This window comes from Octodon degus, unplaced genomic scaffold (assembly GCF_000260255.1).
Source record: "Octodon degus isolate 3935 unplaced genomic scaffold, OctDeg1.0 scaffold00046, whole genome shotgun sequence".
Classification (NCBI taxonomy): domain Eukaryota; kingdom Metazoa; phylum Chordata; class Mammalia; order Rodentia; family Octodontidae; genus Octodon; species Octodon degus.
Genome location: NW_004524622.1, coordinates 1621431 through 1692483, shown reverse-complemented (window position 1 = coordinate 1692483; position 71053 = coordinate 1621431). Strand labels below are relative to the sequence as shown.

General features: G+C 45.3%; 2 protein-coding genes and 1 long non-coding RNA gene across 4 annotated transcripts; 2 read left to right on the top strand and 1 right to left on the bottom strand.

The window, feature by feature from the left end:
• Positions 1-23565: 23565 nt before the first annotated feature.
• Egr2 (early growth response 2) lies at positions 23566-30035 on the top strand. Of its 2 annotated transcripts, none has more exons than XM_004632024.2 (3): positions 23566-23750; positions 26223-26331; positions 27594-30035. In XM_004632024.2, the coding sequence occupies exons 1-3, from the start codon at positions 23652-23654 to the stop codon at positions 28841-28843; spliced, it is 1458 nt and encodes a 485-aa protein (XP_004632081.2). In that variant the 5' UTR covers positions 23566-23651; the 3' UTR covers positions 28844-30035. The 2 variants fall into 2 exon arrangements, with proteins under 2 accessions (XP_004632081.2, XP_023571984.1); XM_023716216.1 differs by lacking the exon at positions 23566-23750 and adding an exon at positions 25601-26122.
• A 3073-nt stretch (positions 30036-33108) lies between these two features.
• Positions 33109-36766, bottom strand: Ado (2-aminoethanethiol dioxygenase). The gene has a single exon (XM_023716207.1). It carries the CDS (start codon positions 36432-36434, stop codon positions 35622-35624), a length of 813 nt encoding a protein of 270 aa, XP_023571975.1. The 5' UTR covers positions 36435-36766; the 3' UTR covers positions 33109-35621.
• Positions 36767-37059: 293 nt separating this feature from the next.
• On the top strand, positions 37060-55185 carry LOC111817013. The gene is made up of 4 exons (XR_002821305.1): positions 37060-37235; positions 43020-43121; positions 46153-46201; positions 55123-55185. It is a non-coding gene; the product is annotated as an uncharacterized LOC111817013 (long non-coding RNA).
• The last annotated feature ends 15868 nt before the right edge of the window (positions 55186-71053 follow it).

The window sequence follows — 71053 nt, the reverse complement described above, 5'->3', positions numbered from 1 at the left end:
TTGTCTTGTACCAGATCTGAGAGTAAAAGATTTGTTTTTCCCCATTTAGAATTATGTTAACCATTGAATTCATGCACCTACAATATTTAAATGACAATGGAATACCCTTCTCTTACAAAACTAAACATGAAAGGGGATACAAGTGAATGACCATTTTGTATCTGTATGTTCAAAATAGGATAGATATACAGCTACATTCTCTTAATTCAATGAATAAGATTTGTTCTAATAGTGTTTGTGGACGGGATGTCATGTCTGCATCTTGTACAATGAGTAACTACTGAGACAACAATATGCAATGTATTTATTATTAAAACTGTCCTACTGATCAGTTTTGAAACTGTCTCATTGCTATTTGTTTCTCAATAAGATTATTTTTAAAAATGAACTAAAATGGAGCTCTGACATTGCTAGGCAGCCTGATGTTTGCCTGCAATAGAGTTCAGTGTGTCCCCTCGTTTCAGAATGAATGGATGAACTTTCAATCATGATTTTTGTGATGTGCTGGATTCTTGGCACATCATCCTCCAAGAGGAATGTGTGGCCACAGAAAATAGCGGAACAGAAAACTTAGCTCATTTTCTCTAAACCCAAAGAATAAAGTCAAATCAGAGGGTTCTATTTAGTGGTGAACACATTCAAAAAACGTAACCAGGGACTTAGAGAGCTAAGAATTTATGTGAGAATAGGGTATTTCATTTTTATGTTATTGTTGTCTTTTTTTAGATAGGATTTTTCCATGTAGTTTAGGCTGGCCTTGAACTCACAGCCATTCTCCTGCCTCAGCCTCCTGAGTGATGGGATTATAGGTGTGTACCACCACACCTGGCTTTGGTATAACCCCTCCTAACAAGAAAGAGAAACAAACAATCTATATGTTTACTAGCATTAGCATAACAGAATGCCACAGGCTATATGGTTTAAATAATAGAAATTTATCTTCTCATACTTCTGGAGGCTGGTAGGCCAAAATCGAGATGTTGGCAGGTTTCTCCTTGGCCTCTCTCCTTGGCTTACAGATGGTCATCTTTTTGTTGCGTCCTCACATGGTCTGTCTCTGTACGCAGCATCCCTGGAATCTGTCAGAATTTTCTCTTCTTATAAGAACACCAATGTACTGGATGAAGACCACCCATAAGGGAAAGAACAGCTTTGTGTGTCTTCCTAGCGAAGCCCTTTAGGAACAAACTGGCCATGCACCTCATTTCCATGGGAGATTGAGCCAACCTTGGCCTTAGTGGGATGCTCTTCTTGACTTGGCCCACAAAGGGAGTGGGAAAGCGGTGACTGAAAGCAAATGGCTACTTGCTTTGGTGTGCTTTTCTATTTATAAGATCATCACAGAAACAAGGCAGGAAAGGAAGACATCCCACAGGTAGACACCCTTATGGTTACCGGTGGAGAATCTGGATTTGGAGTTTGATTATGGTCTGACAGACACGGACTGCAAGGGGAGAGCATTTGCAGATGTCACCACGCTCATTATTCACATATCAAGATGAAAATATTCTCATGATTACTAGGTACACTGTTTTTCTCAGGCTTTAAATTACTGTGCAAATATCTCTCCGGTCATAGACTGCCTTTTGAGAAGCTCTTGAGGACTCACCACTAAATCACTCATATTGAAATTCAAGAGTAATAAAGATGCATGTTATCATGCCGCATGGAGATGATAAGCTTCCTGAGGCTGACAAGTGGTCCAAGGAGCTCTCCTTTCAGGAGCATCACCTGGTTGGGTCTGCCAGAGCCCATGGTTTGGCCTTCAGAATTTTAGTTATAAAAACATCTAATTTACCATATCAAAACAAAAGGATTTGCAATCACTGAATTCACAAGACCAATGTATACTGAAAACCGGTCGCCCAGAGGACCTGATACTTGTGCCTTCTAAAAATCCATTTGGTTTCTGTAACATCCATGGGAAGCTATGTTATAATCAAAGGTTGCTTTATGAGTCAGAGATCCAAACAAAAGGAGTTGCTTATATGATTCAAATATTTAAATGAAGGGATGAAAGATAGGCTTCATTTCATGAGGTCCTTATTGATTGTTATGGGTTGTCTGGAGTATTGAGATGTATGAGGCTGCATTTAGGGTTGGTGGGAAAGCAACGGTTGGTTAGTAATGTCTGCAAAGGACACAGATCAGGCAGAAGGGACATGTATGTTATATTTGAGCCATTCCTAAATAAAAAACAATTAGGCCAAGACAGCATTGTGAATTCACATACATATATGCAATGCATGCATGCATGCACATGCGTGCACACACACACACACACACACACACACACACACACTAGGAATGTGTGCTCAGACACTCTGGGCAGTGCATGGATGCAAGCACCAGTACCCTGTCTTAGTGCTCTGTATGAGATGGATCTTTCATATGAGCAGTCCATCTCTTTTGTGCCTGTGTTCAGTGAGGTCAAAATCAGTGCTGTAGGACCGAGATGACTGCACAACCATTTTAGGGCCATATTCTGAATCCCAGAGAACCATCTTACAAGAATTGGGGCAGAACCGTCTACTCTAATGGTTTTCATTCTCAAGCCATTAGTGTGCATGCGAACTACCTGCAGCTTCAATATATGGGGTAACTGAAAGCAGCAGGCAAGTTTCTCGGAAGTTTCAGGCTTCAGTGTTCCACAGACGTCATTTTTCAGTATGACAACATCCTGAACATTTTAGTGAGCTCCCAGGAACTCATGGGATATTATTTGAAAACCACTCATCAAAGTCAATCCCTTCATTGTAGACGTGAGAAAATGTGGGTGTTGTGGAGTCGATGGTGTACTCTGGGTCACCCAGAATATATGATACTGTGACAGTGTCGGGAGGAGGAACCCAAATATCTCCATTTCTCATGTGGCATCTCCCCAGGAGGCCAGTACTGATGGGCTTGGTAGGGCAACACACGGACACCGCAATAACCCATCCCAGTCTAAATTGATCCACTGGAGGTGACATGCTGAGGACCCTGGAGAGAAACACATCTTTCTTCTCACTCCCATTTCATAAGTGAAACCTGACAGCATAGATTAGAAAAATAATAAAAGGCCATCTCATCTGTGTTCCTTATTTATTACACATTATACAGGTATCTGGTTGCAAAACCTGCCCTCCTACTCCTCTCTCATTGTGAACCGCATTTGAAGCAGAACACACTGACCTGCTTCATCAGATAACATCGGCATTTTGGCGAGTGCTCCCTTTCCAGGTGGCTTCCTCTCTCCTCTCCCTTCTCCTTCTCCGCACTCCCCACAAAAGTGCAATGGGGGGGTACTTTCTTTAGCAGCAAGGCACCCCACCTTTACATAGCACCACATCTTTGAATGGTGGGGCAGATATTGTAGAATTTGGAAGAAGGTGATCAAGTTTAATTAACACGGAAGTGCTCACAGTACTCTTCCTGCTCTGGTCCTTCTTGAAGCGTCTCTCTACAGCCCATAGAGGACATTGAGTTGGGTGTAAGAAAGAGGATAAATGATGGATAGATGATAGATAGATAGATAGATAGATAGATAGATAGATAGATAGATAGACAGATAGATAAACAACAAGGAGAGGAAGAGGAAGAAAGATAAAGATGGAGAAGATCCAAACAAAGGACAAGAAGAGAAGGAGGAAAAGGAGTGGAAGGAGAGGAGAGGAGGCTTATTTTTAAAGGCCTTAAAGTAATAAATGAAGTGGTTCCTGGCTGTGCAGCCACACAGAGGCCCACAAGCTGGGGAGACTGGATACTGTGGGGGATCCTGGGTTCCAGCCTCAACTCCACTGTGGACTCCATGTTTCCCTGAATGAGTATTTTCTTTTCTGGGCCTCAGTTTCCTCATGTGCAGTGAAAAGAATATGAGAGAGGCCGTGAGCACCTCAACACCGCCCCACACCAGCCCCAACCCCTGCCCTGGGGCGGCCTGCAGTCTATGCTGAGAAGACACCAAAAGGAGAACAGAGCTCTTTGTCGCTGTCTGGGGACAGACAACTTGAAAGCACCGGGGGCAGAAGAATTGAAGCATTTTTGTTGTGGAGGAAAGCGTGGGCTGCAGGCTGGAGCCAGAAGCCGCTGACATCACCGCAGAACTTGGACCAAGCCTCTGGGAGGTGGGTGGGAGCCCCAGGGAGCAAGCAGAGCTAAGCTACCTGGGGAAGGGACAGAGGGGCTGAATCCTGCCCAGGAGTGACAGGGACCCTTGACAGAGGCTGCGGGACTCTCAGAGGCTCAGGACAGGCAGTCACGAGTGCAAAGACCGGAGGAATATGTGCCAAGTTCGGAAGGTCATATCTCAGCTCAATTCCTTGGTTGTGGTTTTATCATCGGACCTTAAATCAGAAACACTCAGTGCAGCAGGTGTTGACACCATCTCTCTTCCATGCCCAAAGCCTGCTTGACAGTGGAGCGGAAAAGATGCCACCTCTGGAGGCTGACAGGGATGGACTTCTTGGCCCTAGATGCAGCCTTTGCTACAGTGCCACAGTGCTTTACATCTCCAGCATTCTCAAACTTCCTTTATTGGGTTAATCATTGCCCACTTCTCATAGATCATTTTAAAAAGCTAATTTTTCATTTCTCTGTAGAGATTTGCAAATAGTGACATCTTATCAACTGCATGGCACCAGCTCCACCACTCCCTACCACAGGAGCTCAGGGCAGACAGTGCTAGTCAATCGCCGTGCTTCCCTGGTAAACACTGATGTATCAGCGGAGCTCTCTCAATTTAAAGCTCTCCACAGGACTGTCAATGGGTTTGGATTAACTCTATCTGCCACCCCCATTTTAGGGGGAGTTACCACACACTTTTCTTCTGGAAACATTTGGGTTTGTATGGAGAAACATCCTGGGAAGGGGCAGGAGGGAAAGGTGTGGACAGCCATGAGGGCTGTGAAAAAGCAGAGAGAAGAGGGATGACACACGCAACCAGGCAGAGACAATGCCTGGCTTTGGTATTGTTTAATTTTCTTACTTGTAACTTTTTCTTCAGTTCCTAAGAGTCTCCTTTTTCTTTGAATTCTTCAATCCTGACTTTCTTTTCCCACCAGCAGCCAGGATGCTAGGAGGAAAAAATTGTTCATGGGGTGACATGCCGAAGGAATGACACACAGGTGCAGGTGCTCCTCTGCCCCAGGACGTAGGTTTCTGCCCATACTCAGGGTCACTGGACAAGCCTCACTCTCCTGATACCCTTTGTAAGAGCCTAAAAAATCCACACCTCGCTTCTGCCACCTCTTCAGGAATGGAAGCCTCATTACCTCACGGACAGCTCATTTCATTGCTGGATGACCTCAGTGGTTAGAGAGGGGCCAGCGGCTGGGCTGGCGGCGCTGTCCTGGACAAGGGCACCTGCGAGTGCTGCTCCCGGGGCGCGTCGACTTCTTCCCAGCGGCTGCCTTTCGGGTTGCTATCATGAGCTCCCTGAGTTTTTCCTTCTCTACGTAAAATACTGTATCCCATTTTCTTCTACTCTGCCTCGTGTGACAAGGTGCTAGGATGTTTGTCATCCTGAGTAATCTTCCTGTTGACAGTGACCACCTTAAGACAAGCATCCGGAGTTGGAAGAGGTGTAGTGCGACTGGTACGAATGCGAGGTGCATGCTGGGTGGACTGAGCTGACCATTGGATCTTAGGCTCTGGAAATTATTCTTCTGTTTAGGCAAAGACAAAGTTGTGTTTGCTTTTAAGATGCTGCTTTGTCTTGCTTTGTGATAAGCTGAGACCCCTAGGTTGTATCCACAGAAGCTACTGTCCATCTTATATTCAACTGATAGGAATTTGTAAAACTGCTGACTGGTGTTGCTAAGCAGGAACATGTATTGACCATTTATGTGAGGTCCTGTGCTGAGCAATGGACCAAACAGATAAGCCTTTTAGAGAACTATAATTTGAAATTTATTCACTCAGCACCTACTTATTGTTAGTACTATTTTTTTTTCAGAACCAGGAATTGAACTCAGGTGCCTGTGCTTGCCAGCATTTATTCCACTGAGCCAACTCCCTGGCCCCCTAGTATTGGTTTTTTAATGGGAGATTTGTTAGCATGAAGATGTTTTAACAGGGCCGGGGAGATGGCTCAGTAGAATAAGCAATTGCCTGGCAAGCCCAAGGCCCTGAGTTCAATCCCTATGTCCCTAACATTTGTCTAGCATTTTACCTTTACTTCACAGGTCACATAATGCATACATAGATTATGTACAGAATCATTATTTCTGTATTAATTTGAATTGTGAAAATAAAAAGCAAGCTAAATTTTTAAGGAGAATGGTAAAGTACAATACAGTATGTGAAAGATCATGAACCATTAAAACTAACTAGCTAAATCTATTTGTAATGACACAGAATGATCTTCAAGGTCTATTATAAGGGGAAAAACAACAACAACTTAGGTGTTTATGTTCTAATGAAAGAAATTAAACTAAAGTATGTTTTCCTCTATCTATCTATCTATCTATCTATCTATCTATCTATCTATCTATCTCAATAACAGTTTAAAAGACAGGCATCCAGCTATTAAAGAACATTTCATGGAAGAGAGTAAGAATGGGGAATTGATTTTTCCCTCTGTGTATTTTGGCATTGCTTGGAATTTTATAAGCATGCATTCAGTTATTACTTGTATGACTTTAAAATGTTTTATAGAAGACAGAAGAAATAAACCCCAAGAAAATATTAAGAAAGATAAAGATAGAGAAGAAATACTGTTTTTTTTTTCAGAAAGAAGAAACCAATGTATGAGTCATTTTTTCATCACTATGTCTAAATACCTGAGAGCAACCATTTGGAAGTGGAAAGGCTTATTTGGGCCTGTGGTTGCCAAGTTTTCAGCCCATGTTCATCCAGTTCCATTGATTTTTAGGCCTGGGATGAGGCAGAGGCATTGTGGTAAAGGGTGGGGCATCAGGAAGCTGTGGCAGAAGTTTGGAAGCTAGGACACAAAGGTGGTAAGAGAGGCCTGGGGCCAAAGCTGGGGACAAAGTGCTTTAAAGCCATGCTCCCTGTGACTTCTCTCATCTGATTAGGTCTCTCTTCCTAATAAGTCTGTGCAAATAATGAACCCATCAGTGGCTCAGTTCACTTACAGTCAGAGCACCCACAGTCCATCAGTGCCCAAGACCTCACCATCTGGCAACACATCTTCAATGCAGTGAGGCTGTGGGGGGATATTTAGGTCTCAACTATAATACCCAATACAAGAGGTAATGCAGCTCACGGATGATGCAGGTACAATGCCATGAAGCTACTGGGGCATACAGGGAGGGAGAGATTGCCTCTGCCTGCAGAAAGGAGAAGCCAGCATGCGGATCCAACAGCAGGGCTTCCATAAGAGATAGCATAAGGGGTTTGTTTGCTTGTGAAGGTGGGAAATCCTGTACCTTCTCTGGGTGGAACAGTCTAGATTAATGATGGAAACCTTTTAGTCTCCAGTGATACAAACATTCCACTATAGCACGTGTGCCCTACGTTTGCCACCACTGGTCTAGATTGTTGGAAGGGTAGGGTGTGTATGGAGAAATAGCAAAAAATCTGGAAGGGTAAGCTGGGCCCAGAGCTCACATGCCCTTCTGTGTGCTTCTGTTGGTAGCTTGTGGGCGGTACAGTAGAAGGTGGCCTGTGGGGCAGGGAGGCAGTGTGAGAAGGTACCTGCTGAATCTTGGTGTTCTAGGAGATTCAAAGTGCTTCCCCGACCAATCTCCCTAAATGTGCTCAGAAAATGTACTTACGGCCACTGGACTGCATCCTCAAAGTGCTTAAGGTGCTTAGCTAGTTTTTTAAATTAAGGATTATTTAATTTTTTCTACCTTTTATGGTCATCAAATAAGTTGTCTGGGGTTTTGAAAAACATACGTACAAGACATTATTTTCTGTAGGAAATGTGGTGCATATGAAAATCTACCACCCAACTCCTTGTATCCTGAAGATAAACCACCTCCACCCAGGAGATCACACCCCACCCCTATCTGGAGATAACCAGTCCCGATAGCTGGAAGTGGCAAGGTGGTGAATTGTGTTGACCTTTCTTTCTCCTGGAGCTTCCATCCCTACTTAAGTCAGAACCAGAGACATAACCACTATTGTATAAGATAGACACATTTTGTCCTGCTCTGGTTTCATGCATGGCATAGGTAGCAAGTTATGACAATTACTGGATCAAAAGCAACCAGAGATTTCTTCTCACAAGAGTAAATGTGTTGCATGCTCCTGAACTGTGTCTTGTTCAGTGTAATATATATATAGTCTAATATATATGTAAAAGTTACACACACACACACACACACACACACACACACATTAGGATTTAAAATAGATTTGTCATCCTAGGAATGCATTGGACTACTGGTTCCCAAAGTACTCTCTTTGTCTTAGTACGCATTAAACTTTATTATAACATTGTAACAAGTGGTTTGATACTTTCATGGCCACTAGAATATAATGTGGGGATTTTATCTGCCTGTTCACAATTATACCCTCATTATCATAGTATGCCTGGATCATATTAAATGCTCAATAAATATTTTTACTATAGGAAGTGATGAATTTTATAGGCCAATAAAGGGGACATTGTGTACAGTATTATTTAAGAACACTGTTTCTGGCCTCAGACTGCTTGAGTTTAAAATGAAGGCTCTGGAGTGTTGAGCAAATCACTTCCAGAAGTTTCTTCTCATCTATAAAATGGGAATGAAAATAGTAGTCGTCTCAAAGTTACTGTGACAGTTAAGTGAGACAACCCACTATAAGTTATATAGGAGATTCAAAGTGCCAAATGTGGAGCATAATAATCACTCAATAACTGTCAGTATTATATATATTATATATATTATATATATTTAATATTTTCATATACATTTCCATATCATTTTTTTCTGAAAAACATGTTCTTAGTGAATATGTAATATTTCATAGTGGAAATTTAGCATAGACTCTGGACCTTTGTTAGAATTCCTATCCAACAACTCAAAGTTTGGTACCACCCTACCTGTGTTTGTGTAATGAATACCCTTTTGCAAGCTGCGTGACCTGAGACATTTACCGCTTCTCCGCATGGGATTTCTATTAGTAAGATGGGGCAAAAATAGTAATTCCTTTTGCTGTTGGTAGGTGAGTTCCTGCAGGCTGCTTGTAGTGATGCCGGGCACAACGTAAGTGTTGAGTAAACGTCTTCTTGTGTTATTATTGCCAATCTTTTACTCTGTCAGTACATTAGTCAAATGAAGACTTATTAAATTTATGGTGCAAAACAGATGTCTTTAGGATGAATATCTACTATACTTTTGATAGGAACCCTTAAGCCATATAGATGTTTCGGTGTTTGAAAAACCTGGGCATCCACATTAATTATTAGAACTGGTACTAACTGTGATCACTTACTAGCTAAATGCGTTCAAATCAATTCAACATTTAAAAAAAAAAAAAACTCGTGTATCCTTGGTTGTTTATAATTTGAAAGGAGACGCTATATCTTAATTTCCAAATATAATTCCCCATTATTGTTTATAATCTTACATCTTATATAACAATTATCTTGCGTTCCCTTACGAAGATGGAGCCGTCGGGATTCCATTAACAAGAATGTCACCCTAAATCGATTTTATGCCTTGGATGTCTTTATAAACAAATAACGTGTTTACTTTGGTGACATGCACTTGCATATATTTAAGTGGCAGAGTATTGATCTGTAGGTTAACGTTCAGATCATTTAAGATGGGACGAAAGGCTCTGCGGGCGGGCGTTTCCTCGGCTTGCCTTGCACTTGGGGCTCCGAGCTCTGTGGCCCCACTCGCCGTGGGCAGACGCAGCACACCGAACTCCGGCACAGCTTGCAGTTTCTCGGTCGCGCTGGCGCATCCCCCGCCATCAGTTCAGTGCTCGGGACGGCGCTTCCATATCTTCTTATGGCCTTTGAGCTCCAGCGTAGCGGCAGCGAGGATGCTCAGGTCCTCCTAAGGGAGGTGCTTGAGAGCTGAGCGCAGAGAAAAGGGTGACAGGTGGGGATGCAACAGGTGTTAGAAATTTTCTTTCCCTTAGGGATAAGCATAACAGCAGCAGCAGCAGCAGCAGCAATAATAACAAGCCACCTACTCTATCCCACGGTCCGGGCACCATCCCCTCACTTTATAATCTTGAGTTATCCCATTTACTTGTTACCACAGGTAACCTAAAGAGTAGGCCCCATCTTGGGCTGTATTTTCCAAGTTAAGAAACGGAGGCACAGAGAGCAGCTTCCTAAGTGCTGGAGTTGGGATTCGCCCGGATGAGGTTAGGCTGCTTCTAAAATTTATGTGAATGAAGTCCCAGCACGCATGTCTGCATTCTTTCATTGCTCCTATCTGTGAGATTTATCTGGATTGCTCCAGGTGCTCCTCAGGGCTGTGGCCATTGTTTGCACAGACTATAATTTATTTATTCTTCTTTTGATCAGATGTGGATTATTTCATTTTGCTCTTATGAAAATGCTAGTTCATTCATTGTACTATCCACTACATATATACCAAAGACCTAAGAGCTTAAGTGGCTGTCCTAAAGTAGGTGAATTGTCAGTTCTACAAGATATTACCAAATAGTTTTTCCAAAGTGGTCGTACCAACTTAATGTCAAACCTGGAGTATTTGTTATCATCAGTTTTAAAGATGGAGTTATTCTGGTAGATAAGTATTGGTATCTTTATGAATAACTACTACGAAGACAATAGGCAATGTATTAATTATTGCAAGTGTCCTACTAACCTGTTTTGAAACTGTCTCATTGCTATTTGTTTCTCAATAAAATTAATTTTAAAAAGTAATGGTATTTTATATAACCATTGTTAATTTTCTATTTTTTAATCATTTATTTATTTGGTATGGTCTTGCTATGCAGCTAAGACTCATAGTGATGCTCCTGTGTCAGCCTCCCCAGTGCTGGGATTACAGGCATGCACCACTGCGCCCACTTTCAGTGGCTGGCACGGCCGGCGTGGCATGTGGTCCTGGGGACATGGTACGCAGGATCAAACCTGGGTCCCTGTGCTTGCCAGGCAGGCTTTTAGGCCAAACTATCTCCCTGGCCCATGTGTATTGTTTTATGTTGCTTTGTTTCAGTCTTTGTTCTTGTTATATGTTTTTGTTTCTGTGTTTTCCTCTTATAAAAAAAGTATTGGTATCTTATTGTGGCTTGAATGAGAATTTCTCAACTTCTAACTATTGTTATTGAAATGTTTTAATTTTTTTGGCCTTAACACAAGTAGTCTTCTAAGTATCTACTGAAGTATTTGCCCATTTTATTTTTTTTTTTGGGGGGGATACCAGGAATTGAACTCAGGACCTTGTGCTTGTCAGGCAACTGCTGTGCCACTGAGCTATATTCCCAGCCCTATTTGCTCATTTTAAAATCAGATTACTTGCCTTTTAAACATTGATTTGCAGGAATTTTTAAAACATGTATTTCAGCTGCAAGTCTTTATTGGATGATAAGTATTTTCTTGCACTCAGGGGCCTAACTTTTCATTCTCTTCTTGTATCTTTTAATATACACCAGCTTTATATTGCAGGGAAGTTTGAGTACTTAGTACTCGCTTCTGTGTTCAGTGCTTGAATTCTACGCCCAACTTAGAATTAAAAAAAAAAAATACTTGCTTGTCCTCATTGTTTTGCCTTTCCCTGTAGTTCTATGATCCATTTTGAATTAATTTTTGTATATGGTACAAGGTAAGATTGAGATTCCTTTTTGACTGACATATGACTAGCCAAGTGATCTAGCACAACTGACTAAAAACTGTCACTTCCCTTTAATATTTTAGGGGCACTTCTGTCATAATTCAGGTAAGCACATACATCTTGTCTGAGATTTTTATTTCTTCCATTAGTCTATATGTCTATTCTCACACAGGAAGTATGAACAAAATTCAGATTTACAGTAAATTCAGCTTTGGTATTTAAAAATATCATTAAACTAATTTATATTTTATAATTATCTTTCTTGAAATGTATCTTTTAGCTGTTCTTTTCATTAAGACATGGATATAGTAAATAGTATGTGGAAATGACTTAATTTGTCCTATACCTTCAATAATAGTTTATCTATGTGGAAAATTCTAAGTTGATAGTTATTTAATTTTCCATCCACACTTTTAAAAGTCTTTTGACCAGCACTTGCTTAATTTCTACTACTGGTGACTGAAGTAAATTTGAGTGTAACTCAGTGCTGCAGGTAATCCGAGCAGTTTATGCTGGCTTCATTATCTCTGATCCTACTTGATCATTTGTTATGCACTGGTTTTCCATTTTTTGAGACAAGGCATTTTATGTAGTCAATACTGGCCTTAAACTCATGATACTCCTGCCTCATCCTCTCCAAAATTGGGATTAGAAGTGTGTGATTTTTTTTTTCCTCAGGACTAGAAGAAGGCAATGTGTTTTTCTGGGGGAGGATCACACAGTTAGATGCCATCTTATCTTGTCATCTCTAAGATGCACCCTGCTGATGTGATACCTCTGTTGATCTTATCCATGATCGCCTCACTTGAGGGGATCTTTTTCAGGCTTCCCTACTCTAACATGACTCTTATTTTTTTCTCCCCTTCATAAGACTCTCTCTGCAAGAAATTCCCTGCATGCAACCCACACTTACGCAGAGGGCTTAGGCTCCACCACTCCAAGGGTACCATAGGTACATAAATTATTTGGAATTCTGTAGGAGACAGATATCTGTTCTCCTCTGTTTATTTTGTCAATCATTTATTAATATCAATATAAGCTCATCGACTTTTTAATACTTTAGCTCATAGTCCAGTACGATTTTCTTTTCTTATTCAAATGTTTTGGTTTTGGCCCTTGAGCCTACTCTTGGTTGGCGTCTGTGTCCTCTTGATATATCATCATCATATTTTTATACATTTTTTCCGGCACCATAAGATTTTTCTGTACTGTCTGACCTCTGTAGTATTAGCCATTTCTAAAGAAGACCTGGTTCCTTTTGTTAAGAAATCATATTAGAAACTGAATTTGGGATCCACTGGTGTTCTGCAATGCACTTTTTTTTTTGGCGGAACTGGGGATTGAACTCAGACCCTTGCACTTGCCAGGGAAGTGCTTATTCCACTGAGCCATCTCCCCGGCCCCTTGCAATGCGCTTTTTGTATCAGGTTGCCAAGCTACAATTTGCAAAAACTATCTCTTTCGGTAATACTTCTCCATCATGTTCTCCTCTGGAACTCACTAAAAGCTGGAGGTCACCTCTTACACATCTTCTCTCCTCAGTGAGCTTGCTTTGCGCTTTCCCTCCCCCTCTACTCATCGGCATCGTTTTCGTCTTTGCTGCGCTCTGGCCAATCCTTCAGCACTATGCTCTCGTTCTCACTAGCGTATAGCTCGGTTTAAGGTCCATAATCTGCTATTCTGTCCCTACTCTGCTCTCGTTATCTTACTCACAGTCAGATCAGCTAGTCGGTTGGGAGCTTTGTCGAGGTCCCAGTCCTGAGGCTGGGTGTCTCACATTTCCTCAGCTCTGACCTCAGTCTGTGAGTTAGCAATGTGGGTAGTGAGCCACCTGCCTCAGCCTGTGGTCTTGGGCAGTGAGCTGGTTTCCTCTTCTCATCTTTACTCCTTCTTCCCTCCAGGAGCTGAACCTCCACAGGCTCTTCACCATGCTGACTGAAAACCCCAATGTATCATCTGTTCTCAGGGTTTCTTTCTAGTTACGCAAAATGACACGAGCTTTCATTTTGTAGTAGTAACAACATTTCCTTTTAAAATGTTGTTACTTATCAAAATAAAAAAATTAAGTGCAAAGCAAAAGAGTATTGCAGGAGAAGACGAAGTGGAGAGCCCCGGCACTGGGCGGGCAGGCTGGGTGTAGCAAAGCATCAGGAGGACGGGAAGGTTGTGCGCCTCTCCGCACATCTTCGCAATGGGCTCTTGCTGTGAAGTGACCTCTGCAGGTGGTCCTGTCGCTGTTGCCCCCTGGGACATAGGTTTGGGATGTCATGTGTCCCAGGATTCTGAGGCAGGGTGAAGTCACTGGTTTGAGGGGCATAAAAATTGGAGACCTTCTGCGGAACCACAGTAGCTGATGCCCACTGGCTGGGAACAGCCTTCCACGAGGCAAAGGGGTGGCGACACTGGTATCTGGTGCCACGGGTGGGGAATCCTAGACCCCTTCCTGGCACAACTATGTGCAGATAAATGACTGCTTCACGGATGACTCACGGCAGTTTGGAAATTCTCAGCTGCAACCTGCACTTCAAGAAAAAATTATTATTATCATCTCTGACTAATAACTAGCTAACCCAAAGTGAAAAATAACTCTGTGGGAGATGAAAAGAAAGTTCTTTTTAAAAAAGAAAGGTTCATATTGAGCTGCAAAGTACAATAAGGAAAAACCAGAGAAATGCAGACAACAAATCTTAAAATATGAACTGGGTAATTATACCAATTAACACCTAATTGTATCTCTGCTCATCATGATTTTATCTATAATAGCATCACAGGTAAGTTATTGCTGCAGATTTCTGAAAGTTAATTAAAATCACTGAGACAGAACCAACAGAAGTCCATTCCAGTTTTGCCATTTGTTGAAGTTTAAATAATCAATTTTCCATTCTGAAAATTTACTCGAAGCAGAGACTCTGAGGGCCAGGGGCAAAGAGAGGTTTTCCTCCTCCTCTAATGGTGCAGCGCCGTTACACCTTGGTTACGCCTTCCCTAGCCTTTACTGAGTTAATGTCTGCATAGAAGGCTTCGTTGGATAGGACGCTATGTTCCGTGTCTCCCAATGTCCTGGTTTCCCTGGACCCTCAGTCTAAAGAGCTGTCTCTGGCCCATGAGATGTGCTTCCTCAGGCTCCTAAACTTGACAGCTGCAGCTCAAGGGCAGTCTCAGGTTACTCCACCCAGGAGCTTCATGGTTGGGTAAGCTGAGGTACAGCTAAAGTGGGTGGGTTGATTGCTTCTGGGGGCTCATTCCTAGCAGATGTCAGAGATCTGGCAGGGGGCGGGGCAGCATGTGCGACCAAAGCTGGCTATTTGATGGCAGCAAGTACAGGGGACAGCTATTCAGGGACCACTGACCAGGACTCCAGGTAGCAAAGAAACCGTGTCTGTGGGGGCCTGCTGATCAGGGAGGACTGCTCCTTTGGCCCCATGAACTTTTCACTTATCTGTTTATTAGGTGACACAAGCCAGCACAATTCAGGGTCTACTCCATTCCCTCTGAGAGCCCTATTCCCACTTTTGGATGAGATATCTTGGGGAGTGATTCACATAGCATTCTGCTGGGGAAGAGAAAGATTCGCAGCTGTTAATCACAGTCTCCTTGATTTTTGAGTAGTCTGTACAAATGTATGCTTTCTCCTCCCTCAACTGGGTTCAACAATCTCCTCAAAAAGTAAAACTAACAAATACATACAAAACTTACGTTTGTGGATCTGCAAATACAGTCACCACTTTGTCAATCTTCACGTCCTGAGAACCCATTAATATTCTACCAAGTGGTTTCTATAGCATTTATTTAAAATGAGTTTCTTTTGCCTTTCATCATCAATCAATCAGTTGAGGGCTAGATTGACCCTTATTGATCAGGTCATAATCTTCCCATTGTACTAGGTACAGCATGGAAAGGTGTGTTGAGCTGTGCCGGGCACGAAGAACACGGACCTTCACTTGTGGGCTTTGCCTCACGGTCTCCCCACGACTTCCACGATTCCATGCTCTGCTCAGGGCAGGAGCAGCTGCATGAACGTCTGGCCAGAGCTCTCATTCCTTTCATACGCTGTAGTTACTTGTGCATTCGCCTCAGCTCTTTCCTAGAATACAGATTCCAGGAGACAAGCACTCTGATTTATCTCTCATTCCCTATAAACGCTGGTGTCAGGCCTGGTACCATACAAGTTTCAAAAATACTTACAGGATTATTTTTGCCAACACTGGCTCACCAATTTTACCTGATGAGATTTGCATGACTGTCAGTGGCAATTTACACCAGACATTTCACATACGTTTGGACTGTGACAATAACACTGGATTTCTTTATCTGCAAGTCTATTTTCTCTTTACATCACTGATTGATTTATATGTATGTGTGTTTTAAATAACTAGGCCCTAATGAAGCCAAACTGTTCTTGATCAACTTATTCTTGATTTTCTAAAAATTAAATACATTGTAGATTTTTTCTACAGCCTAAATAAAAACACATCATTGAATTTAAAATAAGCCTATAGGAGTTCCATTAGCATATTCAAAGCCAAATGTTGATAATAATGGGATTTACTTACTGGAATTTAGCAGTATGCATTCAAAGACAACATGCTGCCCTAACTGCCTTAGATTAAATAATACAAGTTACTTTAAGTTTCTGTACTCTAATTAGGTAGAAAAAAAAAATTTAGTTGCCTCTAATTAACTACCTCCCTTTCCATTGTTTTCTATGTTGCCTTAAGCAAGAATATGTGTTTGAAAGAATTAACAGAGTCCTAAAGACTTACCTGAAGATTGAAAAAGGATAAATCACCTCTATTTATAAAAGTAAAGAGAGGTCCTGGTGGGTGCAGTTAAGTCTAAGGATAGCTCTTGCACACATCTGAGGACCAATTTGCCCCATCCGTTGGGAAACGCCTGGACATTAGCAAAACAATGAACTGGATTCAACTGGGAAGATTTCTTGGAAAATAATTCTGATCAGGATGATCCAAACTTCTTCCCAGGAGACACGGAGCTTGGCTCCTGTGCTGGAGGGAGGCCTTTTCTGTGGGTCTGATGTGTTTGACAGTATTGGGGACTTGTGATTAGTCTACTGTAGTCCAATTTAGGGTGATGACTGAGGCTGCATGCCTCATACATCCTCAGGGCTAGATAGTACCAGACTATCAAATGTGTTTGGAGCTGTTGAGGCCACCTATGCAAATGCTCCTATTCTATAGATGAGGCCAGTGAGCCTCAAGAAGCCAGAGAGACCGTGATAAAGTTGGGGGTATGGACTCCCAAGTCGGCTGATCACTGCTCATTCATTATGCTCAGTCAGCAAATCCTGGCTGCCTGGTCCCTCGGGGCCAGCACTGCTCCTGTGGTAGGGATGGTTGAGACAGGTCAGGTTTTCCCATTCCTGGAGCTGATGCTCACCAAGCATATGCCTTACGGATGAAAATAAAGCACAGTGGGAAGGTGTTGGGGAACCGAGATGGCAAGCCTTGTGCCCACAGCTGAGTCAGAACTGGCCAGAGCATGGGGACAAGGCCCGCTCTAGGTGAACAGACCAGGCAGCATGGAGTTGCTGAGGAAGGAAGGGGCTTGGGGTGTTTGAGGAAAGCACAGCAAACTGAGCAACTGAAAGAGAAAAGAGAAATGCAATGGAAGGTTCAGGAGGAGACCAGAACATGAAAGACTTGTAGGGCACGGTAAGGGCTTGGGTTTTTATTGCTATAATGAGCAGCCAGTTTGTCATCAGAATCAGCTTCTTCACAAGGCATTAGATCATCGGCACCAAGGTCCTGGTGGAGTCAGGTCAGAAGCTGGCCCAGGCCCTCTATGAACAAATTCATAGGTCTGCAAAGCTGACCCCCTTCAGCTGAGTGTGGTCTCCGTCAGCCTCTACGCAAGAATGAGAGGAGTGGAGGCCACTCCTCCGACAGGCAGGTTACAAGAAGGTCGTATTTGAGGCACAAGCATAGTTTCACCTGCAAATGTTATTCTGCCCGTCTACGAACACACTGTAGCATAGGTTAACTAAGTACGGACAAAATAAAACCATTAAGCCCTTCTGCTGAGAGAGCTGACGAGTCTGTCTCCTCATCCTGGTCAGGCTGGTCACCCCAGCTAAGCTCCAACCACTCTTAAGCCACCCCACACAGATGAGAAGCTCTTCTGATTGCACCACAGACTGATAACACGGAGGTGCCAATCAGTGAGTCAGTGCCAACCTCCCAGAAATGGGACAAATAAGGACTACAGGGGATGCACTTGGGACGAGTGTGACCCCAAACTGCCTTTCAATGTCTAACAGAACAGGATCCATTTGACCGATGGATTTTGCTTTACTTGATGCTACCTGTTCCTGTCATTGAGGGAAAGAGGACACAGGTACGAAACAGGGTCAGTAACACCTGGAGAAGAAAGCACATGACCTAAATGATAACTGGCCACCAGCCATCCAAGTGTCACAGGTGTTGCACAAACACTCACATGCCTGGGCCTTCCCCACCAGTAGCTGAGGCTCCCATCAGACAGAGTATCCAAGTTCATCACCTGCAGACCTGAGAGAATGCTGTCGGCCTCTTTTCTACCTGGGTGGCCTCAGGTAAGTCACTTGGCTTCTCTGGGCTCACTTGGTGTTGGGGGGCAATGGAAAAGATGAACATGACCCTGCCAAAAACATGAGGTTATATTGTGAAGCTCAATGAAAATAAGGTGAACAAAAAGGACTTGGAAAGGTAGAGTAGCATCTAAAAGGTCTTGCTGAACTTTTATAGCCACTGAGAAGTGTGGGGCACTAGGAAGTTTGTGAAAGAAGTGAGGTGGATAGTGAGAAGATTTAAAAGCAAAAGTCTTGAGGACAGGCTCTTGGAACTGAGACTGTTGTCCGTGCTAAGCAGAGAGAGCCCGAGAGGCATATTGCTAACCTGTGACTAGTTCCTTCAACATTGTGACTAACTTCTTTCAGGGCTCCTGAGGAGAAAACAAAATAAAATGCATAATGAAAACGGGGTGTTATTCTATCTCTGAAGAATGTCTTGTGAGAGCATTAAACACTGGAATGAGTTACTAAAGCAAGTCTGGGATTCTTTCTGTGATGGCCTTAGGAGACATTCATCCCTGAGTGTGGGTGGCTTAATATGACTCTGGCTGAAGACAGGGGAAGGCGCTTCAGCTGAGCCCTCCTCCTATAGGTGCACAAGAACTTCCACACAGACAGGGAGTGCTGCTCTCTGACACCGTCCAAGCACTTGCCTCCGTCAGGGATGTACCTGGGTTATGGGTGTTCAGTCTACTCAGGTCCAACCACAGTCACTCATTTTTTCCTGGTGTGTACATATACACAGGGAACCCGATGTCATTTTCCAATTGTTTGGGATAGGTCACTCAATTCACCATTATTTGAGAGTATTTGGTGATGACATGCTTAATACACAGGATGAGGGAGGAAGGAGCAGATCCCCTCAGGGACATCTTCTATCCCAGGGCTTCTGGGTACAAAAAAGGGACTAACATAAAAGGGTTATTTGGGGGCATGTTTTCACGAAAACTAGAGAGAAGAAAGTATCTAAATTGTTTTGGCTTTCTTCTTTTTTGAAGTTTCTATGGGCTGTTGCCTGAATAACCGTATTTTTAGAAGGAAAAGTCTCTAATTCTAAAAGGCCGAAAGTTGCCAGGTCTCTGGGAAGACTGATTGTGTACTTACTCGGCCAATGGCTCAAATCGTTCTGGGACTCAGCGTGAGTGCTAGAACCACAAGAGCCTCGCAGCTGCAGCCGTCCTTGAGCAGAAACACACATTCTAGGCAGTTATTAGGATTCAACAAGGAATGTGGCCATGAGTCAGCCTGCTGCTAGCACTAGGAGGAGCCGAGCTGTGAAGGACCAGCTCCAGAGGCCCTGAGCCTCGGGCTACCTCCCCCTGGCCCTCCCCAGATCTGGACCCCCCTCCAGTATGAGGCTGGGAAAAGAGACCTCTCGGAAAAGGTCTTGGGATTAGTTGCAGCAGTTAGGGCAGGCACGCTCAGCCCCATCTTCAGGATGAGGAAACAGGCTCCGAGCAGTGAAGTGGACTGTCTAGTCACACAGGCTAGGTAGGGTATGCTCGGGAGTGCGGGTGGTGGAGTCACACTGCTCAGGTTCACATCCTGGCACCTCCACTCAGCTCAGTGACTCGGTCTTTGGTGACTCAGTTTCCTATTTTTAAAGCTGAAAGAATGTCTGTTTCCGAGATTAGCTGGAAGATTAAAAGAGCTAAGGCATCCTAATCAGCCATGTTCAGTACTGTCCAATGCTCGATAAATATTTGCCACTATTGTTATTGAGAACATCATGGTTACAGAGGTCAAACATTGGGCCCCGTTCCTAAGCTGGTGCTGCTCCACCACTGCCCCCAGTTCCAGGTTCTCACATTCTCCCTCCACACCAACCCCACCCTCCGGAGATTCTAAACAGTGGGGATGCAAACTCTTCCTAACCCCTGAGGTGTTTTTTCAGTCATTGTTTTAGCATTTTCCGCAGCAACAGGGGATTTGATGTCTCTGCACCTTGTAGCACATGCCTAAGAAGTGTCGTCAGTTTACAGATGAGGAAACTGAGGCACAGACAAGTTGTGAAATTTGTTGAAGAATGCACAGGAAGGGAGTGGCAAAGTTAGGATTTAATTAAAGGATCACCGGATCTGAAGGCCCGCCAGAGCCCAAATCTTATCCGTCAGAAATGGTGACCACTCTTTTTAAGAGTACAGTATTCAGCTGACTTGTTAAAATATTTATACTTTCTTTAAATGCTATCAAACAACTGTACCAACAAACAGATGCACTGATTTGCCTGGTCTTTTTCATTAATATAAAAACAAAGCTTCTGTAAATCTACTACTATTTGAAAAAAGGAAAATTGCTGTTAATAACTTGGTATTATATATGGACATTAAAAACATTCATGAATTCTCTAGTTATAGTACATTTCTTTTTTCTATAATTATAGATAATAAGTTAAATGTTTAAGTTGAAATATTAAAAATATCAGGGCATAAACAGATATGGTTTAAATGGAGATTTTACTTTGAGCATCTATGACCAGACTGATAAAATATCCCTTCTTAATCTGGATGCAAGGTTGGTATGTACTTTGCCTTAAACAATCATGTCAATGATACATCGATTTACTTTTTTTCCCCCCAACGATGGTGTACAGTGATCTATAGATCTGACGTGAGGTGTTTCTTTCTACTAGAAAGGCTGTTCTTGCACACTTCATTTTAAGTGGAACAAAACTCACATTGTCATGTCCTTATTGAGAAAGAGACAACTAAGACATGTATTTCATTAAAACTGTCACACAGACACAATGCTGATGTCAATAAGCATTTCTGTGTATCTTTTCCTAGATGAAAACTTCCTGGCATGTTTTTATTCATTAGCAGAAGCTGGGGTTTCAGAACAAAATCTCAAGTGTAAAAATCATAATGCCACTGTCATCAGGCCAAGGGGAGAGCTCTAGAGATTAAAACCTTGGTAGAGCACCGCTCAGCCCAGTGCAACAGACATTGTGGTGGACTGGAGGTGCTCACCTGCACTGGACTTTATCTTGAGAATGCTTTTTGTTTTCTCCCACCTTGGTGCCTTTGTGTATACTTGCTCTTTCTCTCTGGAATGTTCTATTCATGAATTGTCCACCAAATCCTTGCACACCCTTCAGATCTCTATTTAGAAATCTTCCTCAGCCTTAGACTCAATTGGATCCTTTATCTTTTTCTTTTAATTGAGACCAAACATTGCCACTGTCATGGTATATTTGCAATGATGTGCCATGCAAGCTTCCTGCTTAAGCACCATTGTGTCCCCAGGGCTTGGGTCATTCCTGGACAGTAGTTGTTAAAAGGGACCCTGACCACCTGCTGCTTGGACCAGCCTTGTTCCTGCTTCTACAAAGTAAGATCATGAGGGCTTTATCTCTTCTTATTCAATTTTTTGTTTTGATGCCAGTGGCACAGAGCTTCAGTTGTCCATTAGCCTGGTGCAAAGCCACGCTCTCCTTAGGCTTCACAACTCTGCTCAGAATCATCTAGACTAGGTTTATAGTCCCAGGGTTTACCAGATTAGTGGGGAGATGCTGAGTGCAGGGAAAACACTGACCAGTTTTCAAAGTGCAGGGAGGGCCTTTAGGAAGGTTTTTCTGGAGCTAGCTGTTTGCCTGGTTTTCACTGATGTGTACATATCCGATGCCCTTTGAGTTAGGGATCCACACTCCCATGTGTTTGCACGGTGAAAGGAAAGTCTGACACTCCTTTCACACCCACTCTAGTAACAGGATCAGGATGGAAGTAAAGAAGAATTAGATTACAGTAGAAAGATCTATAATGACATTCAAAATGCTTCTTAGTAAAGCAAAATGTAAATATTAAATTATCTGTGACATTCCTCATGACTGATTGAGGTCCTGTCACCACATCGTGTATGAAAACAGCAAGACTGAGATGAGGATAGTGCCAAGAGAGGACTCCAGAAGACCTCGTGGCTGCCTGCCCTATCCTTCAGCCCCTACTCCAGGAGCAAGCCTCCTAAAGAGCTTCTCTATTTTCTTATTTTATTTCTTGGGTCAAAAATTGGGACCACACAATTAGAATGTGTCAACATCTTGCTGCTTTTAAATAACCCGGATACAACTTCATGTTCCCATTTATTTGGGCATTTTGACAACTCTATAATTTTTTAAAAACCATTTATTTGTGGGTTTTTTTTTTTTTCAAAAACAAAACAAAACCCTCCAAAGTTCAAATGTTTAATCTTAGGGACAATGGTCCACCTTTGTATTCCAACACCACATCCCTCCCCCGTTTCTCCTAGCCAGCATTGTTACTTGCTCAGTAATCACCTTCGGAGTTTTCATTATGCCTACCTCTTTCTTCTCACAACTCTTCTTCCCTCCAGGAAGGACACTGACAGGTCGGTTTCTCTTATGACAGCACCATTGGCATGCTGGCTTTCTGCCAGTCGGGTGTACCCACCAGGTTTGGAGAGCCCGAGTGCAGTCCCTCCCTTTGCACCGCAGAAGCCTGTCTCCAGCAGCCCCCTCTCTTCCCTTCAGGAAGCCCTACCTCGGCTTCCCTCTTCTCAGAAATGCCGAGGAGAGTAGATAAAACTGACGAAGGTGACCTGTTTCTTCCCTAGTGGGCGAGCCAGCTTGCAACTCTCCAAGAGCTGTTCTTTCTGGCACTGTTTTCCTGAGAGCAGGATGTAGCGACTAGCACCATACCTGGATTCGGAAGACCCGGATGCAAGTTGGAACTGGACCACTTAACAGCTGCGTGGTTTTAGGCAAGTTCCTTTAGCTTTCAGAGCTTATCTACCCACAGGACGGCCAGCTGGGAAGGAGCGCCCCTTGGTTTTGTTCTACCCATATTTAATACCTCTCTACCCATATTTAAGAGACATTCTTTAAAAGAAGAAGGAAAAGCAAAGGTTATAGGAGCTATCTGCTAACAGGTGGATGATCCAGAAGGTCTCCTGGCCCTGGCCCCAGGCACCCTCTGCAGCCTGCGCGCCCCTCCAGCTCGGGCTGCCCCGCCCCCCACTCCACCCCAGCGCTGCGGGCGTGACTCCACATAGCTCCGAAGGGAGGCGCGAGTTCTGGGGAAGCTCGGAATCCCGGAGGGCCAACCAGTCGCTCTAACCTGCGTCCAGGACTCCTGGCGGGGCTTTTTCCCCACTCTTACCCCGTGGCCTGCTCCTCTGCCAGGGGTGACAGCCTCCCCGGCAGGCGTACTGCCCTTCGCCGGCACCTGGGCGTCCGGAGCTCCCCCTCGGGCTGCGCGCGGCGTCGGTCTCCACCCGCCCACGTGCACCGAGAAGAGCGACGCGAGCAGCGGCTCGGCCGCGCCTGCCGCCGTGGGGGCGCGCCTCTGGGCCGCGGGGGCGCAAACCGAGCCCCGCCGCGGTGACCGTATTTGCATAATCCCCCCCTCCTCGCCGCCTTTCCCGGACTCAGGCTGGAGATGAGAGTCGGGCTCCCCTCCGAGGTGTCGTCTTGCCCGTGGTCGGCGTGGGGGCCCCGGGACCGGCCGGAGCGCAGGCGGAGCGGGCTACCGCACGTGGTAAGAGCGTGGATTTGTTTTTTTTTTTTTTCTTTTGCTTAGAGATGGGACTTCACGCGTTTTTTACTGGGGCTGAGACCCTTACAAAGTGGGTTCTAACCTTGCCGCGATTTCTTTCCTTTGCCCTTTTACACTCCACCCCACCCCCACTGGAAAAGAGCCCACAGCGTTGAACAAAAACTTTCCCAAATTTGCTTGGACTTTTGAAGTCGCGGAGATTGCGGGTCCAGGAGGCCAACTCTTGCTGCGGGAAAGGAAGTAGCGGTGCTCTGGAATAGGAGCCGACGGGGCTCCGGGCTGCCGGGGGTCCCGGATGTGGGCGCTCGGGCCAAAGCAAGCGCTGCTAGACTAGAGAGCCGCGGGGCGGTCGCAGCAGGTGAGCGGCGGGTGACCGCTTGCAGCGCCTGCTTCCTCCACGGCGTGGCGCCGTGGCTCCTGCCCGCCAATTCCTCTGGGCTGGGCTGCTCAGGGTCCAAATCAGGAAAGGGAAGCGCTCACCATTGAATCTTGGTCCTCCGCCGCACTAGGGCGCGGCAGGGCGGGAGACCGCCACGGCCAGGCGGGCGCAGAGCGCTCCTAGTGCGGTCGGACCCGCGAGTCCAGCGCGCCAGAAAAGGGCGCGGCATGGATCGACTCTGCAAAGTTTTAAAAAAACCGCTTTGAGAACTAAATAGAAATGTTTCCAGGGGGATCAATTTCCTCTCTTAAGGGGCACCCGTGTGCAGTGATAACGGCTCCAAGGTGGCGTTGGGCACGCTGCTGTCACCCTGGACCGTGCTGAGCTCGCTGAGATGATCCTGAAGAGGGAGAGTGACTGATCCTCCCAGTGCGTGTTCCGCTACAGGGTTAGGGTGGGCAGGGTGCGCCCCGGAGTTGGGCTCGCGGGCATCGGGGATACAAATAATGGAGCTTGGAGGTTCTGCGGGCGCGGACAGGGTCTTCGCGGAATATCCTGCGGGGCGAGCCGTAACACCCGCACAGGGGCGGGGGTCTCCTGGCTGGGCGGGCGCACCAGCGCGCTCGGTCCAGAGAGGTGTGCAGCGTAAGATGCGCGAGCGGGTGTGGATAGGACAGCGGGGGGTGGGAGCGTGCGGAGCGGAAGTGTGTGTGTGTGTGTGTGTGTGTGAGTGTGTGCGCGCGCGCTCCGGGGCCAGTGTCCAAGCTCCCATCCGGACGCCCCCGCGCCGCCGACCGCCCAGACGCACCGGGAAAGGCGCCCGCTGCGCGCTGCAGCTGAAGGGGTCGGGACGCGCGGCTTGGGAATAGGCGCCTCCGGCCAGCCGAAGGCTCCTTCTGAAGCTCGTGCAGTTATTCTGCTCCCCCTCGGGTCTACCCCCAGCCCGAAGGAGCCCAAAATACTTAAACAAACAAACAACCCGAACCTGTTCCGTTTTCGCTACTGTATAAATAGAACAGACTTTCCAAAAAAGCAATACCGCATTCACTCTTATCACCAGCCACTTCTTTCCACCAAGTAATTCAGAAAAAAGCAGTCAGCTTCCGTGAATGCATGTAGCTTTTTTTTTCTTCTCTCTCTCTCTGTCTTTGCCTCCTTTTGCTTGTGGTTTTGAGCTGCCAAGAAAGTGAGTAGGGGTTTGACTGTAGTGTCTCGGCTGGGCTCGGTTTCTTTCCGAAGTTTAATTTTCCGGAATGGCTCCCAAACAAGGGCCGGGGAGGCGGAGCCGCGGGCGCCGGATCTTCTCCTTTTTTGGAAAGTCCGGGAGAACCGGAATTCCTCCCCGCCCCGGGAGGCTGAGCCGCGGCGCGACCCCACCCGCTCGAGCTCCCTCAGAGACCGCGGCCCGGCAGACCGCAGTGCGCCCTCCCCGTAGTACCACGCCCCGCACCCGGGCTGCGGTTCAGCCGCGCGTCCCGAACCCTCGCGGTGGCCGCAGATTGCAAACGCGGATTTGCAAGCCTGGTGGAGCTAGAGCAGCTGAACCCGTATGGAAATCGGCCATGTGACGGCAAAAGCCGCGGGGCCCAGCCCTGTTCCTCAGTCCATATATGGGCAGCGACGTCACGGGCATTGAAGTCCTGCCCATAAATACTTAGAGCAACACTTTCCGTCTAACTGGGAGAGCAGCAATCGATTAATAGCGCGGCGCGGGGACACACAGACTGTTATAATAACACTACACCAGCAACTCCTGGCTTCCAGCAGCCGGAACACAGATCGGAGGGAGCCAGTGGCCTCGAGCCATTTTTCTTCTTTCTTAAAAAACAGCACAAAGCAGCAACTTGTTTGCTAGTTTTATTTCTGTTGGATTTTTATTTTTAGCGGTGGTTGTTTCTAAGAGTGGAGGGCAAAAGGAGATACCAAGGCAGGCAGAGTCCTGTCCCTCACCAAAACGGCTTCTCTGACACAGCAGGTAGCGAGGGAGTTGGGTCTCCAGGTTGTGCGAGAAGCAAATGATGACCGCCAAGGCCGTAGACAAAATCCCAGTAACTCTCAGTGGTTTTGTGCACCAGCTGTCTGACAGCATCTACCCGGTGGAGGACCTCGGCCCCACGGCAGTGACCATCTTCCCCAATGCCGAGCTGGGAGGCCCCTTCGACCAGATGAACGGAGTGGCCGGAGGTAAGGCGCGTGTCCTCGTCGCGGGGCTCAGAGGGTGCTAGGGTGCGAGGTGGACGGCGCAGCGGCCCTGACTTTGGAACTGGGCAGTGAGTGCAGAAGGGCCCCGAGAGAACTGCACCGGGGCGCCCAGACCAGGTAGCCCACGAAGCGGGGCGCAGGTGGGCGGGTAGAAGCGGCGCCCTTCTGGGCCTCGGGCGTGCGCGGGCCCTTCCGCTGGCGCCCTTTGGACTTCTCTCCTGGGGTAGGCACGGTGGGACTGCGAAGTTCAGGGCTTCCCGGGAGCGCTTAGCGACGGGAAAGCCTAGCTGCAGAGCAGCCCAAGAGACTGTCCGCGGCTCGCTCCGGAGCAGAGCCAACACGGGGAGAACCTTACGGCGTGCTCTTCGGGCTGCCTGGGGACGCGCCTCTGCCGGCTTGCTGCCTGCGCAGCGGAGGGGTTACCCAGGAGGGGCTCGGCCAGAAGGAGGCGGTGGGGGGCGGGCAGCAGCGGGAAGCAGCCCCCGGACTCCGAGGGAGGCCCGCGGGGGCACCGGCGCCGCGGGTTTCCTTGGCGATGCCGTAGAAAGTCGTTGCCCACAGCCCCCGCGCCTTGTAGGAAGCCCAGCCGCTGGCCTCGGGCGGCCGGGACGCGCGGGTGTCGGGCGAGATTGAGAATGTTGAGAAGGGAGAGAGATGCTGAGAAGGGACAGAGACCCGTAGGCTTTCTGGATCAGCCTGCAGCCCATGCAGCCTCCGCCTGTCAAAGTGCAGAGGGAGACAGCGAGGGAAGGCACTGGAGGGACGGCACTGGGGGCGGAGGCGCCTGGAAAGTGACGCTGTTCATTTTGTGGGTTCTCCTCTGGGACTGGTACCTTGTCAGAAGGACTGGCACCTTCTCGCGCTGGCTGGGAAAGGTCAGTTCTTAGGTGGTGCCTGTCCTGTGCCCCAGCCATGGGACCCTCAAGCGGCAGAAAAGTTCCAGGCAGATGGGTTATTTTAGTAGTGTTTTTGCCATTATGAGGTGTTTTTATTGGGGGCCAGAGCCACAGGTGGCTGGCAGGGTGTTGGAAGGAACTCATCTTGTTTTCCTGGAGGTACTTCTGGAGTTCTGGATTTGGGCCCCCCTTTCTAACTGGCTCTAGGCCTCAGTTTCCCCACCTGTTGGATTGTGCTCCAGCTTGCTGGGATCCAGAGCCTTGGGAATGGATCCACAGAGAGAGGGGCGAGGGGGTTTTGGGGCTGTATTCTCATTCTCCACCTCCACCTTGCCTCTTCTCCTGCAGATGGCATGATCAACATTGACATGACTGGAGAGAAGAGGGCCTTGGATCTCCCATATCCCAGCAGCTTTGCTCCTGTCTCTGCACCGAGAAACCAGACCTTCACTTACATGGGCAAGTTCTCCATTGACCCCCAGTACCCTGGTGCCAGCTGCTACCCAGAAGGCATCATCAATATTGTGAGTGCAGGCATCCTGCAGGGCGTCACTTCCCCTGCTTCGACTACAGCCTCGTCCAGTGTCAGCTCTGCCTCCCCCAACCCGTTGGCCACAGGACCCCTGGGTGTGTGCACCATGTCACAGAACCAGCCTGACCTGGACCACCTCTACTCTCCACCACCACCTCCTCCTCCTTATGCAGGCTGTGCGGGAGATCTCTACCAAGACCCCTCGGCATTCCTGTCTGCAGCTACCACCTCCACCTCCTCTTCTTTGGCCTACCCACCGCCTCCTTCCTATCCATCGCCCAAGCCTGCCACGGACCCAGGTCTCTTCCCCATGATTCCAGACTATCCGGGATTCTTCCCACCTCAGTGCCAGAGAGACCTGCACAGCACTGCTGGCCCAGATCGCAAGCCCTTTCCTTGTCCCCTGGATTCCCTCCGGGTCCCACCTCCACTCACTCCACTCTCCACCATCCGTAACTTCACCCTGGGGGCCCCCAGTGGTGGGGTCACAGGACCTGGGGCCCCTGGAGGCAACGAGGGACCCCGGCTGCCTGGCAGCAGTTCAGCAGCTGCAGCTGCCGCCTACAACCCACATCACTTGCCCCTGCGACCCATCCTGAGGCCTCGCAAGTACCCCAACAGACCAAGCAAGACACCGGTGCATGAGAGGCCTTACCCATGCCCAGCAGAGGGCTGTGACAGGCGGTTCTCCCGCTCCGATGAGCTGACCAGGCACATCCGAATCCACACAGGGCACAAGCCCTTCCAGTGTCGGATCTGCATGCGCAACTTCAGCCGCAGCGACCACCTCACCACCCACATCCGCACACACACTGGGGAGAAGCCCTTTGCCTGTGATTACTGTGGCCGTAAGTTTGCCAGGAGTGATGAGAGGAAGCGCCACACCAAGATCCACCTGAGACAGAAAGAGCGGAAAAGCAGTGCTCCATCCTCATCGGTGCCGGCCCCAGCGCCCTCAGCCTGTGTGGGGGGCTCACAGGCGGGGAGCAGTCTGTGCAGCGGCAGCAATGGCACTATTGGTGGAGGGCCACTGGCCCCTTGCTCTTCTCGGACCCGGACACCTTAAGACCAGACTGAGGGTGAACGCATCAGCTCCTCCAGGCCCTGGAGACCCTTTGTCCATTCCAGCTGCACGACCAACACTACCACCGTTCCCTACTCCTTGTTACTTGGTTGGGCAAAGGGTTTTGGTGGGGCCCAGCCTGGGTCTTCTTTCCTCTTTGAAGTGAGTCCTTCCCAAAACATAGCCCATCCTAGTGTCTCTTAGGTGAGCTGACTGTCACCCCAAGGCAGTGAGGGGACTCAGAAGAGGGCATGGTGTGGACCCCTGGCCTCGAGGGTTAAGGTTTATCTCTGCTTTAAAGGGTTCTTTGACTAGAAGGGGTTTGCTCCTTTTTTACTTTATTTTGACCCAGGACAGGTTCTTGATCTTGGATGTCAAGAATTGATCTGAGACTTTTTCTACAGTAGGTTGGGAGATGCTGATCTCTTTAAGTGGGGACAGCAAAGAAGACAAGCAAAACTGATGTGCACTTTATTGCTTGGGACTGATTTGGGTGCTGTGCAGTGAGCAAAACAGCCTTCGTTTAGCATCTGGTGGCCCTAGAACAGCAAATCGGAGCGTATCTAGTCATCTCGACCCTTTGAGCAATATGTATTATAAACTCAGAGAACAGAAGTGCAATGTGATGGGGGGACCTAGCAATATCTGCTTCTTGAGTTGAAAAATGTAGACTTATTTTTTCAGTGTATATCCACTCAGAGTTTGTGTATTTTTGATGTGCACTGTTCTCCAAGTTCTGAACCTTTGGGAAAAAACGTAAAGCATTTATGATCTCTTGAAATGAGTCAGAGGTTAACTTATTTAAAGAGTGATGTACATATAATTCTCTAAACCTAGAATGCATGCAGTTGTGATGGAAGTGTCCTTGGTGCCTTGTGTGATGTAGACAATGTTACAGGGTCTGCATGTAAATGGGTTGCCTTACAATGGAAAAATAAATTCACTCCCTGGGTTAAGTATGGCTGTATATTTCTGCTTATTAATATTTGGAATTTTTTTTAGAAAGTATATTTTTGTATGCTCTTGTTTTGTGACTTAAAAGTGTTACCTTTGTAGTCAAAATTTGAATTTGTTTGGTTATTAGCCCTTAATAGTTGTGGAAAAATAAATGATCTAACACAAAAACCACTAACTGAAGTTCAAATAATGAATGGCTTACAACTATAGTGTAAATAAATACTTTTCAACAATATTTTTGCTGTAGAAGTCATTTATGAAATACTGGATGGGAATTAGTCATTCAGCACCTGTGGAACTATTAAGAAAGACCACTAATATCAGTGAGTTAAAGTGCTTTGACCGAGACAGGACAGCCAAGTTTGTCTGCTAGCCTGTGGACACCCTACCTGCCACTCCAATCTCCATTCATAATCAAATGCTAGTGTCCTGGGGATTTCCCCCCTTGTTAGTGTAAAAGTGGGGAGGCGTTGTTTTGACTCATTGTTCCGTCCTCTGTAACAGCCTATAGCTTCTCTGCTCCTGAGTGGGCTCCGGAAAAGAAATACTTACAAACAAGAGCCCACTCAGAGACTACATGTTTGTAGCTGCTTTCAGAGCTCTCTGACCAGGCCTGGAACTCAGACTAGATGTGGTTTGTGGAAAGTGTGGTGGCGTGGTCAAGCTGGAAATGACTTTCAGGTTCCAGGATTAGTTTCATGACTACAGAAAAGTTTTTGAAGGCACTATCACCTCTTCAGATCAGAATGCTCTCAGACACTGCTGATGACAGCATTCATGGGTTTCCCAAGAAATTACCCCAGCGCTCATTTCAGCCTTCCCGACTGTACTGTTAAACAGAAGGGTCACTCACCTGCTATATGTTTAGTGGGCTTAGAAGATGCTATCAAAATACTCAGCTTGTGAAATACATGGTATTTACTTGCCTTAAGAAAATATCAAAGGCTGAATACTGGTTTGCAAAGCAAAATAACCACAGGGTTAATTTTACTGGAAGAATTGTGTAGTAATTTTACAACATGTTTACTAAAAAAATTGTATTTATCCACCTATTATAAGCAAACAGATTGTGTCTTTACTCTAACATCTGGACGTTAACATCATTTAAGTGCACCCACGGCTCATTACACAGATGTAACACGGCAGAGCATTCAGCATTTAGTTACATGTGAAAGTCCCTTTTGCTTGTCTCTTGCTGCAGTTAGGCTCTCAGGCCTGACTTTTGATCGCTTGTACTTCAGCATGGCAGCAGCTCATGGTTACTCCTAGGAACCACCTTTTTCCTTTAATGGAATTTGAAACTCAGTTTATGGAGGTAGTTAATCCTTTTCTCTGTGTCCTTTTCCATCCCTCTTTCAAGGATAGGGAATATCTTTTTAGAATTGCTAAACATACATTTCAAAATTTGGTTATTTCTCATGAACTTCTCCTCACCCTTAGCCAATTTTGACAAGCATAGAATGCCAATGTCGATAATTACATGTTAACAAATCCTTACAAGATTTAATAAAATATAGTACATTCAAGTTTCATACAATACGTAATCATCTTGACAAATTTTAGACCACCTTCAACCAAGATAATCTGAACCACTGTTTACAAAGTAAGCAAGTAAAATCATTTAAAATACAAGATTGAAGATATTTTGATGACAAACTGATCACATGCTCACTTTCACCTTACTTGATGAGGTAGTAGTAATCTATAAATATATATATATATATATATGTGAGGAACACCACACTGCAGTGTTTTCGCAGGGCTAACCTCATGGCTTTTACTCCTACGTTAATGTGAGGACAGTTGTTCTTAGATTTTCGTCTTACAATCTTGGGGGTATTTTTCACAGGCATCTCAGTTTTTACTATGCTCAAAAGGCACAGAAAGACACATCCACTAATCTCTTGCATATACCTTATAGAATATTACTGATACTGTTACTGCTTTCTTATTAAAGGTACTTCTGGAGAATAGCTCCTTAAAGTTCGTAACATTTTTGAGATGGTTCAAGTCATATTATCAACAGGCTGATTAAACCTAAATAAGGTTTATGAACTAGACCATTTAATATCCTAACTGCTAACGAGATCAAAGCAAATTGCTTTATAGATTAAAAACTGTTAAGGTTGGCCAAATAGCTCCACGGATTAAGGCGCCTGGGGGATTCAATCCCCGGGCCTGCCCTGCCAGCCCTGCCCATGGGGCATACTGAGAGGGCAAATGAGACTGCGCTTGGTGGTGCGCCTATAATCCCAGCTCTTGGGAGGCTGTAAACAGGTGGATCAGTATGAGTCTGATCTAGTAGTGAGACCCTGAACACCCTGCAGACCCTTCCCTAAAATAAAAAAATGAAAAAATAAAACTGTTGCAGTAATATTTTAAAGTTCAACACAATTTGAGTGTGTGTGTGTATATGTGCACAGGGGTGGCCAACATCAACACAGGTGTGTAAGATGTTGCCTGTCCAAACTACAACTACACAAACTCTACAGGAAAAATATTAAAGGAAGAAAATGTCTTTTCTTTTTAAAGAGGAAGATTATGACTAGACATCAAAATCTCAGATGTATTTTGTCTTTTTGTTTCAAAGATCATCCTCAAGGAAATAAACTAATATTAAGTTTATGCTATTACTTGGACTTTAATAATCTTTAAAAGACTGTCAGCTTTTAGTACAACAGTACAGGCTCTGAACCTTTAGCAGGAGTATATATAGCAGGAAATGCTTTCCTTCTCCAATTTGCCATAATCAAGATTTTCTCTAAACAATTTTAAACATTGCTTTGTTGGCCATAAGTGCAGTTATTTTATCTATACACCCAAGCATCCCTTAACTAGACGGTTAAGTATCATGAACAAATGGTTTCCTTCTTTGACAGGAGATTCCTCAGTGCACTGGACATGACTAGGGTCAGCTTGTGCACAAAGCCTAATTTCTAATTGAGAACTGCAGTTCCAGACAGCAGCAACAAGGCTTCCAGGGCAGGGTTAAACAGCAGTGGGCAGATGTTTGAATTAACCATATGCTGCTGCTTCTGAAGCACAGCACTCAGAATCCTTATGAATAAAGAGCTGACGATCCTCCCAAGATGCAAGCCACCTACGAGGAGACCGCATTCGGGCAGAAGCTAAGAGCTGCAAAGAACTGCTCTTGACAAAAGCACGTATCCCACATCTTCATCAATAAATGGAAGGACTAGTAAAAACCAGTTCTCAAAAGTAGTAAGCAGGTACACAATTTTCTGCACTGATGCAACTGGTGTAACAGAGAATCTGAAAGCTTCACAAGTATTTAGACAGACAATTTCTCATCCATTGAGAGGCAATTATTGCATTTATTATTCAATGAAAAAATTAAATGATTAATACCATTGTGCTCATTAGTCTTTCCCAGGAGAAAATGACTTTCACCCACAGGAACTAAAACAAAATCCGCATTGCAGGACAAGGAAGCAGCAGCACAAGTCCATCAGCTCACACTTGATGCACAGAGGCGCGGTTTCCGTAGCCCATTTTGTCTTTCTAATGAGCATACTTTTTCTGTACTGGCTCATGAAAACAAGTTACATTTTGTTTTCAGCATTAATTTAGTCAGATTTTACTAGAGAACCAAATCTCACTGTTCCTACTGGACTAAATTAGAAGGATGTATTGCTGTTTTGGCCTGAACAACTTCAGTCACTTCTGAAAAGCACCCCGATCTTTTCCTTCCAAATAGCTTAGAATTGAGAACTTTTATTACTTTTTTTGGGTAGCACAATCTTTCATAAAAAGTTGTTCTTTATTACTGTCATATTTCCAGGATGCTTCTTTAGAGTTAGTTTAACATACTCGATTATACTATAACATACATATTACTATCAACAGTCTTTGTAAATAAAGTTTTTGCTACAATTTTAAAAGGTGTGACCCACCAATAATAATTGCACATTCAGTACTGTGCTATAAAAAACATAAACATATTACTTTATGAAGTTCTGTAAGAAAATTATTTGCATATCTAGAATTTGTTTTCAAACTGTGTGGCATGAAAAGCCACAGGCCACCACGCCCAAGGCCTCTGGAATCACCAAGGTGTGAGGCTGTGCTGACAATTTCTGCAACCCTGGAGGAAAGGCTTGGTATGACACCTATGTCAGGTTTTATAACAAGTCTTCGGTGGCATGTCATGCAGAATAAATGTCTCTTATTAAAAAGAACTTGCTTTTCGGTACTAACAGCTGGGAACTAATACTCCTTCACCCTGGGTCTCGGAAACCTAGTGTGGTCAGAGGCAAGTTGCAGTTTCCCCCAAGGGCAGCAAACACTATTGACAATACTAGTAAATTTTCCTTTGTTACAGACAGAGGTGAACTGCCACAGGCACAAATCCACCAAAAGGGCTCAGATACCATCCCCGTAAATCTCAGCATGTTTCTTTCTACTGCTTGTTTTTATGACAAGCTTCATGAAAAAATGTAATCCTATAAACAGTAAAAAGGGGGAAACAACACTCCCTGGCCTGAAGCAAATCGTGTTAGTACATCTGCAAACAGGGTAAAGTTGCTCAGCTTTAATAAGGACAAAAATTAACCTGACAGATAACTGTTGCTTCAGGAGTGGGAAGCAGGAAGTGTTTCATCCCAAGTTTCTGTGCGTTACAGTGCCTACCAGTATAGTCAATTCCCAGCTCTCCAGCTCCATGATTCTCTCGGCCTTCTACCTCTTCCCACAAAACACAGCTGGTGAAACAAGTACCTGCTCTCCCATTGGAAGGAGAGGGCTAACACCAGGAGCAACCCCGGGGAACCACAGCCCCCTGGCTCCTGGGACAGTGTGAAGCAGTCACCAACAGGTTTTCTTCTACTTCTATAGGAAGATATTAGAAGTCAACAGGCATGTGGAATTCAACAGTTGGCTAGGGGTGTTTTACATTCAGTTGTTTGGAAGCATGACAGATTGAGCTCTGATTTTGGTTAGAAAACACAGAATTACACTATCATCTCTTATAAGTAGAGCAGGACAAGAAAACAGTCACTTAAGGATAATATAGTGTCTGCATTAAAGCTGAATCTACAATAAAAAATCTGCTCGACTCACAAATCTGGAGATTCATGGGGCAGATAAGCTCTGAGGAAGCAGCTCTCACTGAGAAATGCAGGTGCTCAAACTTTTTCGTAGAGGCTGCCTGAGTAAACCAGATGTGGTGACTGAGCAAAGAAAATAAATCTTGTCCTCCACATGCATAGTTACGTTTTCAGAGTGATCCCAGAACTCTGAAAAGATGATTTAATTTTCGCAGGGCAGCTGCGACCAGAGAGCTCACTCTAAAAGCTGCATCTTTTGAAAATAGTTTTAACCAATGACTTGAACTAAAACCAATTCAAACCATTTGGCCAAGAAGTCAATAAATTAATTGTGAAGAGGAAAAGGTGGCAAAGGAAGAAGTGAAAACAAACCCTTATTTACCAAATGGGGTTGGGGTAAAACCGTTTAGTGTATTTTGTATAGCATGGATAACAAAGGAAGAATATTCTCATATGGCTTTAGGATGGAAGCCCTTCAGATTCCCGGCCCCAGTCCCCAATCCCTGCGGGCAGTGAAAGTACCAGAACCCAACCCAGCCTCCCGCCCACCCGCCCCCATAACCGTGCCCACGGCTGCTGTCCTGGAGCCCGCGCTTTCCACGACTACCACGGACGCTGTTGCGGTCACTCCCGTAGATCCGACGCCCAGGGTAGGGTCAGAGAGCACGCACGACTGAGCCCTTGAGGTGGGTGGGTGGCGAGCAGCAGGCCCCATGAGGACAGGGCACAACCTGGGCACACGGACAGCATCTGTGGCTTCAAGGGAAGACCTTGGGGCCCGGATAGGGTTCCCCCTCGCACCAGAAGTCATCGGCCTGCGGGGTCTCCAGGAGCCACACCTCTCGGGGCAGGTCACAGGCTGAACCAGAGGCCTCTTTGGGCCTGACTGGCTCCAGCACCCGGTAATAGTGGCAGTCTCGGCCGTCGTCAGGGTCGTACGGCGGGGCCAAGATGTCCAGGAAGGCGGCGGGCCCGTCCACCGCGTCGATCTGGTGCAGGTTGTCCCGGGACGGCGTGAGCACACAGGGGCTGCTGGCTGCGGTGTACTCGGCCCGCGATCGTAAGACGCCCGGCCGCACTGCCTCCCGCTCCCGGGCCTGCAGCGGCGGCTCGAACTGCTGCTCGGGCGGCGGGGCCCGCGAATGCTGCGCCCCGCCCGCGTCCAGCTTGTCGAGGCAGCTGATGCGCACGGTACCGTAGAGCACCTTGAGCATGCCGTGCATGCCCGGGTGGTCGTGCAGCGGAATGGACGTGCCGCTCTTGAGCAGGAACACGCCGAGGCTGAAGCCGTGCGTCTCGTAGATGTGCATGTAGGTGACCGGCGGCAGGCTGGGCGGCAGCGGCTGCAGCGTGGCCTTGCGCGGGGCGATGTTGAGGTCCTCGGCGCGGACCTGGGTCAGCAGGCTCTTCAGCTTGCTGAGGTTCTCCGGAAAGCCGGGCGGCAGCGGCGCCTCGGGTTCCGCCGTCGCGCCGCGGTCGGAAGCACCGCGGCCGCCCCCGCTGCCCCGGAAGGTGAGGCAAGCCTGGCGGGCGATCCGCTGGATCAGGGAGGCCATGTTGTCTCGGGGCATGCTCGGCGGCTCCTCCGTGCGCCGGGGCCGGCCTCCTCCCTTCTTCCGCCCCTTTCCGTCCCCGGCGGCCGCCACGGCTGCCCGCAGCTCCAGGCGAGGCGGGAGGCCCCGCAGGCACCCAACGGTCAGTGGCGCGGCTTGGCCGCCGCCGCAGTTGCCAACCTCAGCGGCCACGCGCCAGCAACGGCCTGGTGCACTCGTCTCCCGCCTCTTCCGAGCGCGCACGCGCACGGCCCACACCCCGCACTAGCGCTCGGGAGCAGGTACCCGCCGCGCGGACAGTGCCAGGCTTTGCCTTACGCCCAGAGCTTCATTCATGCGGCCCGCACCAACGACGGTGGCCCGGCGATCAGGGCGGCGCGCAGAGCATGCTGGGACTTGTAGTCCACTCTTTTCCCCCAGAGAGCCGATTTTCCTCTTTCAACCGGACAAAGGAAGGGATACTAGACCCGTGAGGCACAAAGCGACCTTTTCCAGATATTCCAGGTGTTTTCGTGTTTAACAAAAGGGGATGGGGGTGTGTGTGCCAGAGAAGCAGCCACTTTACTACAACTCCCGGCACTGCCAGCGAGCTGGATGACGCACTTCCGGCAGCTGGCCCGAGGCGCTGTGGAGGTTCTTTGCAGCTCAAAGGAACCCGGCAAAAGGGTCGTTAACCTTTTGGCGTCGCTCCGGCCTGGTCAGACATCCAGGGTCGCCTTTCTTTGTCCTTGTCCCTGGGAAGGACAATACTGAACCAACCTTAGCCTCTCGTGGCCGCCTAAGCAGCACTGTCTACGGGGACCGCGGGACAGCGTTTTCGTAATTATCTAAGTGTCCTAGGAGGGCGGGGGTCGAATCTGTCCCTGGTGACCACGAGGGTTATTCGGGACAGGGGGGCCCAGCTGTGATTTGCGTCAGGGCCTGATGACGCGGCGCGTTGTGTTACAGAGCGCGATAGTAACTTGCTGGGAGGACTTGGAGAGGTCCTCCGCTGTGGTCATGAAGCCTGTGTGTCATTGGTTTGCCTAGAAAGCAAGCGCCTCTGTAGAGGGAAGAGGCTTTTATAAATTCAGATTTCCGGTTGTCACGGAGAGACAGATTTACTAGGTGGACCTGAGGCTTCCCTGGAGAGACTGGTGTGCAACAATCAGACAAACTCTTGTGGACTTAGTTCACTCCTCAGTATTCTTCGCGAAGTGAATTTTAACAGTAGCCGATGATGAATGGAAAAAAAATACCCTAGGTACCATCGCTTCAAACTTAACCCCGAATTTAAAGCCCTCCTGGACCTCGAAATCTAAACATGGGTTTCTTGTACACTTTGTCTTTGGGGTGGTTCAGTAAGCCCTCTTCAGTTAAAATAGGCTTGATTTTAGGGGGGTTATATAACTTAGCTAATGAGCACTCACTATTCCTGGCACTGTGTTAAGTGCAATTATGTAACGAATGCTATATTATTTAATTCTTACAGAAACTCCCAAGAGGTAGTCACTATTATTCTTATTCCCAGTTTGCAGATGAGGGAATAAGTTGCACGAGGATGGTGGGTAATAAATAGGTCACTGACAGCACAGAGGAGCAAAGCAGAAGTCAGCGTATTTTACCAAAACACAGCTTGAATCAGTGCGGAAGGCACTAATGTTTCTCCAGTGTACTGTGACACATAGCAGACTTGTAGCTTCAGGAAGGTTCTACCCTTCAGGTTCTCAATTTGCTCATGTGTATAATGGTGATTTTAGGGTGACAGTACTTCAGACTGTCTTAATCTTGGGGAGCTTAAAAAATTGTTTTGGTGGTCAGACCCTGTAGAGATTGTTATTTGGAAGAATTGGAGTGAAGGTTAGAATTTTCATTTTTAAAATGCTCTAAGTGATAAGATCTTGATTATCAGTTCAGTTTGAATATCATGGTTAGGCCTATAAATAGTAAGACAGTTCTTAATATTAGGTGATTCTGTTACAATAATTATATGCTTTATAAAAAGATTCTGAAGGCTGGATTTTGGAGATCACCATGCTGTTATTCAAATGTATTATCAGAATTCACTATTTAAGGAAATCCCACTCTGTCTCTTTCTAAAGTGAGGAGCACTTAACAGAAAAATGCCTTCCCTTTATTTAAAAATACAGATTTTTATTTTTTGGTTTTGCTTCTGTTAATTTGTAATTTTCAGATTCAGATAGACTCCATTTGATTTGAAGATCAGCTTCAGGGTGAAATTTTAAAAAGTCAGTTTTCAGTGCTTAGATCATCTACCTGGTAATTCCATTCTCTCTTGCCATTTATTGGGCAGACCTCTGTGTGGCTACAGAGTGTGTGCTACTTTTTGAGGTCAGAGAGACAGTCTTCATAATTCCTTTTGATATCACCCTTGGAGCTGCACTAATAATGATATTGACTCTAAGAACTTTAGCCCTTAAGCACTTTGCTGGGTTTTTGTGCCACTGCCAGACTGACTGGGTTTCTGTTAGCATTAACAATCTTCTTGTTTATGTTATTTATTTTGTATTCCTTGGTATTGCTATAAGCCAGGTCATTCAAATGTATTATCAGAATTCACTATTTCAGGAAAGTGAAGACCAGAAGAAATTCAGAAAATAGAATAGACAAGAAAAGAGAAATGTTAGTGTGTGAATGCTAGAGAAATATGTACAACAAACAAGGTTTGGATAAAATTTGAGATAGCTTCTGTCATCCAGTAGTGAATATGGGTACAAAACATTGTTCTAGGGTTTGGGGATTCAGCAAAGAACAAGGAAGACAAGGTTTAAGTTTCCAAGGAATTTACCTGCATGTTTTGCAGGGTAAAGTGGGGGAGATGTGTTGGTTTGAACTTGTCCCCCAAAAGTTGGATATAATCACCTTGGAAACATCAGTATGTTGATAGTATTTGGGGGTGGGGCCTTATGGAGATATTTAGGAGTAGATGAGGTCATAAGCCTTCTTCCTCCTTGATGACCTTAGGAGCCGTATTAGAAGTAGGAGACGGACCTTAGCTAATGTGATTCCTTTTCTTGCCCTGTGATGCCCTCTACCACATCAGTGTAGCTAGAAGGCCCTCACCAGGTCCTTCACCGTGCTTTTGAACTTCTCCGCTTCCAGCACTTATGAAGACTAAATTTTTGTCATTTTTAAGTTACCCAGTCTCATGTGTCATGTTTTAGCAGCAGAAAATGGAATAAGATGGATGTTTGTTATACAGTTGAGGTAAATTAGTAACATAATTTCAGACAGATTTATCAATGAAGACAATAACACAAGGTAATAGGATGTTGTGATACTTGTGTGTGTAGTATGTTCCTTTAAATGTTGTGACCTCAAGATAACAGGAGTGGTTGCCAGATAACATTGGAGCTGCTCTTGAATATCAAGGAGTGAGCTAGGAGACAGCTGGCGGCAGAGCATTTCAGGGTCAGGACATGGCATAAGACTGTTAAACAGAGTACTAATGACTGAGCAGGTAGAAAGGAAGTAAATAAGAGGGAGAAATCAAGGCCTGTGGGATTAGTATGCATAGAGAGGGTCGGGGTTCCCAAAGGAACATGAAGTTAGAGAGGTAGAACATGGGATTACGTATGGAAGGAGGCTCGTAGGGAGTTGTAGGCTGTGGACGGGAGTTGGATTCTGTCAGTGCAGAGAGAAGTCTTTAGTGAGTTTAGGATAGGTAAATGACTCCAACTGTTTTACATTTTTAAGAGTTGGTGGTAGCACAGATTTAACAATTGAGAAATTTAGAGGCAGTATTCCAGGGGAAGGACAGGAGCACTGGTGTAAGGATTAGAAATCCAGTTTATAGGTACAGGTGGCAGCACTTGCTGATGAGGTATTGGCAAGTATTTTTGTCTTTCATGAGTTGACAACTAATAAAGTTTGAAGCCCATCTCTTCCCTACCCCTATTATACTTAGGAATGGTGGAAGCTTACACAAACATGCGGAGACCTGAGATTCTTTTGGGGGGAATGACAATTTAAAGAGCCCCTAGCTGATGCCTGTTTATCCCCACTTGCTCCTTTATGGATTCTTTCATTCTTTGGAAACTAGGCTTGTTCTTTGTCTTCCATCCTTCTTCACCTGTCTCTGTTATGAGGACCCCTTTCCCTTGGTATGCAAGATAAGCCACCTCCTGGCTTTCCCCAGAGCTTTCTGCTTTTGTGGATGTACTTTGGTCGCACATATCCTTAGTGAAACGAGTAAAAAATTGGCATTCTTAAATGCTCACAGTTCCTATCCTGTAGTTTTGTTTTGGTTTTGTTCATAAAATGGTCTGAGGGTCGGGAAGATGGCTCAGTGGAATAAGCGCTTCCCTGGCAAGCACAAGGGCCTGAGTTCAATTCCCGGTTCCGCCAAAAAAAAAAAAAAAAAAAAAAAGATAAAATTTAAAATGGTCTGGCAGTGTCTTTTCTCAGTAACACTTATATATTTGACTTTTATATTAGCTTAGAATGTGATAAATGCATTTTTAAAATTTCCTATATTTAGACCGACTGAATTATACTTAATTTTATGTGAAATATTTTGGCTTTTTTTTCCAGTTTTTAAAAAAATGTCAGCATGCATTTCTTATCCCATATCATGCATGAATGTCAAATTGTAATAAAAATAAAAATTGCAAAATTAGAAGAATTGGTGGCATGGTTTTGCCACTACCTGAGTGAGTGTGCAGCTGTGTTTAAGCTTTGCCACTGTTACTGAGTCCCTTGATCCAGTTTTTTCATAGTTCTGTGAAGCATGTATCCTTACCCCATTGTAGAAGACAAAAGACATACAAGGATGATTCAGAGAAAAACCAGATGTACATAATTTTCATCTCCTTTGTCTCCTTATTGCCCTGTAATCCTGTTAGCTTGGTCCACTGCACTGTAACCTTGTAAGATAACTTTGTCCTGCTAGCTGCATTTTGTCATCCGATAGCAGTTTGCTGTATAAATTGCTCAGCTCAGTATGCCAAGCTCAGGGACTTTCAGTGTTAGAGTCAGACTTTAGGTGTAGCCGTCGGACCCTTTGGCATGGTACATTTCAGAGGTCAGGTTGTGTGATATAACAGCAGATGTCATTTCTAACTAGTCCTGTAGACTAGTACATGTGGTGTAAGGATGAAGAAAGGCTTACACTAGTGATTCTTCCCCTCCCCCTTCATTGTCAGTGTCCTCAGGCAACAGGAAAGAAGGGAGAAAAGAATTAGAAACTTGGAGAATTTGCAGGGAAGTTGGGAGTGTGGTGCGGTGCTCACAAGTTGTTAATGAAGAGATGGTTTTGCTGTGCTCAGCCTGAAGCACTGCCAAAGGCCAGGTATTGCTGTTCTTGGAATAGATTAAAGATTATAACCACCCTCCCCACCATCAATTTGGTATTAGAAAGGTTTTCCTGTTGTCCTTTAAGCAATGTGATTATGGTGAGACCAAAATTAGTTATGAACTGTAAATTAATTTACCTCTCTTAATTAACCCCCCTTCAATTTCATGCTTCTTGTTTTTCTTTCTCTTTTTTCCTAAGAAGACATCAGCTATCTCCACCTCCTCCGCTTTCCCATCTGTCCTTTTCCTCCTGGCTTAAAGAAAGATTTTTTTTTTTTTACTTTATATTTATTTTAATTAATGGATTTTAAACACAAGTGGTGAAACAGTTGATGTTCAGCTTCAAGAGGCAGTGAAAGGGAAAGTCGTCTTCCTTGACTTGCCAGGAAAGAACTGTGTGCCCAGTGCTACCATTTCTCTGAAGAGTGACGGTGGAGGGCAGGCAGGGAAGGTGAAGGTGAGAAGCTTGTTGGGGTGAGATTGAGTTTTCTTGGAAGATGCATTTCCCAGAGGGTACTAAGTAAGTATTGTTTTACAGCCATGACCATAGATTTAAGGTGAATTTCTCTAAGAAACAGTATAGTAGGATTCAATTTAATTCTTTAAATAATGTGTTTAATAAAGTTCACTGTAAGTTTGTTATTTTTTAAATCCTCTAGTTGGACAAAACAAAAAACAAATACAAAACCAAAACAACAAAAACTGTAAATCCGGGGGCCCAGCCCTAGCTCAGTTCTTTAAGTGGCTGCTTCCACAATGCTGGCAGCCTCAGTTTGCTGTAGTTCGATCCCCACAACACTCCAGCCATGCAAAAGTGCCCTGAAGGCATTCAAGGAGCAAAACACACACACACACACACACACACACACACACACACAAAAAAACAAAAACTGTAAATCCTTTTAAAAACAATCTCCCTTGAAAATTCACCTCCAAATACATCCCAGTGCACTTGACTAACTTGCAATAAATAGGTTCATCATTATATACCTGTTTCCTTACGGAGGGGAATGGTTCCACCCAGGGCCTTCTTTAGGAAAAACAAAACCAGCCATGTCCGTGCAGATGCTCTGTTATGCCATTGTAGTGTTTTTGTTTTTTTCTCAGTACTGAGGATTGAACTCAGGACCCTGCGCTTGCCAGGCAAGCACTTATTCTACTGAACTATCTCCTCAGCCCCAAGAAAATACATTTAAATGCCTTCCCCCCCACCCTCGGAACCAGGGGTTGAACTTAGGGCCTTATGTTTGCCAGGCAAGGAGGTATTCTACTGAGCCATCTCCCCGGCCCCACGTTATGCCATTTTAGAAGTAGTGTGGGAGGCAGTGGTACAGCTCGGAAGCTGGAATGGTAGGAAGAGTAATGGCCTGAGAAGACCTGTGCCCTGCCCGGCCCCAGGCATGACTTCGGGTAGGTCAGTTCTCCCAGAACCTCAGTGCCCTTATTTATAAAGTCAAGACGTTGGTCTGAATAATTCACCACTTTCCTTCCAGTTTTTAAAAAATGTTATGAATTTTTAAAATTGTAATTATATGAAATTAAGTAATGTAATTTCACACTGTGAACTATTGCAAGGCATCACAAAAGATACTTTTTAAATGCATTTTTAAAAACAACATGTGGGGAACATTTAGAAGCATGCACACAATGATATTTGATTTCTTTTATTTCTCGTGTTTCTTTTCACTAGATTATATTGACTTTTCCTGAATTATAGATCATTGAGCAAAATGAGCAGGAGTTCTTGTGTAAAATATTTGCTTTTATTCTTAGTTTCCATGGTGTATTTTTTTTTTCAAGGAAAAACTTTTTTCCTAAGCATAAATTATCATGCTTAAGAATGCCATGTATTGCTATTGGGAAAAGCAAAACATGCCTTGCGTTAACTACACATTTCAACAGGACATGCTGAGGTAATTGACAACCAACATCAAGTGCATAGAAATTTCTCTAAGGCAACAGGGCTTTAGTTTAATTAGATAATTAGTTCTGGTCAACCTATAATGAGTGCATAGGCAATTAGCAATGGATTTGAGCTGCTAAAGCCTGTATTTTTGTCTTTGTGTTCCTTTGCTGTCATTAACAACTCTAACTACTGAGCAATTTATATTTTTACACTCATAATCAACTTTATTATCATCCAACTCTTTGCAAGTGATAAAGCAGTGAGACCTGGTGTTGGTTGTATAGCATTGAGTATGTTAAGTAATGCCATTTATTTGCCTATCCATCCTGCCGCTGTGTTGTGTCAAACAAATAGGGCTTTGAGAAGCAGCACACAGTCCATGATTTTGCTGATTGCTTTATTTGTCAAACCCAAGCAACTAGTGAAAGATGGACTTCAGTTTGTAGTGCTTTCTTGGTAGCTTTGAACAGACGTGAATAAAGAAAACCATTCTACAGTTTTACCAAAAGCAAGACCCCATAAAAGAAGCTAAATAATTAATAGCTTACTTATATTTTGAAGGCTTATGATCAATTTTGATCAGTTGAAAGCCCTGGCTTTGCAGTGTGGGAGGAGTTTTCAGTCTCGTGGTTGACAGGAGACACCATTGTGACTTTCCTCACATTCTCGTAGTGCAAGTCATTCCCACCGTACAGTGATTTTTAGGGGAATGGGACAAGAAAAGGAGGAGCGAGGGCATGATGGAGAGGTATATGAGAGAGGTGACTGAGAGGCGGGAGGCTGGAGTTTCCAAAGAAGTGTAGATCATGCTCCTAAAACTTTGTCCTGATGTCACGAAGGCATCTGTGTTACCTTCCTGCTGGGCACGGGAACTGAGAGGCTTCGTCGGATTTCAGTCAGAAACGGGTTTGAAAAATAGACATTTGAAGTGTCTTTAGGCAGTTTAAATGCCTACAGAGAGATCCTCTTGCATTATCAGAGCTTTGATCCCATTCTAATTCACAAAGTCCTTCATTTATATACTTTTTATACAAACTGTTCTACTTACTAAAAATCTAATAAGATTTGGGAGATTAAAGCCAATGTTAGAAAATTAGATAGTTAATAGCAGTTTAAGAATTAAGGAAATGTATTGCTTACTATTTAAGCAAATTAAAAAAAATGTTTAAACAAATTATCTTCCCATTGGAATGTGAACATTGGCTTATAATTTCTTAAGACTTCCCATCTGGCTGGTCTTGAAAATATTTTTATTTTCCTTTTTTCCCCCTCAGCAATGTAATAACTAGCAATTAGAGTTTCAGAAATGCCAATTTTAATCATAACTCCCATTTCCAAAATAGAAAAATTTACACAAACTATATAAAGCCTTTTCATTTATTCAGTTGACTGTTTTGAAAAAAAAAGGAAATAATTCAGAATCAAGATTAAGATATCCTAGAAATGTTAAGGAAATAGGACAGATCTTTCCAAATTATGGACATATTTACAGTTAAGGTACGTGTAGTAGTTTTACCGACATCGATGTTTGTATCACCTAAACGTTAACTTTATAGCGGTTAGCTCTGAAGCAGATTCTCCCAGCTGTGGCACTGTTGATGGTTTGGGTTGACTGATTCGTTTAGGTGTGTTTATGAAGGGGGGTGTCCTGTGTATTTGTAGTCTCTTTGGATACATCTTTGACTTCTATCTGTGAGGTAGCAGTCATACCAACTTCTCCATAACTATAAATACCTTTATCTGTTTTCAGATGTCCCCAGGCTGGGAGCAAATTATTCCCTGGGAGAAAATCAATGATACAGGATAAGACTGGCCATTTTCTGTTCCTTAAAAACATTTTAGTGCATCTATCTATCTATCTATCTATCTATATAAATCTTGAGTGTCAGATAGTGTTTAGTAAGTCTTAAAGAAAACAGTTTTATCTTCAGTTATTATGGTTCCTACCTAGGCATTCCCCAAAAACCCCATATGCTCAGAGGCAGGACCTCTGGAAGAAGATTGGATTATGGGGGTGGTGTAACAGACTGGCTATTAGAAGGTGCTCCTGTGTGGGAAGAGGTAGGCCGCAGACGTGGGACCTGGGAGGTCGGATCTCCTTCCTGGCTCTTCCCTCTGCTCACTGCTTCCTGGCTGCAGTGTTCAGAGCAGCTTCCTCTGCCCAGGGCCTGTCACCATGCCACATTTGCCTAGAGCTGGCGCGCAAGGACTGGAACTTTTAAATTATGAGTCCAAATAAGACTTCTCTTTATGTTATCGGTGCTGGGTATTTTGTACCATTGACAAGGAAATTGACTGAGATACCAGTGTGGAGTAGTTGGGGGAAAAGCCTAGAAGAAGCCTCTAGCTTTCAAATTTTAATTGATTGTCCCAGATGGTATGCAATGTAGTGTGCTGTAATTTTCCACTCTTAAGATATTCCTTCTGTTAGATGCAGATATCCTTGAGAGGAGCATCCTTTTACACTAAAAATGAAACTTCGGTTTTCAGTTAAAACCAAAGATGTTACTAATCTCTACCTCCCTTTCTACCAAGGCCTTCTGGAAGTGGGCTCAGGAGAAATGTACCCTGGGAACAACAGCTGGTAGGTAAACAGGGCGGGAGGGAGGTCCTTGTGTGTGAAAGGGACATGGAACGTGCCTATTTTTAACAGGCTAGCCCAGGTTGCTCTTACCCTGTCTAGGTATTAGTTCTTCCTTCGTGACCCTGTGTCTTTATGTCCTACTCATTTTTCTAAAAAAGTAATCAAGAGATAACCAGTATATCCTTCAGTAGGTGAATGCAGGATTAAATAAAAGTGATCTATCAGTGTATGAAAAGGGTGGTGGAAACTTACTGCATGGTAGTAAGAAGGAAAAGCCAATTTGAAAGCTATATACTGTATGATTCCAACTATATGATATTCTGGAAAGAGCAAGACTGTGGAGACAGTAAAATGATCCGTGGCTGCTGTGGGTTAGGGGAGGGGGATCAATAGGACAAGCACAGAGGATTCCCAGGGCAGTGACACTTGCCTGTGTGGTACTATAATGGTGGGTACATGTCCTATAAATTTTTCAGATTCATAGAATGTATAACACCCAGGGTGAACACTAATGTAAGCTATGGACTCTGCATAATAATTATGTGTCTGTAGGTTTATCAACTGATCAAATCAGATGTACGCTCTGGTGAGGAATAGTGATAGCACGGCAGGCTGTACATGTGGGCGTGGAAGATACATGGGCAATCTCTGTGCCTTCTTGCTCTTGCTGTGAACCTAAAACTGTCTCATTGTACTTCCTTGGAACATAATGTTAGGTGTTGCAAATTAATTTTGAAAACTACTGTTGACTGGATCACCTAGTGTCTTGGTTTATCATCTGTGTAAGCAGGGGCTGTCTGACAGATGTGCAGCTTGGTTTTCCTCAGCTGTGTAACAGTCAGTGACTAGAAATCTCAGCCTGTAAATTGGCTGGCTGGTCCTTACAGGGCTGCACAATGTGAGGGGCTATCTTGTTTGGGACTCCACACTGTTTCATAAGTGTATGTCTAGGGTGATACTTAATGTAAAAAATCAACTCTTCCTAACCGGTGAAATAATTCTGCATTAAAAAGAACTTTCTAAAACAGAGACATGGAGGTAGGATGGCTGGCTCAAGCTGGGTCCAGGGCATTTTCATCAGTACCTCTGTAGCCTCGTGCTTGCATGTCGGCTATGGGTTTCAGTTATTGGTGCTGGGGTTTTGTATGTTTTCTTATGGGGTTGCTATATTGTTACAACACTTCTGTGTGGGATTTCTATATCATTACTGTATCATAAGTGCTACTGGATAGCACTTAGGGTATCACTAAACTTTTTTTCTTTTTTTTTTTTTTGTGGTACTGGGGATTGAACTCAGGACCTTGTGCTTGTCAGACAAGCACTTATTCTACTGAGCTATCTCCCCAGCCCCACTAAACTCTTACGAATAGCTGTTTTTTTTTTTCTTTTTCCGATGTAGTGTCACTTTTCTCTTCATTTCCTGATTTATTCCACAGATTCGGCTAGATTTAGATAATAGGTATCTCTTTTGCAAGGGTCTGCACAGAGGCTAATTTATGTATTTTGCCACCTAATATATAAAATTATATATTCCTTGCCTAGTGAGCTTATACTTATAGTGGCGAATCCATCCCATTTTCAGAAATCCAGCTGAACATCAAAATGCTCTTCCATTTGCTTCAGTTCATTCGCTTTAGTGTTCTTGTCATCAGGCTATGTGGTGTGACATGCCATGCTGACCTCCCGTGTTTTTAGGTCCCTTGCCTCACGTGGGCTACATGGAATCTCTCTTAGTTCTGACCTACACGTGTTGGTAAGCAACGGTGATACTATTATGCCTGATAATATTATACCCTAAGAATTACCACTTTTGGTGTAATTTTCTCAGTCTAGCGTTTTGTGTTTACTTTTCTTTGGTAACAGATTTTCTTATACATTTTTACATAAAGTTAGTGTTTTATTGATAGTAAGACAACGATAGCATATCAACCCAAATAGCCATATTTGTGCTCAACTCTGAGTGGTTTGCTTTAGCCTTTTCTTCCTCTTAAAATATGGGATCAATGGGGAAGATCCCAGTCCCAGTCCGGGTTTTCTCCTTAAGTTCACTTTGCCTTGTATGAGGGTTGAAGACTGTGCTCACACTAAGAGGTCAAGTGGCGGAAGCCCCAGAGCTCAGGCGTCTTGGGAAGCCAAGGAGGCCCAGCGGGGGCCTTTGCTGACGCGGGGGGGGGGGGGGTGCGTGGCGTGGCTAGGAGGGGTGAAAGGCTCCTGAAAGTTAAATGCTGGTCTTGAGGACAGAGACTGATGTCGCAAGCCAGGATGATACTGTGAGTATCTCAACACTTGTGAGAGACATGGGGCTAACTCTGTTCTTTTCCGAGGCACTTTCTAGAGTGTAGTCCCAGAAGAGAATACCGAGGACTGTTCTGCGCAGGAAGAAACATGTAGGGAGGTGCTTTCATGTGCATATTGCCCATGACGAGACAAATGGATTCAGAACTTTTTCCTCTTTCTAATGAAGAGGGAAGGGTTCAGGTGTGGGACTCAAGCAGAGTGCTCTCTTGCTGGTGATGTCTAGATTTGGCACCTAGTACCATAAAAACGGGGGAAGGTAGAAAGTTCTTATTTTAGATTTCTGAGCATCAGCTTTAAAAAATTGTTAAGGAAGTAAGCTAACCTGAGAATTTTTGTTTGGCATAGTCACCTTGCCTGTCATCCTGGTAAAAGGGACCCCTCAGAGGAAGCACCTCTGCCCTGTCTGCCTGCAGAGACAGCGCTCTTGTGCCTTGTGCATCACTGCTGGGGGTATGGGCCTTGCTGGGGGCAGGAGGGTCCTGGGAAGAGACTGCTTCAGCCTCTGCCTCAGCCTCAGCCAGACACTGTCTGTTGGCCCTTGTGGTCCCGTAGGGAAGCCGTGCTGTCTCAGATCACTCCCAGGTGGGCTGGGAAGGATGCTCCCAGAATGGCCGGAAGTGGTTGGGAGCAAAGTGACTTCTGAGAGACTAGAATTAGAAGGGATTATCTAACTGGTCTTCACCTTTAAAGGAGAATCTTGTGTCTTGTCCAAGGGCTCATGAAAGTGGACCTTAATTACCCAGAGGCCTTAGGAACTCAGGTCTCAGTTACCACACATCCTCACAGTGGGTGTGCTTTGGGAAGTCACCACCCTGCAGGTGTTATTTGTGGCAGCATTACAGCCTGAGGACAGTTTTTGCCTTGGAGTGCTCCTTCAGGGCCCAGCAGATGGACTGCTTGTTCCCTCCATGTTTTGTCTTCCGGCTCAGCACCTGTTGTGCACACACCCCCAGAAATGCTCACTTTTCTCTACGTATGGCACAACTCTGGAAACCTTTCCTCACATTGGTTAGAAGGGTCTGCTCCTTCCTGGGCTCCCTCACGCCACCCCCCAAGTCTGTGTAGAGGTCCTTGCTTGCCCTCTGCTGGGGGGACTCTCAGTCCTTCACCTCTTTCTCTTTCGTGTGTCTAATCCTCTTTCTCCCATCATGTTTCACAGTTGCCCAGACCCCAGTTCTTATCTCCAAGTAGTAACTTGCTACTTTATTCTTCAGCTTTTAATGAATAGTTATTTGCATCGTCCTGTCCCAGCTCTGTGAGGAAATGACAGGAGACACACGCCCTTCCAGTGAGGAGAGTCTGTCACCTCGGGACAGGACATACGGGAGCTGGACTGAGCAAACAGGTAGGTGACGGGGACTTGAAGATCACTTGCGACAGTAAGGAAAGCCAGAGCTCACAGAAAACATCTGTCCACTCTAGGCAAGATGTACCAGACAGAGCTACTCTGAGAACGTGCAGCTTGATTCAGGCCACAAAGAGCGGGCCGCAGGCCGCAAGAGGCAGAGCAGGGGAGCTTCCCTGTGCTTTCCTCCTCACATCTGGGCTGGCTGAGACACCCGCTGGCCTTGCTACCTCATGCTCCTTCTCTGCAGGGGCATGCCGCAGAGCCCTGGGATGAGTCTTAGTTTTCAGTGTGTAGAATGGCCTCCAGATAATGGTACAGTTTGGTTTTTTTCCTTAAGTTAGGAGAGGACTTTCTAAATGAAGATTAGCGGGAATAAGTTTTCTACTTAGCTGCAGTCCCATATGGCCCATATGCCTTGGCCTATCATAAAGAATGTAGGTATCCTGCTGGAGACTGTTATTTTCATCTTGACTTGTTGGTATCTGGCTTCTAATTATTTAATTGGTGAAATATACTTCATGTTGTAGTGCTCGCTTGTTTGGGGAGGAAAATTTCATGCTTTTGCTGATTGCAGAATTTGCACATTCTAGCAGGTGATGGCTTTGGCATGCCAACACCGAGTTGGTCTGTAAGGGTATAGTTGGTGGGCTTAATGGATTTGTGTAGCACTACTTCTAATGCTTCTGGATGTAGGATTTAGGACACTTTAGAGTTCTGAGGGGTGGGGTAAAAGAATTTTCACACAATGAAGGTAGATGAAAAAGATGTTTACAGTGGAAAAGTACTTGGCAGACTTAAAAAATTACTTTTGAAATAAAGAGGTGATTTTTATGTCTAGTAGCTCCCTGGGATCAGAGGGAAAATGAGGCAAGAGCGTATTGGCCAGAAACAGCAGCATGAGAGTTTAACTTGACAGTGTGAGCCACTGTCTGGTAGTCTTCTCTATGAAATAGTATGTGTTTAGGGAAAAATTAACCTTAAAAATTATTTAAATCTCAATGACTCTAGGCATTCCTTTTTATATGCTTAGTTGTCTGCTGTTATTAGGGAATAAAGTCCTTTCTACAATATAATTATTCAGTGCTCATTATAAAATGAGAAAATTTGTTAGTTTTGAACTAAGAACTTTCTGGCAGTGATTTAGTTGTTCATTGATTCAAGAGAATGCAAGTTAACCCCTCACTGTATGATTAGGCGCAGGTACCTTTGAGTGATGGGCATTGGTGACAAGGCGGGCCAGAGCCCTGTTTGCAGTTATGTTCTAGAAGGGAAGGAGCAGACAATAGAAAATGAAACAACAGGGCCGGGGAGTTAGCTCAGTAGAATAAGCGCTTGCCTGGCAAATGCAAGGGCCTGAGTTCAATCCCCGGTTCTGCCAAAAAGAAAAAAAAAAAAAAAAAGAAAAGAAAATGAAACAACAGGATAATTGCGAAAAGCTGAGTCCCAGAATGACAGTAACAGAGTGGCATGGTGGTGACTGAGCGGCTGCTGTGCTGTGGAACACCGGGGAACCATGTATGTGCAGCACCTCAGCTGAGCCTGAAGGCCACGAAGTAGCCCACTGTATTATGATCCAGCAGAGCAGTCCTGGCAGAGGCTCTCTGGCAGGGGTAAACTTGGTGATTCGAATAGACTAGTTTAGGGGCACATTTTTTTAGGCTAAGCTAATACCATCTTAAAACTTTTCTTAGTAGTTAAAGCCTTGGATCTCCTCCTGGCTGTGTTCTTTTTCTGTTTGCCACCTCTGTGAAGCATCCTCAGTAGTGCTTCAGCCCTTCTGGTGATATAGCCTGGAAGGAACCACAGAGGGCTCAGATAGTCTGTTGTGTTGGTGAACTCAGTCTCCATGTACTTGCCAGTAAGGGAAGGAGACTGCAGAGCAGAAGCTGGGAGGCTGTTGGGACTGGCCTCTGTGGACCTAACCCTTTCTCATTGCCCAGATGTTAAAGTTCAGGGCCAGTACAAATGTTTAGAATTAACATGTTCCACCCCCTGCCTCCTCCGTCTCTCACACCAGTTCCCTTAGCGCAGAACCATCCTGGGTCTGTCCGTACATGCAGTGTCCCACTGGGTGTGTCTCCTCTCCCAGCTGGTTAGAGTTAGGGTCTGAAGCCCTTGCAGGTGCTGTCACTTTCCTTGGATGACCAGTGGTGATGCACGGAGCAGGCCTACACTCTCCCAGCCTCTTTTCCCTTGGCCTGCAGAGGCTTGAAGGGGTCTAGAAGACTTGAGGAATTTCAATTTTTAGCCCTGAAAGGTGAATAAATTTATTCCAGAATTCACTGGCATTTTCTAATGAGATATTCAGTGGATGAAATATATTAAAAATTTTGTTCAAGGCCCTTGGTATGCAGTGGGCATTTCGACATTGCTTGCAAACAGGATTTTGTCAGTACTGCAGAAAATCAAACCCAAGTTTTGTGCTTGGTTCAAAAGAGAGTATAATCCACTTGTGACCCTGGTGCTCCAGGTCGGCTTCTGATGGTGCTGCCACTGGACGGTTGTTCATGAACATGTGTGTGTAGATGTTATCATTGTTAAAATAGTATCTAGTCATTATTTCACAATGGAAAACTCCCTACTTTTCCACAGCCACTGGCCAAGTCTCTATTCTGTTTAATATATAAAATAAAATAGTTCATCTCTCTTGGGACCATGGGACTTCCCCAATGCCACAGAGTGAGGTGCCTTTTCAAAATACCTCCAGGCTGGGGAATCCCCAGTCTGGGCAGAGGGCCAATTTTAGAGCCAGCAGCTCATTAAAAAGATTCGGAATAGGGAGCCACAAAGTGACAATTACAGGAAGAACACAAATACAGGAAAACAATACCTGAAGCTGGTCTCTGGCCACATTTACCATTATCTTAATATCTTAGAAGGAGGCACAGAGATTAGTGCACGAAACAATAGAGGAATTGGGAAAGGGTGCTCATTCTCGATTGTGAACGGGAATGTGTCATGGGCAACAGTCTTCAGAAGATAAGCCCCCTCCTCCAGTGATAATGAGATGGTACGTGCACTGAGAAGAAACTGTCTCAGAACTTCAGGGTCGCAACACATGAGAATCAGATCAACTGCAGCAGTGGAATGGTGTTCTTCCGTGTCTGAATCCAGCAGCAGAAATGTCTCTCAGGGGTTCCGTGGCTGCTGGCCCCGAGTTCACTCCAGCCCTAATGGTGCTGGTGGGCCCAGTGCCAGTCCACACGGTAGAGGTTATCGTGCCTCAGTGGGCGTGATTGCTGAGAGCTCTTCACATCAGGATGAAACTGACTTCCTCCAATCTGCTGCAAGAGTTCTTCCTTTTGACGTATGACATGTCATCTCTAAATATTTGAAGACAGCCAACCGTCCTATGGTGTTTTAAGTATTTTTCGTGCAGGGTAAGCCTGCCCAATGCTCCAGCTTGCTTATTTGTTACTTTCCCAGTTCTGCTTTGCTCTTCCTCCAGAGTACTTACCTTGAACCCATTTGTAGTGGAAGAGCTGTTGATGCTTGAAATGTGCTAAAGGGCTTTGCATTGACTTCCTAGAGCGTCTTGAACTATAGTGCCTGAAAATGTAGTTTTTCATTTCGTCTGGAAAAGGCTTTCAGTTGTAATATTTCTATCTGGAAGTCAGCTCAGTCTCCACTCTGTTTTGTGTTTACATCAGTTCTTTTTTTTAAGCATCAGTTCTGACTTTAGCTGTTTGAATATGAAGGTAGCCTGAAAGGAGGGGAGCCAATTAGCATCCTTGGTAACCTGTCTGTTCCTTTCTGGCCTGCCAGATTCTGAATGTCTGACAATCTCATTTGGTCCCCTAAGTTATTTTTAACATGAAAAAATCTTTAAAATGTAAATGTATGAAGGCACTAGTTTTAGAAATACACAGAAAATTGTACTGTAAAGTTATAAAGTGTCTGCCCCAGTTTGGTTGGTAGGCAGTCCTGAGCCCTCTTACTGCTGTGTCGTGCAAAGGCCCTGGAAGTGTGAAAGCTTGGAAGGGCGCTGCACACTCCCCCTGCCAAGGTAAGAGCATCTACTTAGAGCCCTTTAATGTTGTCCTCATGCAAGAAGGAGCGAGCAGACATTTTTAAAGCAGCTCGAGAGGTTGCTCTAAATCGTGGCTCCAGGAAAGTCACAGGAGTGATGTCGGGTCACTAAACCTTAGGTTGTGTTGAAGCTTCAGGAGGCCTGCATGTGAGGACTCGCACATGACTTTCTTTTGCAAGGTTTCTTCCAAAACAAGTATGCAGCTTTGCATCACCACCTTATTTCTGGGAAGGAAAAAGGTGTGTGTATGTGTGTGTGTGTGTGTGTGTGTTTGTGTGTGTGTGTGTGTGTGTGTGTGTGTTGACATTTTAGACATTTAACCACGTTTTAGGTGCTTTCTATAAAAAAGATTATTAATGATAAAGCATTTAATAAAATCAAATATGTTTTCAGTTTATACTATATCTATGTCTCAGTGTATCTTTGTGTGTTCATAGCTTTTTCTTCTTTCCATATAATTTGTGCACAAGACATATCTTGGCTTATAGGAATTAAAGCCAAAACTCATAGAGTTTTAATAGACAAGCCTCTTTGTTCCCATCAGTTTTATTGTTCTCCTAAATCCTTTCCCTTAAGCCCAGGTGTCCTGTGCCTGTGAGTTCAAGAGCAGTGTGTGTGGCCCCTTTTGCAATTAATGAGGTGCCTTCGGCTTTGCAGGTTGTGGGTGGCCAGGGGAAGAGCGACATCCTTATGCGCTGAAGCAGGGAGCCCCAGAGCCTGCTCTCCCAGCTGAGGTTGAATTTTCTGACTATATGGACTTCAGAATATCTGTTCCTGCTAAGGCAGATGTGGCAGAATGGGAGCATGGTGAAAAGGCGACTTTTTAGTTCACCAGAGAACTGCCCTATAGGGAGCTGAGCATCCATGTGAGCTTGGTGCACAGACGAAATGAGCTTGTTAATGGACATATGCAGCCTGGGACGCATGCTAATGGGATAGCGCTGTATCTGGGAGAATGCTTGGAGTGCACAGAAAAGAAACTCTTAAGTCTCTTCCATGAGGAGCTATTTCTTTTGTACAGTATTAAGCTGGGAGGGAAGGTGGTTTCAGGATTGGTAAATACAGTGATGCAACACTGATGGTGAGGCCTGTGTCTGTTTTAGTATTCTCAGCATGTTGACTTTTGATAGGTTTGTTCCTCCACCATTGCCAAGTGGCTGCTGCTGCTCCCAGCAGCATATTCCCACCTATTGTCTTTGAGACGAAGAAAAGGGTGACTATCCCATTTGTCTGTTTCTTTATCAGGGAAGAAACAAATTCCTGGAAGATTCTCCAGAGACCTCTCCTTAGAAATCATCAGCCAGAGTGGTGTGTACTTCTAAAACAACTGCTAATTTGGGAAATGGAATTATGAAGCTTGGACTAGATAAGGCCTCACCCCTAGAATGGTAAAGGGCTCCTAACCAGACGCATCAGACAGAGGGTGACCAAGATCAGGCTGAGGTAGGTAGCGAGGAACAGGCTGGGTGAGGAGCGGGAAGGAATGTAGCCAGCCCGGCAGTCGTGGTGAGCGGAGCATGTGCACGTGCCGCAGCCGGATCCGTGTTACCACCGAAAGCTCTGAAAGGCCCACCATCACTACAGCGGTGTCTTCTGTTGTGTTTAAATACTATGTCTTCTTTTTCATGTATTAAAATGATTTGGACATTGAAGGAGAAACGATGCTTAGTTGATCTCTACCACCAGTGGAAACGAGAGACGTTCTGATGTTTTTGCATGTTTGTCATGGTGAAAAGCTTAATCTTTTCATCAAAATAGAAACTGAAAGCAGGGGACATGGAAGGCATTAGTATTTGACTGCCCTGCTGCTGTTTACACTGTTTTTATTCTTTTTTCCTTGCTGATGAAACTTGATTTCTTCTGGCGGTGTTACATCCACTGAATTGTGACCATCAAGCTTATCACATCGGTCTTCTTCCCAGATTTGTACATTTTCTGTTTTCCTCAATATATGGTCAACTTCTGACCAATCAATGGCGATCCTGTGGGAGTGGGGCTACTGGGAGAGCATTTGTTTAACTGATAAGCAAGGAGCAAGGTTTAGAAGAGAGACCTTTGGAAGCTCCCCTGGCATCTCCTCCCCATCAGTATAAATGTGGTATCAGGTGCCTGTAGGAGCTTTCTTGACAACATCAGAGAGCACTAGTGGGGGAGAAACTGCATTAGAGAGGGTGGGGTGCAAAACAGAAAGGTCCTGAGTCTTGAGGCCAACACGGGAACTGCTTGCTTTCCAGTTTCTGCTTATGGGAGAGAACCGAACATTTAAATGACCGAAGTTGGGTATCTCATTCCTTCTAGCTTAAAGAATACTAACTGGTACAAACTGTGGCCCATGTTTAAATTTAAAAATTATTACAATAAAAGACATAATCATGAATCCTGCTCACAGTACTCCCCTTTGCTTCCAACGTGTGTACCCCGTTGTTCTTGGCACTTTCTCTCATCAAGTGCCAACCAGGCCTGACCTGCCGGCTCCCGGGATCCACTGACGCTGGGCACGCCCAGCCCGGGACTGTGGCCACTGGCTGGCTCTGGCCGCCTGAGGCAGTGCTGGAATCACACTTTCCTGACTTTAGTTGCACTGTGGTTGCTGCCTCCATTGTCCTGAAATGGTTCAAAACATTTATCCTTTGTGGTGTTTTGATTTTGTGAAAGAGCCAGAAGCTGCATGGTGCTGGACCCGGTGGATAAGGTGGCGGCTGCTGTGCTGTCCTGCCACCTGGCCTTTCTGCTGGAGTCTTGTAACATGCACCATAGTTCTTAATCACACCTTGGCATGTCGTACGCGAGATCTAACAACTGTTTCAGAAAGTGCTAAGAACAAGGGCCACTGTGTGTTGGAACTGAGGGGGACTATCTTTACAGAGTCTCGCTATGCAGCTTGTACTCATAGTGATCCTCTTGTTTTTCAGCCTCCCCAGTACTAGGATTGCAGGTGTTCATGTAATCCTACCATGCCTGGATGCTGTGGCCCTGGGGGCGGGGCTGATGCAGCGAGTGGTACCAGGGATCGAACTGCAGGCCCTGCGCTTGCGTAAGCATTGAGCTATCTTGCCAGCCCCCATGAGGGGGACTGTTTTGAGGGTGATTAATAGCAATGTGTCTTTGACTGAAATGTAATAAAAGTTAAGCATTAACCACATATTTTGATCTATGGTGGTACCTGCAACTATCCTAGCACTTGTCTTCCTCCAGCATTTCAGTCGTACTTTAGTTCTGAGTTTAGAATAACTGACCAGACCCCGGCTGTCCAGCCCTTCTCTTGTCTCACTCAGATTTACTCCTTTCTGATACACTGTCAATGTTTTAACTTCTTGATTTTCTATGTTTTTTCTGAACCTATGCATGTTTTCTTGCCTACCTAGACTTGAAATTCCTTCATGACAGAGGCTGGATATTTTACTTTGCTGGGGCCCATCCCTGAACAGCTTTTGAGAAAACTGTCAATGGCAGAAAAGTGATTGAATACCCAGGCTCCTTCCTTCTCTCCAAGCTGGTAGGGAGGGAAGCGCAAGGCTTATCTTTAGGAGCACATCTGCTACTTTCTTGGTCTTTAACTTGGGAAACAGAAGCCCTGTACTATCCTACAGAGGTCGCTTCAGGTTATATCTCTAATTAGGATTTGAATTTTGGTTTCATATTAAGATTTCTATTTCTTTTAAAAACCTTAGAGGCAGAGCTGGGTGGAAGCCTACGATGGTTGCTTGAAACAAAGCATTTTAGGGAAGCCCTGATGTGCATTTGACTTGTAGCTGGTGCACGTGGAGTAAGGGAACTTTGTAGCTTAAGGGATCTCATGCACATTTTGATTTTGGGGGCGGTTGGATTGCTACAACTAGAAAATTCCCTTGCATGAGTCTGTCAGTTCAGGGGATTTTATCATGATTCAGTGAAGTGGAACTTTCGGTTGAAATGAGAATCTCATGGCTTTTATGTGTCTTCACTTGTGGCCAGGGTGACATCTTGGGTGTGTTCATGTCCACCACAGCGTTGCCCATGCTGCGCCAATGGCACTTGCCTTGCTGGGTCACCTTCCCGTCTAAAGCCTGAGCTGCTGTTTCTTTCTCTCCAAGCACAAGTGCCTTTTGTGACCCGAAGATGTAATTCCAATGCAGTGCTTTGTACCAACAACTGTGGGTTTTCCTTAAGGTAACTGTGGGTGGCCCCTTCATTTATTTTCTTGCTTCCTTTTTGTTTTTGTAAATTCTGCCCTCCACTTTCCCCTGAAGCACATGCTATTCATGTAATCTGAATGGCCATTTAGAGGAAAGATCAGAAGTTTGTTGTTTCATTACCAACATAAATCAAAACTTTGTGTTCGCACTGCAATCCGAGTGAGTCCAGGAATAGCTTTGGGATTGCTAAGTGTCTGGGGATCACTGACTACACAGACATGTTTTGAAGCCCGCTGGAATAGTTTCTACAGCTGTTAACAGTTTGTAGAAGAATGGCCGTATTATACATCAGCATTTAAAATGTGCATGACTCGCATTGCACAGAAGTCAGATTGGGATAGAATCAGATTTTTTTCTGAAACTCGGCCAGGAAAGTCTTCAATAACTAGAGAAATTCTTTTCACTGCTGAAATCAACATGAAGGACATTGTGTTATTATAATTGCTTATAGCTCACCATGAAAGTTGTCATTGTATGAGTGGATGTACGGGCTGTACTGTTTTGTTTTTATTTATTCTGCATTCTTTATTCTAATGTCCTTTCCTTTTCCCTGACCAAAAAGATTGTTATTGAGCCCTTCACAAAGCTGAAATAATGCAGTGTGTTAAAAAATGTTAACAATTCAAAGAAGTTATAAAAATTTATAAGTTGGCTGAATGCTTGGGAAATTTCTGCATATTTTAATATAAATAGGTAATGCAAATATTTGTTCTTTGCATTGAGAGGTGAGTCTCTGTTTCCCAAAGGCCCTACTATTTAAATTAGATTTATTTGATTGCACTGAAATAAAGGCACTTTCTATTTTGAATGATGCCAAAGATTAAATACCACCATTGTTGTTTGATACAAAAAATAAGTTTCAGGGACTTCAACAATTTCCAGAAAACAGTAGGAATCACTTCATGATTAGAATTCTTATGAAGGTAACTTGCTTTTTAGATTTTGTTTCGCTTTTAGCACTGGCTATCGAATCCGAGGCCTTCAGACTGAGCTACATCCACAGCCCTTTTAAATTTTTTCATTTATTTTGAGACAGGGCCTCACTGAATCACTAAATTGCTCAGGTTGGGCTCAATTTTGCATTTTGCCTGCTTCAGCTTTCCAAAGTTCTGGAGTACAGGGTCTTAATGATTTTTTTATTGTTGAGATTTGCAAATCAAGATTGAGATTCTATGTGTAAGAACTCTTTGGTTCATCTTTGTATTCTGCCAGTTTTGTTTTTGTTTGAAAATTAACCGATAGACAATTCAAGGTAGGAATGGGATGTATATCTTGAGGTGGGAGATAAATATGAATAAAAATGAGTATTAATGGAAAGAAAAAGTAGGAGAGGGGCACCTTTGACTGAATATGTAATCAAAATATACATGATTTGTGTGATTCCCAGTCAAAGGTCTTTGCAGTAGGGTTGAAATCCAAGGTTCTAGATCTTTCTGAAGTGCTGAGACTCACTCAGTGGAAGGCCAGGGGTGGGTGAAGTCACACTAGGAAGACTCACCTAGTGGACTGGGCTTCCAGGAGTGGAATTAAAATGCCCCAGGGATCTGACTGCAGGCCTGGGCCATCCCGTGTCCTGGAAAAGTTGGTGGGGCAGCGTCTTGGGCAGCCATGGGGACTATGGGACTCCACTTGGTGATCTGAGAAAACATTTGCCCAGACTTGAGTGGTCTTTGATGTACTGATGAACAGTCACGTTTTACCTTACAAGCCAGTGCTTTAGCTGTTAGTCACCAGCTTGAAAGGGGCAAAAGGAGATGCTAGGAAAGGATGGCAAGGCCCAGGGTTGGGCAAGCACATCCTGTAAACTTCACAAACTGGCATTGTGGGGTTTGGGCAGGCCCTGGCTGCGGCCCTGGCTGTGGCCCTGCCCGCCTTCACGCTCACAGCATGGGACTGCGAGCGTCCCCTATACCTCTCAGGTTGTACACACCTGGAAGCAAGGCCTTCCTTAGAAAAAGTGATTTGAATAAGAATGAAAGTGATAGTGCCTTCCAGGGAGGAGAACCAGGAAAACACAAACTTCTGCTTTCTTAAACTAAGAGGTTCTACTTGATTGAGAAATATCAACAGCTGACATTTGTTGAGTGGTTACAATGTGCCAAACACTATTACCTGTTTACTTAAAGATATGTTGGCATCCCGTGGTGGAGTGCAAGCCTGTAATCCCTTAATCTCAGCCATCACGGACACTGAGGAAGGAGGATAGTTACATTGGAGGCCATGCAGGGAAATTTAGTGAGACCTTGCCTAAGTGAAAAGAGCTGCGCTGAGGTTGAAGCTCAGTGTTAGAACAGCTTACTAATGCATGCATCAGGCAGAGGCCCTGGGCTCAATTGCCACCACAATAAAGACAAACAAGACAAGGTGACTGGAGTAGCATGGCCAGTGGAGGGAAGCATATGAGTGGCCTGAGGAAGAGGGCAGGCCAACCAGAAATGGTTAAGAGAAGAAACAGAGTCAGGCTTCAATTCTGGTGTCTCTAGACACTGGGGACCCTTGGTAGGTGCTTCCTCTGCATTAAAAGTCCTTGCTTCCTTGTAAAATAAGATGCACAATTCTGATTTCTCAGTTGGGAAGTGGCCCTTAATCAGGGACTTTGTTTTAGTGGTTGACTTGTCAGAGTCATGGAGCCCTTTTAGAGGCTGAGAAATGCTGAGGGCTCTCCCTCCATGGAAGTATATACACATGGATGCGTGCATGCGTATAGAGTTGTACACGCTGCGTGCTTCCTGCTTGGGTGCGTGGAATAACATCCACGACAGGCTGCTGACCAGCCCAGAGGCAGGCTGGTGGGGGCTTCAGAGTGGATCTGCTAGGGGCTGCCCTGCTATTGAGAGGGGAGTGAGCAGTTGAGCCTGTCCCATCTACATGGGAGTGGGGACTGAGAATGCCTGGCTGTAGGTGTGACAGCCTAGTGGAGACTGAGATTTAAGGGTAGTTTCCATCCTGGAGACTCTTGGGCCATTGGGAAAGGAAACAAAAAAGGCATCAGGAATTGTATAAGAAGACAGTGACTGAACAGAGCGAGAGGGCGTAGGCTGGGGCCCTAAGGCAGCCTGCTCACCAGGAGCAGAGTCAGAGCTGGCTTGATTGGGTTCAGGATGGCTTGGCAAGATCTCCCTGCCCCTGAGGTGATCAGCAGGGGACCCTGGGTGCTCAGTCTGTAGTTAGGTGACGAGGGTCTGCCAGTGTGTGTGTGCATGTGCACGTGCACATGTGTGTGTGTGCACACACGCGCATGTATGCATGTGAGGCAGCTGAGGCCTGGGAGAAGAGCTTCCAGTTGTCACAGTGATGCTCCCTCCTCAGTTATGGGACTTTTAAAGCCTTGTAACATTTAATTTTACAATCAGAGTATTCTTTTGTTTTTGTAATTTTCTTGCAAATGTGTCTGCTTATTTACAGTTGCCTTTATTTTGCCACTGAGATTCCATCAGCCTCTTCTGCTCTAAGAGGGAGACACACAGAATAGCAGGTATTAGCTTCCTTGAAGAGACGTAAATGTTGGAGCCAGGTGTTGTGACATGTTCAGCTCCTCAGAGGCTGAGGCAGGAGGATTGTAAATTTGAAGCCAGAGTTGGTAACTCAGTAATTTGTTAACTTGGTAAGACCCTGTCTCAAAGTAAAATTAAAAGAGGGCTCAGTGCAAATGTTCTGGGTTCTATCCCCAGTACTTACAAAACAAGTTGGTAGCATTTATTAGTCCATCAGGTCATTCTGAAATTTTAATGATCTATGAAGTTTAAATGTTGGAAACTACTGGATTATAGCATCCTTAGTCTTCTTGGGCAGATTACAAAGAAAAAGTTTTTGAATTATTCATTAAATGAGACAGTCACTGTATCACAGAAAGCTGGGAGGAACCAGTTGGCTGGTGCAGTGAGTAGAGATCTCAGGGTCTGCGTCCCCACCGTGGCCCTGCAGCCTGCTGGGGAGCTCTGGTGCAGACGGATTCAGCGCTGTTGGTTGTGACCACGTACAGCCAGTGGCGTGAACAGCCTTAGCAGCTCAGTTTCCTAGTAGGAAATTGAAGACTCACGGAGATGTAAATGTAGAAAGACTGTAAAAGCAGAGCCACTAACCTACTCAGAATATCCCTCCTTGATTCAAACATGCTTACGCCATCATTCTTGCTCCTTTCTGAAGTAGTTTTGGATGTCCTCTTTAATATCTTTAGGTATGCTATGGTGACTGCCTCAGTGTCCTGAATTGACTGAAATATTTAACTTTCACAGTTATTCTGACTTTAGGAAGAACCAAAAGTTGCATAATGCCAAATACAGTGAATAAGGTGGGTAGGAACACACTGTGATGTTCTTACGAGCCTGGTTTTCTGTTGGATGGCATTTGGCAATGGCACAGGAAAGAGGACTTCCAGAACTGCTTCAGAATGTGGTAAGCCCAATGAAATAAGTGTAATTAAAATAGAGACGGGGTATTTTGAGGGGAAAGAGGGCTGATGTGTCTTTTATTGTTGTACATTTCTTTCATTCATACACATAACCATAATTGTTGATCAGTTCTTATAGATGAGTAGGAAGGTTCTGGGTTCAGTCTTTGGTACTGAATAAAAAGTAGATCTCAGGGCCCGCCAGATAGCTCAGTGGACTAAAGCACCTGCTTAGGCAGATGCAAGGACCAGGGTTTGATCCACAGCCTGCCATGCTGGCCTAGCCTCCCTGGGGCATGCTGAGAGGGCAATTGAGACTGGGCATGGTGATAAGTGCCTGTAATCCCTGCACTTGGAAGGCTGGAAACAGGAGAATCACTACGAGTCCAATCTGTATAATGAGACCCTGAACACCCTGTACTAAATACATAAAAAAAAAAAGAAAGATTTGTACAAATATGAGATGGTTACTTGAAGTGATATAATATCAATCAAGGGTCTCACAGCTTTTCTAATCCACTGTGGGGTGTGCACGTGCATCTTGATAGTGGTGTCATCAAATGGTGTAGTGGGTGAAGAAGTCATGGGACCTGTGAGGGAGGGTGTCTGCCAAGGGCCAGTCACATGGTCTCAGCTCGCTTCCCTTTGGCGCCTTCACTCCTGACCACCGCTCAAAGCTAACATTTTTCTGGCCAGCTGAGAACTCAGTTACTTTGAAAATGGGCAAATCACATTGACATTGCTTTCTTCTTAGTTAAGGGTGGGGCTCAGTGGCCAACTTCCAATGAAGTCAAAGAGGAATGTGAATCTTGGGAACTGACAAAACCTATTAGAGATAGAGAGTATTGTAAATGAAAGAAGGGTATAGCTATGCTCTCTAGAAGTTGTGAAGGAAAGGGTTTCTTTTGGGACAATGAGGAAGGTCTAGTAAGAAAGCTGACATACCAACTGGGCCTTAAAGGATGGAGGGGATTTTGCTAAGTGGCATGGGTACAAAAATATTCCTTGAAGAGAAAACTAGCCCAACACAGGTGTCATAACACACAGTGCAGGCCTGTTCTGGGAAGGGCAGTTTATTCCATGTTGCTGCAGTTACAAGAGGGTGGGGAGATAGATGCCAATTAGTAGGAGGCTCTAAATGCTAGGCTGAGATTCTGTGTGGTATACATGCAAATTTCTGGCACAGCCCACCGGGTATGAGTAGCTGTGTCTTTTACTTTCTGTGCTGTGACTTTTCTTAGTATCTAAAATTTTCTAAGAATGGGGGTACAGCTTTATGCTGTTGATAAGCCAACGCTTCATGTTCTAAAGGCAGGGGCTTGGCCAGCTTGCGATTCAAAGGATCACAAATCCTTTGGACTTTTGAAATATTATATGTAGTAGTTTCTTTTCTTTTTTGAATATCCATTTCTGTCGCCATGGTTACTTACAGAGTCAGTGTAGCAGATTGTGTTTTTGTAAGTGACCAAATCAAGATCTCCCATCTGCACACTCCTTACAGTGTCTTTGACATTTGTCTTTTAATGAGCTTTCTTGTCACTGAGACATAGTGCCCAGTGCCTACAATTTAAAGGAGGAGAGATTTAATTTGCTTGTGATCTCAGCCCTGGGTCATGGCTCCAAAGCAGAGACACAGGGGCAGAAGACTGGCAGTGCCAGCAGAGTGGGGCACCAGCCGTAAATCCGAAGGCCAGGCCTTCCTAGGCTGCCCCCCTCCTAAGAGTGTGACCACCACCCCGAGGGCAGACTCAAAGCCAGTGAAGTTGGAACTCCACCCTGTCCATCAACCCGTCTTACCCTGAGGTGATTTCTGTATCTTCCTCAGGTTAGTGTGTGACTGCAGCGGAAGTCACCCCAGCTGACTCCCAAGGCTAGGTCGCAGATACTATGAAGCTTCCTCCTGGTTCTTGTGGGCCAGTCACCTTCGGAGCCCCTAGCCACAGTGGAGGAAATGAGAGGCCTCTGTGCTGTCATGAAACCCAGGCAGCACTGACCAGAAAGGTGAGTGAAATATGTGCTGAGGTGGTTCTGGTGCCCAGAGGCTGAAGTACTGCCTGACCTTCAAGTCCTTCCTACTGAGGTCCCAGATAGCCCTGCAAGTCAGCTTCATAGCACCCCTTTCAAATTCTTGGCACATGAATCCAGTGAGCATAATAAGTGGTTCTTTTTGCCTCTTGCTATTGGTCAATTTGTGTGTATATTGGAAGTAACTTGTTTTAGCCACAGTACCTGATGCTTGCAACTTAAAGGGAGAGGGATACTTAGGCTGTGGTTTGAGAGGATTCAGTGTACAGTTGTTTTGCTCCAAGGTAGAGATTATGTGGGGGAAGGGTCTGGGTGGAAGAGAACCACTCACCTTGTGGAGACCAGGAAGCAGAGAACCAGGTAAGCCCTCTAGGCCACAGCCCTCTCCACCTGCCTCTTCCTCCCAGGTCGCACCTCCTAGGTGGATGAGTCCACTTATGAGCACAGTGACCCTAACATCTGGAAGACTGGCCCGTGAGGGTATGAAACTTTGGAGGGACATTCTAGATCTGAACCATAACATAAGTTTAACTGTGACCAGAGATACCTTTTTGTGGCTCATTTATTTCTGTTTAGCAAGAACAGTACTGTAGGGGGAGGAAAGGGGGAAATTACTAATTTGTTGATGCCTTGTTGGATAACACATACATATTGTCTTAGCTTATCTTCTAAATACTATAAGGTAAGTATCAACTCTATTGTAGAGAGAACTGAGATTCAGAGAGATTAAGTGATTTTTGTAAGGTAATAAACATAGTGAGAATACAAACCCGGTTTTCCTCATGGCTGTATAGTTAAAGGACTTTCCCCTGCCATGTGGATGCTGTACTAAACTTAAGCCTCTAAAGAATGATGAAGAGTAAATTCTGACGGCAGCCCTGTTCTCCATCCGAGAGCCAGTTGCAGGGCATACAGCTCAGGAGCTAGGAGGGAGATGAAAAGAGGCGTATTTCCCAGTTCTCCTAGGCAGTCTTGGCCGATGGCTTTATACCTGACGGCCCGGTGAGATTATTAATACCGTCTCCATGGCGTACCACATGAGGCCTGTTTGTGGTGCTAAATTACATGGCTGTAGATAGCGCTTCCCAAAAAGAACTTTTAGAAGGCAGTAGGGAGAAGTACTGTTGGATAACCAAGGTGGCGGGCAGGCAGTGAGGGATGGCCCCAGACAAGCAGTAGAACCTATTGACTCAGAACTTCATTTATTCACTGTTGAACAACAGCAAAAGAGCGAATGGTGATCTTGTTCAATGTAAAAGCATGCTTTTTGCACATCAGTTACAGTTTTAAAATCTGAATTGACAAAAAATAAAGACTTCCCCAAGAAACAAAACCCCAACCGTACAGGTCACTTCAATGATCCTAACTAGTCTGTTGTCTAGCCAGAATACAAAGGGCGGTCTCTCTTGAGGAAGAGGGAAAATGCATTTAATTCAGAGACCAGGCCGTAGTTCTCAGAAGTGTGATCCACTCGCTGTGGGTGTCAGACTTGTTGGGGGCGGGAGGGGACAGATTAAGATTGCAGATTCCTGGACTCTGTATCTGATTGCACAATAGATCATTTTCTGAGGGGAGCCCTGATTTGAGCATCTCTAGAAAGTTCCACACCCTCTAAAGTTTGAGGACATCTGAAAGTAAGTGCTTAGAGCTAACGAAAGGTTCCCAGGAAGGCCCTGGAGAAAGTTCACTGGTTTGGGGATTGCTGTTAGTTGGTTTAAAATTGTGGACACATCCAGAGTGTGGCCTGGAGGATGTACACCAGGTGCCGCGCTCACCTCCTGAGCAAAGAGGTTGGTCTGAGTTCCAGACTGCATCCCCACATAAATTACAGACCCACTCGCCTGGGTGAGGAAAGACCTGCCTTTTTATTATAAGAAAAGAGGATATATTTGCACATTAATCTTTTTCTCATTATTACCTCTGTCACTGGGATTAATCTCATGGATTTGCCAAGCACTGTTTAGCAATACTGATGCATTGCAAAAAAGAGGAATCAGTTTCGTTCTGGCCAGTACTGAACAAAGTTGAGCCAAGGGGTATCGTGCAGAGTCAGGCACACGCAGGTGGAGGGTCTCGCTCGCCTGGCTCTCTGTCCCAGCAGAGCCTGGCATCCGTTTCTGAGCTCCACCAGCCCAACCTCCTGTGCTCTAGGTGACACAGCCACGGCCCGAAGGACGTGGCAGGAATAAGTCCTAGCTTTCTGCTTCCTCTCTGTATCATCCCAGACAAAATACTGTTTGCTTGCTTTCTTTGAAATGCAAGAGAACAGGAATGCCCACTGCTGTTTTCAGGCAGAAGAAATGAACGTGGAAAGCTTGAAAGTGGTAGCTGCCGCAGGCTCAGGTGCTGTCCAGCTGAATGTGTGAAGCTAGTTGATGACACAGCCTGCAAGATTCCAGGATCTCTTAACTGCCCCGTCTTTTCCAGGGCATGGAGGTTCTGCAGAATTGCAGCGCTCAGTCACACAAGGCACCTGTGTGTCTCCACCTTGCCCAGTGCTGTTTTAAGATTTCAGAAGTGCCAGGGACAGTGAGCACTGGCTGGCTGCCTGGAGCTGTACGGTCTGTTCCTAAGGGTGGGTGGCCTCTGCCTGGACTGGACACCCTTCTGGGTCCCAGCTGGCCACCTGTCTGTCCCCCAGAGTTCCCTGGGGGTCTAGGCCCCTCCCATTTTATAAACCACTGGGTGTTCTGAATGGTGGCTGAGGCCCAAGATGCCCAGGGCCTGCTCCTCAGCTAGCATGCAGCTGCTGAGGCTTGTGAGTTGGAGAGAGGGTAGAGAGGTGGGCCTCAAAGCAGACTGCTGGCCCCGCCAGCTCCTGCTGTGGGCCTCCATAGCTGCTGGCTGTTGAGACCACTCAGTTTCCTCATTTGCTAAATCATAAGTCGAATACCTAAATCCAGGACTGCTGTGAGGGTCAACCAGGAGATTCAGAGAAGACTCTGGCCTGTAGTTTACAGATGTTAGCTTATTGTTAACTTTTAGCAAAGCTTCATGAATGTCAAGGAGAATTAGAATAGAGAACTCTGTAGCAAAGGCAGATAGCAAAACTAAGAGTTATAATTTGTAATGCAGTAATATTTTGAATAATCATAGGAAAATAATGCTGAAATTGGAAATTGACTGAAAATAGTGTATGATCAAGGAAATTGGTTACAGCTCTACAAAAGAAATAATGGAACTGGCTTCTGTGCTTTCCTGCCTTACTAGTGCCTCTCCACCCCTGCTTCCCGCTTCTCCTTCTAATTTTGTGGAGGCTATTTAAGAAATTGGGGTAAAATAAGTATACTAGAGGTTCTTAGCCACATTTGTAGCTTGTAATCAGGAACATGAGGAAGTTTTAATTGATAATGAATTATGTCAATGAAATCAGTTCACACTTACTATTACGTAAGAGAAGCCTGCTGGCCACAGTGTAGTGGGCAAGTGAAATACTCTTGCAAGGTTCCAAAGTGAAGTAAAAACTTCTAACTCTCCTTAGAGAAATTACTGTTACTGATTAACTAGTGCGGGAGGCGTCTGAGATGACACTCCGGCCCCTCAGCACTGCTGTAATGCTGGATGGCTACAATATTCATTGGTGGAATCCGGGTAACGCTGAGGCAACAAGTGACTCCAAAGCTTTCAGTGGCTGAGCTGTTGTGTTCTTCCTCAGTGACGCATCCCTGTCAGTGTGTCTGGACCCTGGGCACCCAGCCTGAGGCTGCAGCTTCTGTGGGGCACGTGGCCAGTCCTCATGGCCCAGGGAACCGTTGGTAGACCTGGAGCTGAGGCCTGTCACTTCTGCTCTGAGGTGGCTGGCCAAAGCCAGGGTGCACCCACTGTAAGGAAACAGAGAAAACCGGAACTAAGTCCTGCTCCACGTCGGCAGGAGAACAGCACTGTTCAGTCGAGAGCACAGAGCTACCACATTGCCATGTGTGTCTCAACAGCTGTGACTCCTGGAAGGAAGAGGCTGTGCCTTGGTCCTCTGGGTTCTCCCAGAAGCAGGCTGAAGTAGAAACCTGGCAAGCAGTGGGTGACTGGAGCAGCATGGGAAGCAGGGCCGGGACTTTGGGCTTCTCTCGCCTTTTTCCTCTTGGCGCCTCTTTCCTTTCAGTGCATCAGGATCTTGATTCTGAAGTGGATGCCCGGATGATCCTGGACATCACATAGCCGTGCTAGGCCTCAGCTCTTCTATCTGGAAATTGCAGCACTCAGTAGTGCTCTGTAAGGACTCTAGGCCGCGTGCAGAAGCCAAGGGTTAGCTGGTGCTGCTGGCTGTTTCCAGGGCCCTTGCCTGTCTGTCATGGCCAAGCTGCTCTATGTCAGCCTGCAGTCCTAGGCAAGGACCCAGTTCTCTTATTTCCGTATCAAAACTCACCTATCCTGTGTCAGATTTCATCAGAAGTTACTTTTTTACTAAATAAGATAAAATAATCCCTACTAATTATTTAGTTACTATTAATGAGTTTAAAAGCTACCCTCCCTAAAATTTCTAGATCTGAAAGTAACTCACCCAAGGTAAGCTAATGGCATTCATAAAGTCATAGTGGTACAGCCAAAATGAAAGACACTGGAGATCATCCAGTCTGATAGCTTGCAAGTTCACTTTTTCCTAACTGAAAGATAATCCACCTTTTTGCTGGTATAAGCTAGAGGGTTGTGCTGTGCCTGGACGGAGGTGGCAGCCCTTTCCTGCTGGTCCTGGGCCCCACAGTATCCTGACTAGTGGGTTGTTTCCCAGCCACCCCTGCTGGTCCTAGGCCAACGTTCTGGTCATTCTGGTTGGAGAGAGACTGAGGTCCAGAGAGAGGGATGTTAGATTCCAAGATGGCCTTCTCAGGCCTGAGATGAGAGCCTGGGTCCCTTTCATGGCCCTGCACTCTGATGAACTTGCCCAGAAGTGGCTGGAGTAGAAAGGGCCCTGTCTGGTGACTTGTGGATTTGCTCATCAAAGGCAAAGTGAGTTTTTCTTCTAAGGTTCTGGGTAGCTAGACAGAGATAATGAGATAAAAAGCCTTTTACCTCCAAGCCTGCAGTTTGAATGTAGTACAGGCTGTTAGTGACTTGAGGCTATCATTGTGTGATGGGCTATCAAAGGCCTATGTGAACTGTGTGGGCTGTTTATGAGCTTGTTTTTATTATAGTAGAATATTTAAAGGTCCCTTGTGTACAAAGTGCTTTGAAAGTTCTAATGGGGGCCCCATAATCACCTGTATAATTAGGAAGGTCAAATTATGCTGGAAAAACTTGTGAGCTATTTTTAATGAAATTAGTGGATGAACAGAGTAGAATATTAAAAAACAAAAAAAGAAACTGTTGTTGTTATTGTCCCTTTTAGCATTCTAGGCACAAGGCAGTCTCCCTTTTTGGCGGTGAGGATGGGGAGAGATAACTGGCACTCTGATAAATTTTCTTACCATGGGTCTTTAGTGGTTTTTCCCCAAGGTTTAACGTGTGGGATGGATGGATATACACTGGATTGCAGAAGAAAGTTGGCCATGTGGACTCACGTGGGACAGTTGCTTTAGCTTGAGTTTACCCGAGCCCTGTGCCCGGGGCCACCAGATACCTGTCTGGAGCCGGCCCGGCCTCCATAGAGGTCCTTCTAGAGCGGTGCCTGCCACTCTCACTTGCCGAGCTCAGCTTTCCATCCACACTAGGAAACGGTGAGGTTAGAAAAACAGCAGCCATTTCCTTCCTCTTTCTTTAAACCAAAGGAAGGCTTCATGTTTGGAATGCATAGGCTAGACTTGATGAGGCAGTTAAAGTTCAGATAGAATAAAAATGGAAATCCATAGGTCTTCACAAGTCCCCAGCTCCACTGAGTCCAAGGGCACCTGACCCCTGCAGGTCTTTGTTGGCAGCTCAGGCCTGTCACAGATTCTCCTAGTGGATTGGAGCTGGCTACCAGGAGCCCCAGACTATGGGCATCGAGTAGTCTCGGGCAGTGAGGGGAGAAGTGAAACGGCTTAAGTCAAGTAGGGCAGTTTGACCTTCTAGGGCTTTGCCTTCCAGGTCCCCTCTCACTGTCATTATTACTGGGTGTGACAGGAATACTTTTTAAAATCTTACATTTAAAAGGACTCCCTGCTAAACAGTTAAGATGTTTTTTCCTGCCATTTAAAAACTTTCCTCTCTGTAATATCCTTTGGTCGTGGACTGTATTTTTTTTGTGGTTAGACAACTTGTGACCAGAAAAACCTTAGCTAGTGAGAGATGTAGATATGGCACAGCCATGTTACCTTATCATGCTGAAAAGGAGAAGGAACCACCTTTCTAGCACCAGGGGCCACTCTGCTGCTTGTGCTGAAGAGCAGCCATCAGGATTTTTGCAACAACAGACCTCCCTGTTGCACCTGAAGTCTGCAGGCCAGAGCCAGAAGTCTCCAGGCTGTGGCAGTGTGAGAGATGCATCCAACCACAGGCACATGACTTTTATTATAGTCTATGGCTGGGATCTATCTTTTTTTTTTTTTTTTTTTTTTGTGGTAGCAGGGATTGAACTCAGGACCTTACACTTACCAGGCAGGTGCTTATTCTACTGAGCTATCTCCCTAGCCCCCATCATCTTCTTATTGTTAATTTCTTACTGTGCCTAAGT

Excerpts from the sequence above, each read along its gene's own strand:
- Ado (XM_023716207.1), bottom strand. The coding sequence starts at position 36,434 with ATGCCCCGAGACAACATGGCCTCCCTGATCCAGCGGATCGCCCGCCAG.
- Egr2 (XM_004632024.2), top strand. The coding sequence starts at position 23,652 with ATGAGAGTCGGGCTCCCCTCCGAGGTGTCGTCTTGCCCGTGGTCGGCG. Across the intron at positions 23,751-26,222 it reads GGAGCGGGCTACCGCACGTG|CTGTCTGACAGCATCTACCC; the intron begins GTAAGAGCGTGG and ends TTTGTGCACCAG. Across the intron at positions 26,332-27,593 it reads GATGAACGGAGTGGCCGGAG|ATGGCATGATCAACATTGAC; the intron begins GTAAGGCGCGTG and ends CTTCTCCTGCAG.